This window comes from Melozone crissalis, unplaced genomic scaffold (assembly GCF_028551555.1).
Source record: "Melozone crissalis strain CALT ecotype California unplaced genomic scaffold, PUWL_Pcris_2 ptg000005l_1, whole genome shotgun sequence".
Taxonomy (NCBI): domain Eukaryota; kingdom Metazoa; phylum Chordata; class Aves; order Passeriformes; family Passerellidae; genus Melozone; species Melozone crissalis.
Genome location: NW_026535783.1, coordinates 3144870 through 3216958, shown reverse-complemented (window position 1 = coordinate 3216958; position 72089 = coordinate 3144870). Strand labels below are relative to the sequence as shown.

At 41.3% G+C, this 72089-nt stretch overlaps 1 protein-coding gene across 1 annotated transcript; it reads left to right on the top strand.

Moving 5' to 3' along the window:
• Positions 1–28069: 28069 nt before the first annotated feature.
• Positions 28070–63869, top strand: RAD23B (RAD23 homolog B, nucleotide excision repair protein). The gene is made up of 10 exons (XM_054285400.1): positions 28070–28242; positions 40704–40785; positions 43309–43388; positions 45588–45835; positions 48937–48992; positions 52798–52925; positions 57245–57368; positions 58301–58428; positions 58843–59019; positions 60838–63869. Exons 1-10 carry the CDS (start codon positions 28177–28179, stop codon positions 60949–60951), a joined length of 1203 nt encoding a protein of 400 aa, XP_054141375.1. The 5' UTR covers positions 28070–28176; the 3' UTR covers positions 60952–63869.
• The last annotated feature ends 8220 nt before the right edge of the window (positions 63870–72089 follow it).

Below are 72089 nucleotides of genomic sequence, written 5' to 3'. Positions count from 1 at the left end.
CCTCAGGCACTGGAAGGGCCAATTAGGTCACCCTGAAGTCTCCTCTTCCCAAGGCTGAACAAGCCCAATTCTCTCAGTCTTTCCTCACACTGGAGCTGCTCCATCCCTCTGCTCATCCTGGTGGTCTCCCCTGGGCTGGCTCCAACACGTTGATGAAGAGGAAGAGGAAACCACAAAGGAAATCTGCACATACAGAGCAAATAAGGGATGCTGTCAAGAATCCCAGGTGGGAATTCTGGGGCAATGCTTTCTTGGCTGTTTTTCACTGTAATGATAGCACAGTGCTCTCTGAAAGTAGTGTCCCCTCATCCCAACAGCTCTGTCATCCAGGACTGGAATTACCTGTTGTGTGTCCCATCCTGTTCCTTACCTTTGTGCACCCTGCAGGCTTTGTTTTCCTTCTCATTTCAATCAGAGAGGGATGCTGCTGAGGTCAGACTCATTTTTGCACTGCACTCTGCATTGCAGGCATCCCCCAGAGCTGTCCCCACTGCTTGCAGCTCTCAGCACGCGCACACACACACACACACACACACACACACACATTTGCTTCTATGATCAGGAAAATGAAACAGCAGAATTATCCCCTGGTGAGGTCTCCACAACTGGTCTGAAATGCTGCTGTCAGCCAAGGCATGGGGAGGCATGGACTGAGGCCTCTGCTGTACCCTACAGACAGCCTTGGTTGTCATGTTGTAATTCCCACCAACAACCTCTGCCAGTTGCAGCTTCATTTTTTCATCTGCCCAAATGTCCTTCATCTGAACAAAAATTATGCCCCTAAAAACAACACAGCAACATGTCAAAATGGGGCCCTCTTCCGTCTTAGGAATTCCATCTCCACTGGTGAGGATGCACCAGCATGGAAAACCATCTCAGTCAGAGATGCTGCTAGAAACAACCATGCTTCATCCATCCAGTTTAGCTTTTCCTGTCTGAGTATCAAAACCTGCTCGACAAGATCTCATGCCTCACATGCTATCAGTTTCCATTCAAAAGGAGCACTGAATTTCGTTCTGCTGATTCTTGCCTGGTATATGTGGCAGTGCACACCTTTCTCTTCAGGTGAGTTAGAATTTGTTAAATTCCAGAGTATTCAAATTAGACACTTGCTAGGCACTCTGTAGGTGCAAATCAGATTTTCCACTGATTCTAGGACATCACAACATCTGAGGATCTGACATTTTAAGCTGACCATATTTGCCCTTCTAGGTCTGTCTGAATAAAAGCAGATAATTTTTTTTATTTCCAGTTTGGGAATTCTGCCCTCTCCAAGCCACTCCTGAGATAAACAAGATTATTTCATGTGGGTAAGATATGACTTTTCCCTAACAGCCAAATTAAGACGTGTTAGCTGATGAAATACAAGGCCTGATGCTTGCTACATGAGAACAATACCTATGTTAAATGCCAATTCATAACATCTTTACTAAAAATCACTTGGACAACTGCAATGTCTTGTTTTTGTTCCCATATAAAGGTCAAAGTGTCGTAGTGAACAGAAGTTCTCTACAAATACTAGGAGCTAATACCCTGCATGACTAAATGCTCGACAGAGAAAACACATCACTTAGAGCTGACCTGGACAGAGCAGCAGAGTTTATAAAAACCCTGGATCAGACTTTCCGATGTGCCTGTCTGAGGACAGCATGTCTGAAGGGCAGCAGAAGCGACACAAGTGGCTTTTTGCCATCATCTCACACTCTATCTTCCCCACAACTTTATCTCAGACTTCATCTTATCCAAAAATCACGAAGGCTTGTGACACTAAAAAGCGTGTGTGTTTGTGTCTTGGTGCAGCTTTGAGCTCCCAAACGTTTGCTGCTTTTTAAAAGAAAGTGGTCGCACAAATGACAAAACAAAACGAAAGTGCAGTTTTGGTCTCACATTTATTTTAATCTTCACAAAATTAATGGTTCAGAAGAGATACACGGGAGGCCCAACCAGGATTATTGGGGTGTTTGTTGTTTTATGGCACTATTTGGAACAGTTTTATCTGGAAGGCTGAACACCAAATTGTATTGCAGACAGCTTCCAAGAGCAGCTTTTTGTTTTAAGACCATAAAAGGCAAAAATAAACTGCCTTTTTCTGTGTGATCAAAGACCCAGCATAAAAAGTGTCAGGAGGACCTTAAATGCCAGTTCCTGTACTCCCAGTGTGTGTATCTTGGACTTCTTCCAGTGTGGGAGCAAGATGGACTTTTATTTTTATTTTCCTTTTAAATGGAAGAAAGCTGCCAAAATACATAAGGAGAAGGATTAGAGCCAGTTGCTTTTTGTTGGTTCTTTGGTGGGAACGCTGCCAGGCAAAGCTGTGTGCTGAATTCCCAGGGAATTTCGCTCTCAAAAGCCAGCTTCTGGATTTCCCTCATTTGGGAAGCTCTCCCTGAAAGGGATATTCATATCTAGGAATCAGCTCAATGCGGAATTGTTGTACTGGCAAATTGGCTGCTGTCTATTCAAATGCTGCTCTGCATAGCAGCCTTTGCTGGGTTTTTTGGTTTTGTTTTTTTTTTTTTTTTTTAATTATAATTTTTTTCCCCATTAGTTTGGGATGCCTGGTGAGCTGGGCATGTTTCAAAAAGCAGGATTGCAGAGCGCCCTGGGTAATCCAAAGTGTGCTCTCACAAAAGCAGGAAGAGGCCGGTTGCTCCTGGTATCAATAGCTGCTAACACTGACTCTCCAGGGTCACTTGCCAAGGCTGAACAATTGGCCACAAACACGTTATTTCTGTCTTCTCAGAGGGGCCCGTGGCAGTGCTGCAGCTGTTATCCCACAAAGGGACAGAGGGATGTCTCTGGCTGCTCATCCACCCCTGTGCCAAACATCCTCCCTGCCCTGCGCCTCCCCTCTGCTCCCTTAGGTGGTCACATCTTTGGGGGGAAAAAAAAGGAATATTTCTAAAATGAAGCTGCAGCTTCCCAGAATCTTCTTGGTTGCCTACATAAGCGGAGGAAAAGGATGTGAGAATCAGACAAAAGATGCAATTCTGAGAACTGTTTTGACATGGCAACGGTTTTGTCAACTCAAAAAAAAAAAAAAAAGAAAAAAAAATCTTGGCAGGAATCACACTTATTATTTTTCATGTGTCAAGGAGAGATTTCCTTGAGGCTTTCCAGTAAAATACTGTACTGTAGAAAGGCTGGACCCATGATTAAAGCATTAGACAGGGCATCTGGATTTCTCTTCCTTGGAAGATAATTTTTATGTGTCTATGTATCACTTCATGCCCTTATATTTCACTCCATGAAATGGGTACAATAACATTTATGTATTACAAATAAAATCTTGAGCTGTAGTGATAAGAACAACAACAAAAAAGTGCTAAGAAATAGCAGTATATATTACAGATACTGCACAGAAAAACTAAGCCACTTGTCAGACATTTCAGTTGGCTTCAGCAGATAGCAGAGAAAGAAAGCAAGAGCATACATCACTGGCCAAGCATGAAAACCACATAATCCACCTTTAACCTATAAACTTCTGTAATTTTTAAATAGATTATTTCTCTGTTCATTAGTACGTTAGCAGAGGCATTATTTACCTTTGCAATAAAGTCCAAATGTCCTTATTACTGCTGAACCCTGATGCTGAAACGTAGCTCTTTCAAAGTTAGCAGCAATCACTTGCAATACAGCAAGCAGATGGAGACCCCATCAGAAATCAATGTCCCATTGTAATAGGTCCTGTGTGTCTAGACAGCCAGAGACAGTCCCAGCCTTTGAAAAGATTACGGGCTGAATAGACAAGAGAAACAAAAAAATGTGGAGAAGAAGCCAGCAGACCACAAATGAAGTGTTGTGCTCAGGTTCCCAGTGCTGGTCCCTGGTGAAACGGAGCTGAGGATTTGCCTGGGGGTGCTGTGGCTGAGTGCCTCACACCCCACCTCCCTCCCTGGGCACAGAGCAAGGGCTGCTGGAGGGCTCCTGCTCCAGGGAGAACTACAATGAAAGGAAGATAACAGGATCATCCAGGGATTCAGCAGCAGAGGAGGGCTGACATGATATTTATCTGCTGTCTGCGGGAGAGAATCATATTTCTTTTTGCACAGATGGATGTGCCCACAATCAGCTTCTGAAGATGCAAAACAAGGGTTTCTGATTTCCACCCAGGCTTACCTAGTGATTACATTAAAACCAGAGATAGCTGTATCTGCCTCTGAATAATTTTAATTAGCAAAAATTAATTAGTGCTCGTACACAGCAGTACCTGCAGATGTAGTGGACTTGCTTAAGGTTAGTTAAGGTCCAGTTGGGATTTAGTTTCTGTGAAAACAGATTGTATGACCTCCAAAATCGCTTGTAAGTTTCATCCAAACTTGGCAATTAGTTTCCCCACAAGAACTGTGAAAATCTGTGAAAATCTGTGGGTTGTTAGTGAAGACAGAAACAGTGATATTATCTCTGCGGCTGCACAACCTTATTCCACTGGATATTGAAGGTTCTATGCAGACAAATACACTTGGAATTGAAGTTTCTTTTGTCCATTGCACAGCTTGGTTGTAAATGCACTTATTGTATCTTATTTTAACACTCCCTTACATACTTTTCTTCTCTTTAACAGCAGTAGGATTGAATGGTGATTAAGCCACATTTGGAGTTTTTTTATTATATATGCATTGACTGTGAGGAGTTATTTTTGATAGATATTCTTTTTCTTCTTAGTGTCTTGTCCTGAAGTTTTGATTAAAGTCTGAAGTCCAGAAACAATCCTGCAAAGTTACTTATGAACCAACAAAAATCAGCATTAATCTGAAAATGCATGTCTTGGGCTTACCTCACTGGTCCAGGCCTTTCACAGTGTAATCATCTGAGAAATCTGTCCTTGTTGGATTTCTGGGGCTGGGCTTTGCTCCAGCCCCGGATTTTGTCACCAGCAATTCAGATGGTTGTTGTGACATGCTGCTCCTTCTGCATATCCTGCCTGTCCCTGCCTCTTCAACCTGCCCCAAGCCTCCAGACAGCCAGAATATCGTTTTGAATTCAGAGACACAACATTTCTGTGGCTAAATCCTGGAATCCCTAAGGATCCCTGCTTGCTGCTGGGGTCCTGCAGGCATTGGACCCCACTGCCCGCCCATGCCTTGAACCCAAAGGCTGCTCCACTGCTCCTATCAGGGACTGTTCTTATCACCTGTGGTGCAGCCCAGGCAGATGCTCCTGGCAGAAGTGCCAGCTTCTCCCCACAGCTGGAACCATGGCTGGCTAGACGGGAATAAGTGGCCTCTTCCCTCACTGAATCAATGTATGCCACCAGAGCGTGCCAGCTGGCCTTGTCCAGGTCACAGAGGCACTCAGCATTTTGTCTTGGCTGGAAAAGAGGAGCTCAAGAAGAGGGGTTCAGGCATCCAAAGGTCTCCTGGGGATGCAGAGCTGCCAGCTCACTGTCTGTGGTGGTGGTGCTGCTGCTGAGCAGCAGGAACATTCCAGGACCAGGAAAAGCCTGTTGAGTTTGGGGCAGTACCTGCATATTGCAGTTGCCAGAAGAATGTGAATGAATGGCAGTGTCTTTTTTGTCATTGATGAGAGCACAGAAAGCCTTCAATGATTCAGTTTTCTCATCAAGAGGATGTTGGCCTGATAAATCATTGCTTGGCTGTTTGCAGCACCAGGGGATGTGGGAGGCACTGCTCTGCACCTACGTGATCGAATTAATAGATCAGATCTACACATCTACATCCAACTACAAAAATCACATCAGTGCTTTTGCTGATCACCCACAAACCCACATTTGCTTAACAGATTGTACCATAGGACATTGTGATTTCTCTTATGAGCAAGACACAGAACTATCAACATCTTTTTGCTGATGTGCTCAAATGTGCTGGTCCAGACTGTAGATGAATTGCCCACAATGTTTCAGTCCAAGACTCAGACAAAATCCTTTCATTTTAATAGATTTACAGTTTCAACAGCTGAGTTACATAATAGTTATCAAAACTTGGCATAGATACATTAAAAACAGGCTATGCCTTTTTCTTCTAGTGAGGTGGCAATTTACAGCTAGAGAACAAATGTCTAATTTCCAGGAGATCAATTTGGGGAAACAAACACTAATTTATTGCAAGAATGTTAGTCATAGATGAGGAATCCATTTTCTTCAGCATATAACTTTCTATTTAAAAGTATGCCTTGATCTGGCTGGGTTGAATATTAAAGAGTACTTTTCTTAATCAGGAAAATATTTATCTTAATCAGGGAAAAAGATATAGCTCTTATAAGTAAGTCCATTTTTCATTTTTCTTATTTGCGTCTGTCTCTGTGTGTATGCAAAACAACCTGTTAACCACATTGCTCATAAACTCTGTCTGATACTAGGGACCCTCTGTGTTATTCTATTCTACATTGCAAATTGTGCTCTCATTGTTGTGCATGTCTGTGACCTTTTGCCTTCAGATTCAGCTGAAGTCCTCTGGGAGGTGACAGAAAGGGGAAAAAAAAACCCCTTCAACTTGGCTAGATATAACAGTGGAGAGTCATTAAATCTTGGTGACCAGCTATTCAGTTACAGTCCATTTAATCATACAGCAGCAAAATAATTGGCAGTGGCTCAAGGCAAACTAATTATTCCAATCTGAAACTCGGCAGGGTAACAAGTAAACTGTGGATGAGGTGGTGATAGATTTTGCACATCTGACAGGCCTGATCTGTGAGGCTCTTGACAAGGAGACTAATGACAACCCAGGAAGTGTTCTCTCTTCAGTCATGCCAAGAAATGAGGGAAGACTGAGAGCAGAAAAACATCTGCTGGAAGGAGAGGAAAAGACCACTTTCAGAAGGAAAAGGGGAGACAAAGAAGGGTGGGCTCTTTAAAAGCCTTTAATCCAAACCTTAAGGTTGCATGGCCACGGGGGCACAGAGGCAGGCTACTGTGTACAATGTGCCCTTTCTTTTTTTTTGATGATTTTTTTCTCCCCTCTGAATGTCTTGCATCAGCCAAAAAGCAATTAGGCTTGCTGGCAATCATACGTGTCCTGGGGAAACCATGTGGCAAGCTCAGAGAGCTCTTGGACCTGCAGCCTGGGGAAAGGAATTAGCCAGAGCACTCTGGATGTCAGCACCAGGGCTGGGGGGCTGCCCTGTGAAATCCCAGCTACCAGGGCTGTGGAGTGTCCAAGAGACAGAGCCTCAAGTCACAGCAGTGTTGAGTCAGCCCAGTGGAACTCAAAAGGCAATATCTGGGTGAGTATTTGCAGGTTTGTGACAGCACAACCTCTTCCTCTTCAGGAGGTAATCACACCACTGCTGTCTGGTGAGGCCTTAAAAGGTTCCAGGACACCATAGAGCAGTAAACATTATTCACTCCTGGAAAAAACACAGTAGTCAGCTGGATATTGTTCCGGTGCAGAGTGGAAATTCAGATGTTCCTCACTAAGACCTTGTTGAAGGTTGCAATGCAAGATGTTTTCTATTATCATCTGTATGGCAGATTACCTTTGTCAAGTGAGCAGTTTGTCTTATCTCTCTCTCTGAGTAACCACATTCACACCTCCCTCAGGAGGGAACATCTGCTGATAACAGCTATTGAATGTCACTGCATGACTGATAAGAACTGTAGCATCCCATTGGGAGATGTGAGCCCAGGGGGAGGAGCCAAGCATTCCTACCCAGATATAATCCAGAGGTTTTTGAGACACCAGCACGGCTTCTCCACTGGATTCCCCAGAGGAACAGCAGCTGCCTCTTCTTCCACTGGATCTTCAGAGGAAGAATACATCCTTCTCTACAGATCCCCCTGCTCCAACAGAACCACACCTGACACTGCAGGAGGGCTGCAGCCACAATTCCAATTGGAATGCTACCAACACCCTGACCCACAGGGTGTCAGGTTGGGTTCTGACTCTGTCAGTGTTGTTCTAGTGTACTGCATTGTTCATTTTATCCTTTATTTTTTTTTCCTTTTCCCTATTAAAGAACTGTTATTGCTGCTCCCATATTTTTGCCTGAGAGCCCCCTTAATTTAAAATTCATAGCAATTTGGAGGGGTGGGGAGGGTTTACATTCTCCATTTTCAGGGGAGGCTCCTGCCTTCCTCAGCAGACACCTGTCTTTCCAAACCAAGGCAGACCTCAAAAGTCAGATCTGCCAAAATGTTTGACGGATATTTTTGAGGACAGAATTTCCCGGAATGGAGGTACAAAATTGTGCCTCCTTCTTTCTGTGTGGTAGCGCAAAAGCTTTCCAAAAAGGGGTGTATCAAAGCAACAGAGCAACAAAGTGGAAATTATTCAAGTGGGAGCTGTGAAGAAATTATCACATCTTGCTCTGCAAGGCATAACCTGGTGAGTAGCTGCAAATACCAGAAATTACAACAAAATTTTGTCATTAGGAAAAAGTGCTTTTCCACTGACCCTTAAACAGAAGTTAAGAGCTAATGACAGAAGCCAAAGCTCAGACATTATGAGCTAATAATTCGGAATAAAAAGTTCAGTGTTTTGGGGAATAAAACCTCTCTCTCTGCAGCTGCTTCTGTGATATTAGTGCAGGGGGACAGAACTGCCAGACATGCAAGAAAAAGAGAAATAAAGTTTAAACTGAAGGGATGAGCCATGTACAAGTGTTTATTAAAGTCACCACTAGAAATGTACAATAGGTTTGTAATCTGACTACTTGTTTTTTTCATTCATTGTAATTCTTCTGCAGAAACCAGAGGTGATTATAAAAACAACATAAAGGTCCAGATTTGAACAGCACTTCAAATGTCCATGGAAAGCAGTGCCTTAGATTAAGTTCTCCATTCTCTGTCAAACTGTCTCTTGAATACTTTCATCAAGGAAAGTCCACCACTTTCCTGGCTCCCATGGCTAATCACTCTCATGGTGATTCTTGTCATTGCTTCTCAGCACGGAGACCTGGGGGCTGATCTCACCCATGATGACTGACGTGAGGAGGGCACTGAGTACTTGTGTCTTTTCTGTGGGCATTTTTAATTAACCTTCCATCCTCATTCAGCAGCACACCTGCAGCTTCATCGTGCTTCCACTCTGGAACAGAGCAATAACAGCCTTTTATTTGCTGTGTTTGACATCATCTGCCAATTTAAGCTCTGCCTGAGTTTTTCCTTGGCTAACTACATCACCGCATGCAGGAGCACTGTTTCTGTATTTCTTTGTGGTATTATCACCTTTTCCATCTCTCTCGTATCTCTCTTTTGCATTGGAGCTCCTTCAGTAACTCACTGTTTACAGGATGTTTTCCTGTTATGACCGTTCCTTTTTCTGATGAAGAGTGTAGGCCATTTTTATGCCTTGAAACTGAAAATATTCCAGTCCTCCTGAGCTCCTTTGCCCTCCAAGGGGCACAGAAAGGTTGGTGTTTTGTTTCCCCAGCAAATACTGAGTTAGCTGGAGGATGGACAGCAGCTTGCATGTGCCTTTTGAGTGAGCTGCTGATAATCACATGAAGCTGCTTTTGACAAAGGGGTGGTTTTCTTGCACAAAGGCAAGAGAAGAGAGCCTGTCTTGCCTGTGCAGCATTTGCTGTGAGCCTGTACACCCTTTCCATAATAAGTTGAGACCAAGAAACAAAGAATCAGAGAGGTGCTTTTGAGAGCTGGTCATACATAAGACAGGCATTAGGTGAATTTATGGCTGTGGGTGAGCACCTGAGGCTTCAAAACATGCAGAGGAAAAAGATCCTTTTCACAGGTCATTAGGGAGGAATAGAATTATTAGAACCTGATAGAATTAACAGAACCTGAGCTAGCTGCTGAAGGAACAGAGAAGGCCTTTTAATTTCATTGACTGTCTGCAGTGGGCATAGAGACGATGACAGCTGACTGAAGCTTGCCTCCCGAGCACAGTTACAGTCCTGCTCACTGCCCCCACCACAAAGAAGGAACCTGAGGACACCAGTTCAAGTGATCCTCACCTCTGTTTGACCCTCCCCACCGTTCCATTGACTTTGATGATTGCAGAGAAAGAGCCTGCAGACGAAATGTGCTCACAAACCCAGTTTTTTCTCCTGCCAGCAGAACAGGCAATCTGGATATTACCACCCTCAAATTCCTAAAAAAATTGAACCTTCATGGAGATTCATCTGAGCAGGAATTCTGCTGGAACAATAGACAACTCTTTGTCAGTTGTATACTGCAGCAGCACTGGGGGTTCAGATGGTGTTGGAATTTAGGGTATAGGGAACGTATTTTATTTCTACCTTTCTACCAATAACTATTTATTTGTCTGTTCGTGGAACATTTGCATTGTGGCTTTTTTTAACCAATCACTCTGTGCTCTCAATGCTGCAGAAAATGGAGAAGATGAAGAACAAGAAGGAGGTCAAACAACACCCAAAATACTCCATCTTGTCTTCTATCTACCTCCAGACTAAAAACCCAAAACTCTAAGTTTTTCACCCTGTGATAAACTACACCACTATCTATTTCATACACTCATAGATTCCAATTCATCCCAAAGTCTTGGAAGTTTTCTCCATGGACTAAGGTTAAAAGAAGTGTTCTCCTGGGGGATCAGGACATCTCAGGACAGGCAGAGAAACATTCCCTGTGCCCTGGGTTCTAACAGGCTGGAGCTGTCTTGTCACAGACATCTTTTATGGAAAATCCTTTCCTTAGGATTTTTCCTCCTGAGCAGCTGAGAGGCCTCAGGAACAAAATGTAAACAATGATTGTCTGCTGCTGTGGAATGCAACAGGTGCATCTGTGATTGGGCTCATGTGGTTGTTTGTAATTAATGGCCAATCACAGTCAGCTGGCTCAGACTCTCTGGTCAGTCACAAGATTTGATTATCATTCCATTCCTTTCATTTCAAGCCTTCTGGTGAAATAGTTTCTTCTATTGTTTTAGTATAGTTTTAATATAATAGATATATCATAAAATAATAAATCAGCCTTCTGAAGCATGGAGTCAAGATTCTCATCTCTTCCCTCATCCTGGGACCCCTGTGAACACCACCACACTGTCTGGCCACTGCCAGGAAAAGCGGCTGTGTCCTGGAAAAGCAGCTGTGTCCTGGAAAAGCAGAGAGCTCAGGGGCTGCCCAGCCAGGGTCACACAGCACAGGGAGCTCCAAGGTCTCACACAGATCACTGGCCACTTTTCTCCCTATTTCTCCCACTTTTCTCCCAATTTTCTCCCTACACCTGTGCCACTGGCAGTGAATCCAAGCACTGAACCCTTGCCCAGCAGCCTGAATCAAAGCCTGGTTCAGACAGATTCCCCCCACCTGCCATTCCTTCTTTCTCACACCTGCATTTTGTTCTGAGAGCAAACTTTGACTTCTGGTAGCAGAATACTGAATCAGCCATGTGATCACTTAACCTGGCAGTCCTCAGAACTTATTCAATATTTAACAAGCATAATTTCACATCTTTTCTACTGTTGTTACTTTTGTTTACTGCAATGGTGTAGTAGCAATTAAATTATTATGTCTGTTAAGTGATTAAATAAATAAAATAGCTATTTTGAAGCATCATTCAAGAAGGAATATTATTTGTCTTATTGGGAATGTTATGCAAGTATGCAATCATACAGATATGCATTAAATTAATCTTATTCACAACTAGCATAGTTTATTTAGTAAGAATGTGATAAATTTATTTATTCAGTAAGAATGTGATAAATTCTGTCATATTACATATCTGAAAAACAACTATCATTGACCAGCATGGGTAACCTCAAAAACGGAATTAAGAATAGACAATTAGCATAGTTCTTAAGAGTAGAGTCAACAACAATAGAATTAGAATTAATATGAGCTGTAATTTTTAATGATATGGAAAACAATCACAGAGGAAGACACTTGAATGTCCTGTATAACGTAAAAAAATCTACTACCCAAAACCCAAGTAACACTCAAGAAATCCTTAACAAATACCTTTATCACAGAATCCATGCCACTGAGGGATGTAAAAAGTTGTTGATCCAGATGTTGCTGTTTTCTCAACATCAGTAACTGAATTTACAGTGGATAAACTGGGAACAGGCAAAAATTACTCATCCAATGTCTACATACATTTTGAGCAATCCATGATTCTGAAAGTCAGAAGAAATCCCATTGCCAGAAAAGGTTAGCCTCCTATTTTATTTAAGGCCAAATGGACTTCACTTTTTAAACTTCTCTTATCTATTTTATTGTTCATATCAGGGAGACACACAAAGATATATGAGTACCACAAATTATGAGGGATGAGCTACAATTGTTTCATCCATAAATATTTTAATCAGATAAATGGTTCAACCCTTTTTTTCCCCCTAAAGGACTATTTTCTGCATTTCTGAAGAAAAATATTCTACCATACATAAGTTCTGTTGAGCTAAGAGAATTATTTGGACTCCCCCATCATGTGTAATTTAATATTCCTGTTGTTGGCAGTGCTAAAATGGTTTTGTTAAAAAGAAGATCAGCAGGAAAAAAACCTACTAATTGAATACTTTTTCTTGTTCTGTTTGCACCTATAAAAAGTGCTTTCTAGGAAAGAAACTGGCACAAGACACTTGCCATGAAGACTGGTGTGTGTGGGATTGGACACAGACAGTCAGCTGCCTCTTGCCGTCCTGGACATGAAAAAGCAAGTGGGTTACACTTTACTTTTCATAAGAACTGAAGTGATAATTACAAATTCCTTTCTTCTGACAAAGTATAGAAATCAGAGTCAAATTTGCAACTGAATTCATTAGATCTTATATATGGGCTTTTTGTATTATTTTTTTAAGACATTTAAGCAGCAGTTTTGCACTGAGCATTCGTAAGTTATTGAATGCTATACATAAACTGTGAAGTCTAACATCAGGAAGCAATACAATTTAGAAATAATATTACTTTAATACATTTGATTAACATTTGCTCTTTCATCTAAGTCAGCATTCATAATAACCAAACTTCTGGAGAACAAATATTAGTCTAAAAAATGAACTCAAGAAATCAGACTTAAAATGAATCCTCACTTAAAAGCACTATAAGATAAATTCTTCCATTTCCTCCAAGTACCCTAAAGGAGAAAAGTAAGTTAAGCTTCAGGAGAAATCACCAAATTTTTAAAATGTGTACATATATACTACTGTCAAAAGGTTCTTTTAAGTTATCAGCAGGCCAAATGGAAGCCTATTGAAATAATAATGTTCGCAGCAAGATGTCGAAGCCAAAAAGAAGCTGGTCATGGTCCGGGAGAGCGGTGGCGTTTCTGGAGCTTCGGTGCCATCTGCTGTCCGGGTAAAAAGAGTGCAGTGATCCCGACATCCGCACACTCCATTCCCGCATGGAAAACTGACCACGGGCTGGCCCCACAGCTGCCGATTCCTAACAAAGTGACAGCAGAATTGGGAAAAAACCATCCCCGAAAGCTTCTTGGGACTGGGCAGCTCTCCAGGGAATGGGGGGGGGGGAAAAAAGAGGGATAAAAGAAGGATGTAAAACAGTAATTTGACACACCTCGATTCCATGTAAAGAGGGAATAACCGTTTCAAGAAAGAGGGAATTGGGCACCAACTTCACAGCTTTTGAAAAAGTTTCTCCAGCAAGATTCCTTTAAAGACAGTAACCTCTCTGTTTGGGTCCCAAAGTTAGGACAGGAGTCTTATCTTTAAACAAGGCTTACACTTCAAAGATAGACATGAGAAGAAGCTACAACAAACCTGCAAGTACAGATGGTCTAAGATTTACATCTTAGTTGTAAATGGCAGGACACTGAGAAATAAAACTCCAGGGATAAAAGGTTCCAAAGGACTTTATGTCCTTTGAAGGCCCACAAAAGTGAGATTTCTAGTCTATTTTACGCGACTCCAGATTTCTGCTGTGCAAGTTTGGACTGTTACACTGACAAATTCCGTGACATTCACAAAGCAGTAAGGTTTCTGTGGCACTCCCACTTCAGAGAGCAAATGGCAACATCACTTGGCAGAGAAAAATGAGGCAGTGCAGTAAGTGAGCAGTAAGATTTGGAAATCTCCTACCTGAAGCAGCAATCAGTCACTTGAGAAGTGCATCTTGAGGCATGAGCTAACTATTTTTCCCAACCCAAAACAGTCAATATGTGCACATTGGATGAAGCACTTATCATATTACAATTAAGTTTTTACTATAGAGGTGAACAACATAACTGTTTTCCTTGGGGAATGGAGACCCGAATCTTCATGCTGAGCCAAATAATCCCCACTGCGGTCTTGGCTGAGGAGCTTGCTGCTTTTTTGGAGGGTCCTTTGCCCTGTCTTCTTTTTCCTCCAGCAGGACACTGAGAGTGTCTTCTGCAAAGCTGGAAGTCTCTGATGACATCCCAGAACGGCCTGAGCCATGGCAACCAGCTGCAGCAATCGTGCATGGCTGCTGTGCTGAACAGCTGGGGCTGATATCACCGGGGTTTCCATGCACAGGACACATCCTCTGTCCTGTTCTCAGCAGGTGGAAGAGGTTTAATCCACCCTGAATGCATTGGGTGGCATTTGTACATGGATAAACATGTAATTCACATGAGCTGCCTGTCTCTTGTGCTCCAGCTGGAAACGTGAAAGCCCCATCCCTTATAAGAAGCAGCACACTGCTGAGGGTTGTGGTTATTTGGGTCTTTTTCCTCTCAATGTGAAGTGCTGTTGAACATGTACTATTGTTGCTCCACTGCCACGTTCTTTCTGTTTTCCCCATTACTTCTCTTCTGCTCCTTTTTTAAGTGTGCACTTCTGTGGAAGCAGGATCCTTTCAGGCTTTTCTCTTACAGCAACCATGCAGCAGCAGTGCTCTGGAGAAAGAAAACATTTATAACTGATTTATAAAAATTTATGACTGATAAATTTATAATCCTGATAACTCTAATTTCTCTCCTCAGTGCCAGTTAACTTGGACAACATGACCTCTCCACTAGGTCTCGCTAAAGCTTGGTTAAAGTCTGCCTGCTTTGCCTGATCTGATGTTTGCCCTTTAAACCCAACTTGAATGACTTTATGCTGAGCTTTTTTAAAGTTCTTATCTCAAGCAAATTATCCCTTTCATGCCTCTTGCACTTTCAATAATCTTATTTGTATGTGACAATTGTAGCAGAAATTAAGTGCTACTGTAACTACCAATATTTGTAACCTGACATGCAAGCGAACTCTGCATAAATCCTGAAACAGAATTGCTGTTGTTTGGCTCTCTCCTTGATCTCAGAAAACACCATTTAGCCAAGAAAATATGAAGACAAACCCAGCAATACCGATCAAGTTTGATTTTCCCCTTCACTGAACCTGTTTTCTGACAAACAATTAGTGAATGACTGTTACTTCTGTTCTCACTGGCAGTAATTTAATTTCCTCTTTCATTTTAATTAAAAAAAATTTGTGAAGCTAATTTTCAAGTAGTTGCATTTTGCAGAGTGTGCTCGATGGGAGAGGATTGAGCCACATACAGCTAAAATCAAAACCATCAGCTGTTCATTTACTTTGGGCAGGATTAGCAGGCAGGGCTCTTTACCCCCAGTCAGGCATCCTCCCCACTCCTCTGAACCACTTCTTAAACTTGCAGTTGGAAACTGCAGAAAAAGAAAAGAAGGAAAGATTTTAGCCAGTCGGGAGCAAAGAGGAGAAAAAAAAAACCCGCTACTAAATCCCAAGGAAATCAGCCCTCTGTTTTATTCATATTTGATTTCAGTGGTAACCATGGGAAACTGGAGCCAAACCTGGTACCCTCTTGTGTACTGCAACCCCTCACTACAGTGCAGACAGAGACAGAAGAGCTGCAATGGGGAAGGGCACATCAGCTAAAGGTGGCTCAGCTAGCACTAGAAAAGGTTGGATCAGTAGGGATCAAATGTGACCATGGTCACAGGGGTTTTCAGGATGAGAGAGAGACAAAAATGTTGACTCCATGTTCAGAAGGCTTGATTTATTATTTTATGATATATATACTACATTATAAAGATACTAAAAAGAATAGAAAGAAAAGTTCTCAGAAGGCTAGCTAAGAATAAAATAGAGAAGAAGGATAACAAAGATGTGTCTCTTGGCAGAGAGCGAGAGCAGCTCTGCCGTGAGTGGTCAGTAAATCCAAACATCCACAGGAGACCAATCACGGATCCACCTGCTGCATTCCACAGCAGCAGATAACCATTGTTTACATTTTGTTGCTGAAACTTCTCAGCTTCGACGGGAAAAAATCCTAATGAAAGGATTATAATGAAAAGATGTCTGCGACAACCAAACCCTAAATATGAAATGGCCAGGTGGACTTGAGGGACTCTGCTTGGGAACAGCACCCTTGGGCATGGTGTATTGCAGGGACCTGGGCACACGAGTCCTGGTGATAAGCTGGTGTCAGAACACAAAATACGCTAACTAAAGATGTGAGACTGCTGTGTGCAATGCATACTAAAGCATGATTCTGGGCTGTAGGAGAGAGGGAAAGCCCCTCTGAGCTAAGAGACTGCCGCTACCTAGAAGCTGAACATTTTTCCCCCCACCAAGGTTGACAGGTAGAGGGAACAATCTGTTCATCTGTTTTACATTTCAGCCTTTTCACAACTCTGTAATTATTCCGTCTGCCCTAGCTCAATTGCTTGCTGAACCTTGAAATTTGGCTGGTAAGTAGTGCTCAACTGGAACGTGCACTGCAGCCAACTAAGAATCTGTGCAGATCTCTCTTAAAGACAGCACCCAGCACGCTCCTCAGCCACCTAATGAAGCAAGGCACTGTTCCCTGTGAGCCTGCTGCTGCCCCATTTGCATTCAAGCACTTGCTGTGGCTGTTGTGTGCAAATGTCTGTGGATGCCTTCCTAAAAAATTACATTGACAACATTAAAGGGAAGACAACAGACAACAGAAGACAACAGAACAGGGATACGTGTGTTTGTATCCACTTGGGTGTAAGGAGTGTCTAGGCACAGCAGCATCATTCAGCCCAAGCCATCTGAAGCAATCCAAAACATAAAAATAGCCTTGAGTACCAAGAGCCATCAAAAAATACTGGATATTCTGGTGATGCCCTTTGCACAGACAAAACATTATCCACGTAACTCAAGGTCATCTGAGAACTAATTAGCAATACTGGCATGAAATGGCGATCAAGGTACAACAGGTAAGGAGCTGACTCCAGGAAGAGTAGGAAAAGAGGTGCAGAGAGAGGACCTTGTTTCAGGAGTAAGATCTTTGAGAAATTCTCTGGGCATTCACTGTGAGTTTCCTTCCTTGCAAAATGTGGAAACACCTTGCAGAACCTTAGGAGTATTAGCTCACAGTTTACAGACATTGTCCATGTGGAAAAGATGTTCCTGTGAAAACTAGAAGAAAGTGTATAAATGCAAGCAGCATAAACTCCAGACGCTTGTTTGGCAACAATATAAGAATTTCTGTGAGATCAGGGGTTGAAAACTGCTAAAAGAGACAGGAAAGTGTGTGTAACTGTGTCTTAAATGTATCAACATGTCACTAAGAAGACAAAGCTGTGAGAAACTCAAGCGGTTCCACAGGGCAGGTGCAAAGCAAGATCCAGAAGCACAAACCACGCCAGTGAGATGCTGCACAGGCTCCAGCTCAAGTTCAAGGAACATTTAAACAACTCAGAACAACTGCAGAGAATAACAACTAAAATATTTATGAGAAAGAAGGCAAAACTATGGAAGTTTGGCATATTTAGTCTCACAAAATGCAAGCGGAGAGTAGTACAATTACTGTACCTGAATACAAATGAATGCTGAAAACCTAAGTGGTCGTGCTGGCCTGAGACTAAACAGGTTTAAACTGATCACAAACACATTATACAGCAGACAGGAAGACATTCAGTTACAGAAGAAGCAATTTCTGACTCATCATAATTAATTAGGAGAGTCGTATGGAGTAAAATACCCTGAACAGAACAACAACACAAAGCCTACAGCAAAATCCCTGATTTTATTATGCTTTAAGATATTTCTAGGAAACTAGGGACTCATATTTGGTATGCTGGCCCTGTCTCATACTCCTGCATTCTACATTTGAGATAGAGCACAGTGTGGGAGAGAGAACTACAGTGCTCCTGCCATGGTCGAGTTTCTGGCCCCGAGAATTGGTTCTCCTGGAGGGATTCATCATCCCTGGCACCTGCAGCAAGGGAAAGACCATTAGGAAGATTCCTAGAGGATGTCAGGGATAACACAGATGTCAGATGTACCCACTGGGATTATGCTGGTCTGGATGTGTTACTTAAAATGCTACTTAAAAATAAGGAAGAACTGGTCACGGCACAACTGCAATGATCCAGACCCAGGGGAGTTCAAGATCCTGGACCAGGGTGGGGAGCAGAAGGCAAATAGCCCTGACGCTCACTACAGAAAGCTGTGGCTTACTCAGGGAAGAGGTGGGCGTGAGGCAGCTCTAATGGGAGCCAGCTCTTGTGGGGTTTGAAGGGCAAAGGAGCTCAAAAAAAAAAGTCCTTGCTGATGCTCAAGGAAAAAACAACAGATATTTTAGCAGGCTGGCTTGGTTAAAAAGAGAATTAATGGCAGAGCAATGCAAAAAAAAAAAAAATTATAAGCACAGTAGGAATTAGGAGAGGCTATGGCAGAGATTATATTATTATTTCTGCTGAGGTGTGCAGAGGTGTGATCAGAAGAACTGAAGCTAAGCCAAGGTTCAAGAAGTGCTTCTGCTGCTATGTAAGAAGTAAATCAGGTAAAGAAATTATGACAAATGGGTTCAGCAGTACATTGACAGCAAATGCAGGCAAAAATGAGGTACTTGGTGCCTTCTTCCTCTCAGTTTCCACTGACACTGTTACCAGGAGTTTTAGCCCAAAGGCAGGGAAGAAGAAGCAGAGGAATTCCAGGAGTAGAGGATATTCAGCTCAGGGGTCTGCTAGAAAATCTTGTCTTATACAATTCCATTGGCCTGGGTGGGATTTGTCTGAAGGGGGTTGAGTGAGGTGGCTGATGACAGTGCAAGGCCACTCTCAGGCCATTTTTGAGCCTGGGAGAGGTCCCTGATGATTTTAAGTGCACCCAGAAGGCACCTAATGCTCCCGTGATTCCCAGGGCTCCACCAGGTCACTCTGTCTGGGGCAGTGAACTCCGGGCACGTGAGGTAAGAAGGTTCATTGGGTAGTGCCTCCTGTCTCCCTGGGAGGCTGCAGGGCAAAGTCCCACAGGCTTTTCCCACATCTCAGCACTTCTGGCCAGCCCTCTGGGCTCCCCTGATTCCTCCCACAAGGAGATTTTCATAGAATCTTGGAAAGGTTTAGGTTGGAAGAGATCCCTAATATAACCTAATTCCATCCCTCCCCTCCATCCCCAAGAGCAGGGATGCCATCCACTGGATCAGGTAGCCCTGGGCCCCATATGGCCTGGCCTTGAACACTTCCAGAGCACTCGCAGATTCCCTGGTCATGTCTGTGTCAGGACCTCCCTACAACCTGAAGTAAGATTTTCCTCCAAATATCTGCCCTCTTTCAGCTTAAAGCTATTCCCCCTTGTTTTATCACGCTGTGTCACTCAGGAAGGTATTGAAGACCCCCAGTCCCAGAACAAAGCCCTGAGGGAGACCACTCATCACCAGCCTCCAGCTGGACATGGAATCCTTGACCATTGACCACAACTCCCTGGCTGTGTCCATCCATCCAGCTCCTTCTCCACTCAATCCTACACCCTTCAAGCCCAGGTCTCTCCAAAGGCCTCACAGAAATCCAGGTGGATGACGTTGGCCAGTCTTCCTTTGCTGACCATTGCAGTGACTCCATCACAAAGGGCCACCAGATGGGCCGGGACAATTTTCCCTTAGGGAAGCCATGCTGGACATCTTAGAACACTTCCTAGCATTGCTTCCAAAGGACCTGGTCCATGATTTTCCCAGGCACAGAGGTGAGGCTCGCTGATCTGTAGCTCCTTGTGTCTTCCTTTCTCCTAGTTTTAAAAACAGGAGTGATGCTTCCTTTTTTCCAGGCAAGAAAATTCCCTTGGCTGCCATGACTTTTCAGATGTGATGGAGAGTGGCTTGGCAACATCAGCCAATTCCCTCAGGACTCTGGGATCTATCCCAACAGACTTGCATGTATTTTCTCTTCTATCCATGGTGCAGGGAGGTGGGGAGGGTGATCCCCTCTGCTCAGCACCCACCAGGCTTCACTGGGACACTGTGTCCTGTTTGGGGTCCCAGGCAGAACTGACAAACCAGACAGGCCCAGGGGAGGCCACTGGAGCTGTGGGACTGAAATAATCACCCTGAGAGCTGGGTCTGTGGGGCTGGGGCTGGATCAACATGGAACAGAGAATAGTTTGGGGTGGCTCACAGTTCCTTGTGCCTGTGGGGATGAGATCAAGTGCATGGGGCCAGGGTCTTCCCAGTGAAGAATGCTCCCTGGCAGGAGGGCAAAAGACAGTGACATCAGCAGAACCTAGAGAAGTTCAGCATATGGTTAGAAGGGGAAAAACATTAGAATAATTATGCACTATAGCAGGAGCCAGAGGAAGCTGTGGGATCTTTGGAAGTTTTCGAAGTCTGGCTGGACAAAGCTCTGAGCTTCAGGATCTGAATTCATTCCAGAATCCATTCTTCCCCTCCAAGTAAAAGTTTGGGGAAGAAGCTACCCATATCTGTGCCAACTACTGTGCTTTTTTGGTCTCTGACCCAGGAGTTGGTATTGTTTTACACAAGGCTTTATGTAGACAGAATAACTACACATCCAAGTGAATTCCTGTTGAATCCAGAGGGCTCACACTCCCCAGCTGTCAGGTTACACACATGCTAGGAAAGCAATGTACTGTAGCAGCAACATTACTCCACAGCAGATGGCCTGTACAAGCTACAAACACTATGACAAAAGCTTCAGAGCACAGTGTATTGTTCCCTTTTATCTGGCAGTCACTGCAGAAAGGAACGTGTTGGAAAGTGCATGCTCAAAATCAAGTAATGTAAAAATCCACAGTCAGGTCTCTGTGGAAAAATCTGTTTTGGTGTTTAATTCCTCACACCACACTGGAAAATACTGGTGTGTGTATGTGGCTGTTCAGCTTAGGCCAAGTTTGTTTACATGAGTTTTAACTGCATTTTGATTAAATTAAAATACTTTCAGATAACCACAGTGATGACTGCAATATGATTAATGACTCATACAAAAACAAACTGATCTAATTTACTTGTAGTAGGCCCAGCTAGACCTGGAGGATTTGATTCACTATTTTTCAGATAAATATTATTCTTGGAATCGATGTTCCAGATTAATTGCTGACGATTCCTGACGTCATTTTCCTAGAAGCTTTTTATAGAGCACTCAGCACTCTACTCTGGAACTGCTCGGTACTGTCCTGAAGCTGGGAAGACTCACCCTGTGACAACAGTCAATAGAAATGGGCTGGCTGCAGTATTTGCCACTCTAATGGCTCATGCAATTATTGGCCTTGCTTTGGAATATTCAGATGTCTGGCCTTTCCACAGCAGCTCTGCAGAACCACAGGAGGACAATGTGCAGCTTCCGGCTCCCGTTTGTCCTTGTTATTACAGGACAGGCAGGGACACAGACAGGACAGAAGCTCAAACAAAGCCTAAATATTAGAAGACTTGGCAAAGAGTCTGCATTCTGAAACACTGTAACCCCCCCCTAGAGCCCCCCCCCAGCAGCCCTTCCTGCTAACAGACACAGACATCAGATAACTGTCTTCAGAGGCATTTGTCAAATCCCAATCATTTTTATTCCCTTCCCTTTTAGCTGTCTGGCGCTCCAAATAAACCAGTGATTAAATAAGGAAACTTTACATGGGTAAAAATATTTTTTTTATTCCCAGATAAACCCTCTTGAAGCATACAGAATTCAATACCTCCCTTTCCTAGGCTGTTTCTGCACACAGAGATTTAAAGAGTTTAATTCCAATGCCAGTCAGGGCACTGACACTGCTGGGATAAACTTCCAGAGTCACTATCCATGACTGTTATAAGCCTGGAAGATGACCTCTTCTCTGACATGCTTGGGGCAAAAAGCACTATGCAGCCTGGTACTCAACTTCAAGTCCCATTTGACCTCTCTCGGCAGACCTCATTTCCTGCAGTTGCAAAATGACACTGACCTGATAGCAAGGGGAGCATATAAAAAACCAAACAAACAGATACAGATAAAACAGATACATAAAGGGGTTAGATTCCTCCTGCAAGCCCAGTGCTGTTGTGAAGCTGGACTATGCTGTAGGAATGGCTCCTGGAGGCAGCATGCCTTGCAGACACACCCTGGACTGACATGCCCCTTCCCACCCCTTGTCCCTTACTTCCTTAAATAAATGGCATAAAATAAATTAATAGTGATTTAAATTAAGAAGTTAATATACTAACTATAGCTACTGCTCCTAAATCTCTGTATAGAGGAAATAAAGTAAAAGGCTTTGCAGCTGAATGAGAACTTTTATTATATGTTTAAGGAAAATTTCCAGATTAGAGTCAGCTGAGAAATCTTTTGCCGGTTTCCCCATACTTGGTACTGATTTTACTGATGGAAAATATCTAGATATTCCTAATACAATTACTACACCCACATAATTAGCAAAATAAATATATAAGCCTGTCAAGACGACAGTCTAATGCACTTGCCACGCTGTTATTTTATAGTGAATTCCAAGTATTCTTGGCAGCTGTTTGAGTGTCAATCAGGCCTAAAAAACTAGCAACAGAAAAGCAATTGCTCTCAAAATAAAAAATAAAAATTGCTCTCAAGTATGAACCCTGCATAAAAGAAATTTTAGTCCCTTTTATCAGCAACCACTGGGTTTCATTTTGATCTCATAATAACTTTCCATCAGTGTGTGCAATAAAATTGAATTGTAGGTTCTTCTCTGCAGACTCCAGTGCTAACATCCACGGTGTCCAAGAGCCGATAGGAACTCCAATGGGTATTTCCACACTTCTGAGCGCTGCTGAAAATTATTTCCCACATCCAAGGCAGCACCACTGCTTCAAAGTGAGATGTCTCCAAATCTGAAGGATCCAGCTCCTTTTGCTGACCTTTTTTTTCAGACCATGAGGTGTGCAGACATGAGAGATTACAGATAAATCCAAAGAAAAGAAAGATCCAGACCCTCTTTTCCTGCAGCTGGTAGGGACTGAAGAGGTTACAATCACCTTGCTGCATGTAACCACTGCCTCCATGCTCACTGCCTGATATCTCACTGTCTAATTAGCAGCTGATTAACCTGCACAGCTGCTCTTTACCATAATGACAAACAGTGTGAACCTGCTTCAGTGTTAGTCCTGCACAATGAGGAAGCCTGGTAGCAGTTTCACACCCCAAGTAAACTCCCAAATTATTTCTGTACCAGAAGAAACAATGCTGCCAACAGGCAGATAAAGCTCCAGAATGCCTGTGGAATAAGATTGAGGGTGAATTAATGAGTTACAGCGAACTGGAATCTAAGTAGAGTTTCATCTGCTCCAGAGACGTGCCTGCAGCCTGGTTCAGCCTTCACGAAAGGTGCACTGGTGTTCTCAATTAATTTCTAATACAGGGAAAGCAAGTGGGAGATCTGCATGGAGAAGTCAACTCAAAGGAAAATCTCACCCTAATGGCAAATAAACATTACAGCCTAGGACACCACCCATTAATTAATTTGTATTTCATGTCCATAACCAGTGGGAAAAGACTGCTTTTGAAGCATTTTTCAGGGATAGGTCACTTATTGTGAAATAAGTGTGAAATGCTGCCTTTCATTAAGGGTAAGGTCATGTTACTGCCTGTCAGTCATGGTGCTAACTTCCCTCACCTCTCCATTACCTGCATGTGCTCCATTGGATCCCAAGCCCCTCCAGGCTGTGCTGCCCTTCTGGAGCTCTGCTACCCGTGTAACAACTCTTCCTAACCCCTACCAGCAGCTCAAAAGCTTTCCTCTCCCTTCCATCACCTCTGTTATCCAGACTGACAAGCATCTGCCTGGAGTACTGCCCTCTGCATGCCTCCTCCCAGTTCAACACAGACTAAAAATGTTGCTTTTTACACCTTCAGGGCCTTGTTCAGGCCATTTCTGTCAGTGCTCTCTTGTTTTTGAAAAGCCTGCACCCACTTCAAAAGGTCTGAAACAGAATGTGCTGCTTTCTTGCAAGCACCATTTCACCCCTTGCTTCCCTAAACAGTTCTTTGGGGTGAGATTCACCTTCACATCCTTTATCTGCCATCAGTCCTAGAACCTGGGTAGGACTTGTAAAAATTATGGGAAGGATAAGGCAGCCTGAATTGCGCATGGATTTCTAAGACAGTGGGATGACCCAGGTAACGAGGAGGATGTGTGTACTCCCTGCATGTTACTGCAGAGGTTGAATTGACTTACCAAGAGCACTGACTCTAGTCTTTGCCTCAGTCCTTGCCATGAAAACCACAGAAACTCTTCCCAAGATAAGCAGACAAACCTGAGTATCATGCCACAGGGACTTGTTTTGTGGCTGGAGAGGTGACACGCACATAACCTGAGGTGACAACACAGTGGACTAATACTGTTACAACAGGTTCTGTAACAATCAGAGTCCTTGAACCCAGGAGTGTGAACAGAGAGCAGTTCCTGGGAAATCATGAACAACCAAAAAGAGCTGAGAGGGGCAAAGCCATGGCAGCACACAGCTGGAGTGAGTGCACCATGGAAATCAAGTTACTTGCAAGCAAGAATCCAAAAATAATCATCATACGCATTTGCCACCAAAACATCTTTCTAAGTCTTTGGCTTCATTTCACATCTCTCTCAAATCAATCCAAGTTTTTTTCTCTTTGCATAGGAGAGGTTTGTATGCTGACTGAGTCAGCATATAAACTGTTGTAAATGAAGTTAGCTAACTGTGATGCTTCAGTCTGTACACAGGGCAATTACCCAAAATACCTCAGACACAGAATGAAAAAAAAATCACCAAGCACTGGCTGTCAAGGAGAAGCACTATGAAACTAAATGATGAGAGTGCTCTGGGGAAGAAATTCCAACCCTCAATTCTTGCAACTGCAAGAAAGAACTGGAGAGCCAAGCCCTGCCAGATTTTATGGAGCTGAATGGGCTGAGCTAGAGGAAATACCAAGAATCTGTTTATTTATTATATTCCTCATATAGTGAGTTGTCATAAGTTCTTGAACCACTCAGAGGAAAAGAAAAATCACAGCTTCTTTTTTTTTTTCCCTAATTCTATTTCAAAATTCTATTTCAAAATTCAAATAAATGGAGAGGGAGAAACCCTTCATCCTTAGCCATTCACAGCCTCTGGAGTTGTTTCCCAGTTATTGTGGGGCTTTTACAAGCAGAGCAAAACAGCCACTGTGCAAATGAACCCTTAGCCCTGGGCAGAACTGCTTCACACACTAACCAGCAAACACAGAAGTCAGAATCAGTAGTTTAACACAATCTGAGCAGAAAAGAGTAGTGAAACTGACACAACCCCTTAGCATGAGGTACTGCAGTTTGCATGTGAAGCTCAGCACTTACATATATCTGGACTGCTGAATGAAAAGTTTAAAAACAAAAAAAATCCCTTTTATCTTCAAAGTATAGACTTAGGTATCAGGCAGGAGTGAAACTGAACAAGCAGCCTTTTTTAAGTTGTAACCACCTAAGCAAAAAATAGCAAGTGATATTTTTTTCTCTCTCTCTCTTTTTTTTTTTTTTTCTTTTAATGGCTCTCCACGCAGAGCAAGCAAGTTACTCCGTGCTGTCAAGAATGCTGGATTCCTACTAGCAACAGTCAGCGGTTTCTTTTTAGTTGCGAAAGCTGCAGGAGGCTCTGGCTGTCTGTGTGTCAGAGCACGATGAGCAGGGCGCTGGCAGAAGCAGCCCCTCCAGCCCTGTGTGTACGTGTGGCACGTCCCCATTCCCTCATTCCTGCAGGGAAAGGGGTCTCCCTCTTTCCCTCTGCCTGGCAATGCTGTCTGCTGGCCGTGCTGCTGGGAGGAAACCAGTGAGGAAGCCAAGACTACTGTAAAACAAAATGAGTTAGAAGATGGTTCTTATTACAAACATCAAGCTGACAATGTGGCAGGCTAGAAATTCTCTGGCCATTACACAATGCTAGGAGATTTGGAGTTTAACTGCCATGAAGTCAGCCTGACATAAGTATCCCCTTCTGCAGAAAGACAGCCTTCATACAAAGAAAATGCCCCAGGAAATCCCACACCTGCAGATGGAAGAGGTTACAAGGGGCAGGGGAGAGGGTCTCTTTTACCAACACAGCTGGCTCAACTTTAAAGTTTATTTGTGGCAGCTCTCCTCCTGTATTACTAAAGAGCACCAGGGCAAACACAGGTTAATAACCCATCAAAGGCATGCACCAACCACTCAAACACTGAACTGCAAACTACTGAACTCACCATGAGCCAGCAGCGTGCACTCAGAGCCCCAGAAAGCCAAAGGAATCCTGGGCTGCATCCAAAGCAGCGTGGGCAGCAGGTCAAAGGAGGCAATTCTGCCTCTCTCCTCCTCCTGTGAGACCTTCACCTGCAGTGCTGCATCCAGCTCTTGGGCCTCAGTGTTAGAAGGACATGGAAATGCTGGAGCAACTCTAGAGGAGGCTACCAAGTTCATCAGGAGAACCTTCCCTGTGAAGTCAGGTTGAGAAAGTTGGGGCTGTTCATCCTGGAGAAGTTTCCAGTATCTGAAGGAGCCTGCAGGGAAGCCAGAAAGGGACACTGTTGGGAACTGTAGTGATAGGACAAGGAGGGATAGGTACAAAATGAAAGGGGGGAGATTTAGGGAATCTCCCCTTTTTAGGGGAATCGCCCCCATTTATCCTCAATTTAGGTTGGATATAGGGAAAAAATTCTTTACTGTGAGGATGGTGAGACACTGGAACAGGTTGTGTGGGAAGTTGTGGATGCCCCAACACTTGGTGATGTTCAAGGACAGGTTGAATAAAGCAACCTGGAGTGATCTGGTTTAGTGGGATTTGTCCCTGCTCATGGCAGAGGGGCTGGGACTAGATGGTCTTTAATATTCTACAAAACCAGAACTGATAGAACTGAGGTGCTATAAACCAGCAAGTGTGTATTAATAAACTTGTGTAACAACTTACAAGTGGTCTGTCTTGTGCCACTCATTTCCAGAAGGACATTGTGAAGCTGGAGTGTGTCCAGGCCAGGGAACGGAGCTGGGAAGGGCATGGAGACCCAGGAGAGCCTGAGGGAGCCGGAAAGGGGCTGGGAAGGACAGGAGCAGAGGGAACAGCCTCAGGCTGGGGCAGAGCGGGGGTTAATTTGGATATTAGGAAGAATTTTTTCACAGCAATGGTGAAAAGCATTGGACCAGGCTGTCCAGGGGGGTGGTGGAGTCACCATCCTTGGAGGGATTTAAAAGATGTGTAGATGTGGCTCCTGGGGACATGGTTTAGTGCTGGGTTAATGGTTGGACTCACTGATCTCAAAGGTCTTTTCCAACCTAAATGATTCCATGATTCCCTGAAATTTCTCATGAATTCCTAAAAACTCCTGAACCTAGTGACTTCTAGTTGCTGAGTCCTTGATACCCCAGGAATTGCAATTAAATATAAAGAAGTTAGCAAGACAAGGATTTCTCCCAGCTGCTGTGTGTGCTGAAAGATGCAATTTGGAAGATTTGTATTTCAGCAACATAATTCACCTTGTTTCTCAGTCTGGGCAAGCCTTTAACATTCCCACCACACCACCACAGAAATTGCACATTCTGAGGAGAAGAAAAGCCTCAGAAAGTTTCTCACCAGAGGCCTCAGGCTGGGGCAGAGGGGGGTTAATTTGGATTATTAGGAAGAATAATATTAGGAAGAATATTTTCCCAGAAATGGTGAAAAGCATTGGAACAGGCTGCCCGGGGAGGTGATGGAGTAATCTCCCCTGGCCGGTCTAGGGGAGATTTAGCTGGATATGAGGAAAAATTTCTTCACAGAAAGCGTGACTGGGCATTGGAACGGGATGCCCAGGAAGACTGCAGAGTCACTGCCCCGGAGGTGCTCAAGCAACGACTGGACGCGTCACTCAGCGCCACGGCCGGGTTGATACGCTGCTGTCCGCTCACAGGCCGGACTGGCAGACCTTTTCCGCCCGCAATCACTCCGTTCCTTCTCTCTCTATCTATATATAAATATATATTTTTGTATTTCTGCGTCTCTGCCCGCGCCCCTCCTCCCGCTCTCCCCGCCCTCAGGCGCGCCCGCGCCTGCGCCGTGCCGGCCGCCCGAGGCGGCGCATGCGCGTCCCGCCCTCCCGCCGAGCCCGGCGCCGCCTCCCTCCTCCTCCTCCCTTTCCCGGCCTCTTCCCCGCCACCTCTTCCCGGGGAAGGGACGAGGGCGGCCGGAGCGCGGCACGTACCCGTCGCCATGCAGATCACGCTGAAGACGCTGCAGCAGCAAACCTTCCGCATCGACATCGACCCCGAGGAGACGGTGCGGCCATTCCCGGGCTCCCTCCCGCCCCCGCCATTTCCCTCCCCCACACCGCCCCCCCCCTAGCCACCATTCCCGGGACGCGGCCGTGGGCAGGGATGCGGGGAAATGTGCCCTCGCCCCCCGGGAAAAGAGAGGGAAGGACTCCTTCTGTGGAGGTGTCTGGAGATTCAGTGAGGGGTCAGGGCCGCGGGGGTGGTGCGGTGTCCGCCCGGGATGATTTTGGGGGATTTAGGGCCGCGGGGAGCGGGGTGAGCTCAGGCGGGAGTGCTGAGGGATCCCCTTTTCCTCGGGATGCTGGTGGGTAGGAGTGACTTCCCATCGCCGAAGGAAAGGGGCTGCCGTGGCCAAACCTCCGGCGGAAGGACTTTTTCCCCCCCTTGTTTTTGAGGAGAACGCCCCGGAGGTGGGAGGGGGAATAGCTCGGGAGATGGAAGGGGGGAATAGCTCTGAGATGGAAAAGGGAATAGCCCCGTAGGTGGAATGGGGAATAGCCCAGGAGGTGGAAAGGGGAAACAGCCCGGGAGGTGGGAGGGGGAATAAATATCTCACGTAGTTCTGGGGAGGAGAGGAGCTCTGTAGGAAAGGAAAGTTTTTCCTTTCGGGAAGCGGGGTGCCCTGGGTTAGCAGCCAGTGGGGCGCCGGTTTATAATGGGAGCACTGGGAGAGGGGATATTGCGGGAGCATCCCTCTCCCGGGGTGGGGCTGGGGGGGGTCCAGCAGAAGGAAAACGTGGTGGTCCTTCCCATCCTTCCGTGGAGAGGCTGGGAGGGTGGTGGGGCTTTTCTGCCAGGGCAGGAGCGTGATTCTGGGGTTTGCTGCCAGGTGCATCGCTGTGTGCCCGGGCAGGTGTGTGGAGCTGGGAGGGTTTATTTATTGCTTGGCCTCACGAGCTGCAGTGATTAATCAGTCTGCACTTGGAGGGGAGGGAGTGGAGCAGAGACTCTGCTGACCTCGGTGCTGGGGTGTGTGTGATGGGGTTCACAGCAACCTCCTTCCCCTTCCCTGGCACCTTTGGATGCTGTGAGCGAGGAGGAGACATGTTTTGCTTCCAGGTGAATGTTTTTTTCTGGCACACAGGAGCCCGCTGGAAAATCCTCGGGGAAATGCAGTAGGAAGGGCCCTAAGTGAGTTGGCAGGGTTGGAAGTTGCCTTGTCACTTGCCTGAGCAGAGGTGGTTGTTTCGATAGCCAAGTCCAGACACTCTCGTGGCCTTGGTTTGAAAGATCTGGGGAGGCTGGAAGCTTTCCTTTCCAGCCACCGTTCCTGTGACAGGTGGGCAGTGAAGCTCTAGAAACCATGGGGCATTGTATCTGCCTTTATAAAGGCTGCTGGTTCACTCTCTTCCATCTTAAGAAAAATGAAGGATGACAGCTCAAAGTTGGACTAAGACCTCATTTGGGTTGCCATTGTGACTGAGGGACATGGTAAATGCCCTAGGAGAAGCAGGGGTCAGAAATCTTCAAATATTTAAAACACAAGTCTTTGCTGTTACTGAGAAAACTCTCTTTTTTTTATTTTTCTTTCTTTTTTTTCCCCCCTTTTGCTCTCTGCATTCAGTAAGGTCCTGGGAAGTAAATTCAAGGAGATGACTGAAGGAATGTTGCCAGTCAAAGCCCTCACCAGTTTATGAGACAGCAAAATGCAATGACTGGAAGTTGGATTGTGGGAACATGAGACTGCACCCTCTGTTTATGAATGTAGCTGCTACAGTAGCTCAAAATAAAAATGCTCCTCATGAGCATAATATCAGGATTTGGCCAGGAATGGGTGGTAAGACAGAGGAAATCTGGTAGAATTTGAGGGGAACTTTGTTTTAAAAAGAGCAGGATAGAGACTTGATCTTATTGTTAGCTGTAGAAGTGAAAAATGTGTTTAAATCTCCATGGCACACTTTTTAGAAAATTACTAAGAGATTACTTTTGGAAATGCTAAAAATCATAGAAAAGAGAAGTGCAGCTTTGAGCCTTCAGTTACAAACTGAGTCTTAAAATTAGAAAACACTTTGAAATATGGAATGTTGAGCAAGTGCCTCACAAGTGTGTGCTTTGAAGTTCTCAGTCAGATTTTTTTTTTGGAATACACAGATTTTAGCTGAAAGTTTGCTGCTTTCTTAGATTAATTCCCTGAGACCTTGAAACGTGTTTCGTGGAGTTTGGGAAACATTACTTGTAGTCTTTGGACCATGTGTGTGTTTCTCAGAGGTAGGCTTGTTTACTTGGATTTGTGCCCTGCGCTGTGACAAGGCCAAAATTCATGTGGTTGCGATAGGCACGGGAAACCTGTTGCTCCCAAGCTGGGCTCTAGTTCTGTAAAATTGCTTTTGTGTTCCTTTTTGTGTTCCCTTAATCTCAATACCCAGTTAATCTGGAGGGACTTGATGTTACTGTGCAAGGCAGCAAGGTTTAATGCTTGTAACTGGGAGCTGTCGTTGATAGGAATATTTAAACCCACCTCCAGTAATAGTTTGAAGCAACATACTTCCCAATAACTAATTAGCCTTGCTAATTAGCTCTGTGCACAAGCAAATGGTCTTTTTTTTTTTTTCCCTATTAAATCACACAGTTGAATTTTAAACTTGCCTTCAACAGAGTGACTGGTTTTGGTTTGGTTGTGTTTTAAAACATTGGCCAAATGAGTATTTTGAGTGAGTGGAAACTCTACTTGAAGCTATTACCTTGCTTGACAAAGATACTCTCAGGTACCCTGACTGACTAAAGACGATGAAAATATTTAGCCTCAGGCCTTGTTATTGGGAAAGGCCTGTTATCAAATTAAATTTTTGCAAACCTGGCTGTTTTTCCTTTAAGTTTTGTGATGGGCCCATCAAGCTCCGCACAGGGGTGGATTTACCCATTGTGGCCTCTCTGGTGTTCCAAGTGCGGCTTGAGAATTTAGATTTAACCAAGTAAATGAAAGCATGTATCCATGTGCACAAGCTGCTGCTTCTTTTTGTTGGCTCTCTGTGAGAAAGTAAACATGTTAAACATTGTGTTGGGGGCAGATAATAAGCGCTGTCTGACACTGGTGCAGACCGGTGCGGCCGCATCTCTTGTCTGAGGTGACGCTGTAGGCTTTTAAATGTGGCACTTGTAGTTATCACTGTGTAGACACGGAGCAGGGTTTTAAAAATCTCCAACAAAACATTCTTAACTTGGAAAGCGAAGCACCAGGCAAAAGTTAAGTCTGCCCCGTTTTGTTTTCAGCTCCCCCCTGCGCTGTTAACCTAAAAACCTGATTGTCAGAATGCAGAGAAGTGCAAGGAATGTTCAGGGTGTCAGCAGTCCTTTGGCTGCAGTCTGTGTGTCACATAATCTGGGCTTTCACATTTCGCTGTTCCACCACAGCCCTTGAGCACCCAGGCAAAGCCAGCTTGTTTAACACCGCGTCAGCAGAACACTCAGCTGTGCACGTCTGGGTTTCTGCCGTGTTCTGGTGTGTCCTTAGTGTGTGTGTGTGTGTGTGTGCTTTGTGTGGAGGTTTCGGGATGCTAGCGTTACTGTGTCAGAAGAATTAACTTTGTAGCAGTTCTGGAAAAAAATCAGGAACTGCTGTTGAATGAAATGGTGAAAGCTGACTCCTGGGCTTGTGAATGAGGGTGAAAATACCCTTAAAAACCTCCTTCCTGCATGTGTTTCAGTTAATCCTAAAGCAGTTGTGGGTAAGGGGATTGTTTTTGTATTTCCCTGGGAGTTTTATCACTTTATGGTTAGAGCAAAAGTGCTCAGTTCAAAATCCAGAAGTACCCTTCTAGGTTAAAGATGTTTTTCAGGCCTTGGTATTCTTTTTTTTAATTACTCTTTGGGTTGTACAGTAGATATTTCTCCTCTTCTGGAGGATTGTTTAGTTGTTCTTGCCTCCCTTTTTATTATTGTGTCTGTGTGTGCCTGCACAGGCAGAGGAGGTGTGAACTTGAAGGGCTTGTACTTGCTGCTTGTGGTTTGATACATGACTCTGCAAAATTGTAACTTCAGAGATCACTAGAATAAAAATAGATAAATTTTCCACCCATTGTTTTCATTTTTCTTCGCAGCCTGTAGCATTTTGGAGTTTTGGTCTGTTAAAATTTATATTTGTTTACTTAACTCTCTAGGGGCTTTTTGCTCCTGTTCTTCTTTGGTAGATAGTCCTTTTCTTTTTCCTGATTACAGTTAGGATTTTCAAGCAAGGAGGTTGTTCTGATTCTTGGCTGAAGAAGGCTAGGCTTTCACAAGTTCAGGGATATTTTCCTGAAATTCTAGTGAGTGTTTTAAATATCATTTCCAAAGAACTTAAGGCAGGATGACACATTTTTTTTTTTAAATTTAATAAAGGAACGGGTAGGATAGCATAAATTACTTCATACAACTAAAATTATTTTATCCATATTGGAATATGTTTTTACATGTTGCCCATTTTTAAAATGCTGTGACTCTGTCCATAATTTTTCAACTAATTTATTGAGAATTTTCTTTACTGACAGCTTAACTAGGTAAGAACAGTTAGCTTTGTACTTTAAATGATTTGGCAGTATTATGTGCTGTATTTATCAAAATCTAAACTTCCCAAGGTGGCCAGTACACTGAGAAGTTAAATATAGAGATTGTACACACTTAAAGATGGTTCTGTACACATATTTAAGGTCTGTTTTGCAGTTTTGACTGGAAAGCAGGGGTATCTGTCCTTGATATGGATAACAACAGGCTGGAAGGTGTTCCCTTTGAAAGTTGGTGAAAAGGGAGAGTACATTTTAATTAAAAATAATTAATACGAGCAGATGATCCTGCTGCTGTCTGGAGTCCCATTGCTGCCCTTGTGTGTAAATGTGGGTATTTACTGACAAACCTGTTGAAAGCATTTTCTTTGAATTCCTGAAACACGGAAAAGGTTATCTGTAGGTGTGATGTAGGGGGGTGTAGATTTACAGCACTGAGGGGTGCGGCTGGCAATGTTCTCTCCCACCAGGGTTTGTGCCTTTGGTCAAGGTTCCCGTGGGTGGAGTGGGCTCAGTGAAGCAAACCTCTCTCTATTCCTCAGGCCATGGGGATGTGCAGCATGTGTTGCCTGGAGCCTGTGAGGATGGCTGTCCTCTGCTTGCTGCCCTGCAGGGAGCACCAAAGCAACGGGAAAAGGAGAGGGAAGGGCTCGCCGTGGCTGTGAGCACACAGAGAGCTGTCTGCACACCGACCCTGGCTCTCCCTCTCCTTGTCTTTCCCTGTGTTTTTGTGTCAGAGGCATGCAGTCTTGGGAAAAGGGTTTTTTTAAAGTATCTTTTTAGCATTGATTGAAATGTCTTGCCAGTTTTCTTCATACTCAGCTGTGTCACTTTTATACTTGTAAATCACTCTGTGGGGAATATGCCTACTGTAAAAACTGTCTGCCCAAATCTACAGGAGGATTTTTTGTGCTAATTAACAAGACCATTGCAAGAGTCACCACTCAGAATGTAAGCTTTCTTACTAAAACAAGCTTTTGTGGCTTCAGAGGCAGGACTGTCCATCTTGCTGGTTTTCTTCAAGCTGCAGATAGCTGAAAGCTCTGCTTTAGGTTGACATTGGTGTTCCTCTGTTGGTACAAAGCTGCTTTTAGTCACCTTTTTGCATCAGAGAACTGGCCCCTGTGTCTCCTCTTTCAGACAGGGCATACATCAATTTTGAAATGCAGGGCAGAAGTGTGTGGAGGCCTGGAGGCCAGCTTTGAGATCAGAAATTATTTCTCTTGATCTCTGGTCAGTGCACAATGATTACTAGACTTATAAATTTCACTTGTGTGTAGATGAGATGCGTTTTATAGAGGAAAGTAGAAAGGTAGAGGTAATTGCAGAGAAAGTAAATGTCGGGGCTGAATTTAGATTTTTACCTTGACAATTCCAGATTATTTTTCTTCAGAGGATGCTGCTTCTTTCTTTGTATGCAAAATTCAGCAGCAGTAAATACAGCAAGTAAATAGAGGGGCTTATGAATGCTTTATCCTGTCTGTTTTTAAATGCTGGACTAATTCTAGATGCCTTGTTTATTGGAGTACAACTGTTTTGTTTTTTTTCCCAGGCACTTACTAAGCTCGTAAGCCTGCCTGGATTCACTAGGCTCTTCCTCTCCTGTGGTTCTTCCCAATTACTGTATCTGTTATGCCTTTGAGGCCTGAAGTAGGGCAGTGATCTGTTCATGTAACCACCATTATTATTGCCTTCTGACTAAATATGACTGTCCTGTTTAGAAAGAAAATATAAGAGAACACTGTAAATGGAGTTTTGTGCCAGAAAAATCTGCTTTTATGATTTGTAGAAAGAAGTAGCTGGAACCAAATAGATTCTTACCAGTAAAAGAACTGTAAAGCATTGACTTATGAGCTTAGTAATTTCTTATCCTCTGCATGTTTTCAGTAGTAGGCACAGTATTTGTCATTAATTGGTTGCTGATCACGGAGTTTGATTAAGGGTAGTAAAACCTGTTGCACTGGTCATTTTGTTGCTTCATTAGCAGGTTTATTGTCTGGTACAGCTGCATTGTCCTCGCCTGACTTTGAGCAGTAGCTGCGTAGCAGTACAACATGTGGTAAATATATTTACAAGGGCAGTAGGAGGAGAAAACTGAGGAATATTAAGCCTAAATTCTAAACAAATTTTCAGAGTATGATGCCCTCCCTCAGGGAGGAGGAAAAGAGCAAAGCCCGTTGGAGTAAAATCTTTTGTGCTTGTCTAACTATGACTTTTCTCAAAGTCTGGGAGAAACACGTTAGCTTACTACAGAAAAAGATGAAGAGTGGTACAGAATTATAATGTAGATTTTAAAAAAAAAATGCTCTGTGCAGCATTTATCCTTCAAGAGAAGAAGTTCAGCAGAGCTAGGTTGGTAGTGAGGGTCTTTCAGAGTTGGTCTTGGGATCCATCTCTTCACAGTCAAATGAATTAAAAATTCATTTGATAAGATTTTAATTACAAATCATCAGAAGCATGATGTCATTGAAAAATACAAGGTTTAATCTTGGTACCTGTCTGCCTAATTGAGGGTCAGACTTTGGTAAACAGCTCTCAAATGAGCAGCATGGATTAATTGGAATTGGGTTCATTAACAGGTGAAGCCCTGAAGATCATCGATCCTGAAACAACCAGGGAGAGTAGTGATGCTGTTCTGCTTTAAGTGTGCTGGCCAGCTGTTCCCAAGGGCAATGGATTTCTGCCTTTGGAAAGAGGTGCCTGGAGTCTGTGGGAAACTGTGACTCTGACATGAAAGAAAACTAAAGAGACCTGCTTGGTTTAGCTCAAAGTTTTGGTGAAATTATGTAAATGTTTCACACTGGCAAGCACCCGTGGGAAGGCTACTCATGCTTGAATGATAACATCAGCACAAGAACAAATCAGTATTAATAGTCTGTGAATTAACTTGGGGTGGAATCTAGGAAAAGATTTCCAATATCAGAGTAAACTTTGTAGCAGCCTCGTGGTAAAGGTAGCAAAGAACCTTGTCTGTGGGTGCATCAGATTCCTGATGGAGATCATGGTGTGGAATATGGGTTTGTGGCTTGATGTCAGAAGAGATCCTTTCCAGCTTTGTGTTCAGTTTCTCCCAGCATCTCAAGAAATTCAGCAATTTGCCTTGCCTGTGTAATTATAGATTAAAACTGATGAAAGTACACTATTCACCTGTTCATTAGGATTTATGAAATGAGTCTCTGAATAAACTGATGATTCTTGCCTCCTCTGTGTTAGCATTTATATGAGGTGGGAGAAATGAAAATTGGTGTGTGAGAGGGAAAGTGAGGAGGGTGTGTGATCAATGGGAGCTGCTTGCCTGGATGGAGCCCAGCATGCCCTGCTCGCTTAGCTGGCAGAAAGTGACTGCAAGGAGCAACTGGGAAACTCAGCACTGGTGATTTCATGAAACCCATTTTTAGATGCCTGTCTGGGATGCAGTTGATGACTGGTATTTCTTTGGAAGACCTCAGTTTTTCCGTTAGGAGTCAGTCAGCTCTAGCTCTTTATTAAACAGACTGCATGGCATAATATATTCTCGAGGACATGGCATTTGGTTTCTGAGTAGTAGGGAGAGTTTCACATCTGAGTTCATTGGGGACAGAAGAAAGTCATCTTGGCTTGTTAGTGTGCTGTTTCTGAATCTTTAGGGTAAAGTGTTTGTAGATGAATTGATGCTCATTCCTAAAGTTATTGCCATAAAGTACAGGCTCTGTTTATTGTGCTGTGAAATTTTATAAGGGTAGAGGAAAAATGGGATTGGGTGAGGTCTGAAATACATTTTGAACCCTAATCAGGTTGAATAAAGCTAGGAAGCCTGAAGGTTTGGTTTATGGATCTGTATTTATGAGTAAAATAAATCATAATCTGTGAATGATTTCTCAGTTTGATGGATCAATGTGCTGGGTGTGCTTCCCCAAAATTAATTTTCACTTAATAACCAATCATGGTGCTGGAGTTAGGTTCTCAGCCAACTAATTTGCTAGAGGCAAAGTTTAGGATGTTGCTTTTTTCAGCCTTTCACTGCACCAGCAGCTGGAAGATGCAGTTGTATTTTCTGAAAAGCATTGAGAGAGCCTCTCTCTCTCTCTATATATATATTTATCTTTCTCTCTGTTTTTTTAGTTCCTCCTTGAAAATGGAACATCTGTGGTTTAAATGTAAATGAAAGTGGATCATACTACTGTCTGACATACCGGTTGTTTTGCATTTTCCCCTCTTACACAGAATTAATGGCACAGTTATTTCTTACTATGCCTTCAGTCACTCCAGTTAGAACTACAAGAGAAAATTGATGTATCTGATCTTATCTATTCCTTTTTTTTCCTAAGAATTCGTATTGTATCCTCTGCAAATGATGTGTTTCTGGCCTCCTAGACTAGGCAGTGATGAAAGCCAGAAGATAGGAAAGCACTTTTTATTTTAGCCCGAGTGTTTTCTTGAACTTCTGTCTCTGGTAGGAGAATGATGAGGTCTGCAGCTGACTGTATTTTCTTGCAGGTTCAAGCTCTAGTAGTTAAGAGTTGGTTTAAGTCCTTTTGTTTGTTCCTTTGAATAGGTGTGATCCAGTGGGTTCATTGTATCCATTTGAGATAGGACAGATTCCCTTATCTAAATCACTATTCTTTATAAAGCAGTTAAGCAATGCTCTGAAATGTTTTTGAATGTAATCTTGAAATTATTCGACTGTTTGATGTATTTTCAGTTTTAAAGGAGCAACTTGAATGACATGACAGAATTTTAAATTTTTAATTTGTGATTAGGAGCCCATGGTGGATTACTGTCAGTCACCATAAGATTGAGTATCTTTGGATGGCAAAAGTTCACAGTAGAGTGAATGTCCAGTTAAATGAGAGACCCATGTAAATGATCTTCCCCTTTGCAAATGGCAGTGTCCCTGGGCATAGATAGCAAAATACTGTAAATTGGCACAGTTATGTTAAGCTTAAATTCCTTTTAAATTTTTGTAAGCTGTCAGCCAGAGAACAGAAGTAATTTGTGTTCCAATTTAGTATATAGTCTGTTCTTAAACTGATTGATGCATGTGGCAAGAATACAGGCAGAGAATGAAGACCAGCACTGAAAACTGTAACGGCCTTTTCTCCTCAGGATTTCCAGTCTTTTCAAGAACTAAGAAGTTAATGGTGGCCCCTGTACTGGCAAGCTTTAGCCAAAGATTATCTCTCTTCTCTAGGAGAAAACCTGTAGTTTGTTTTTATGTTCAGAAGACCACATGGTTCTGTAACCTCATGTGTTATTTGCATTGATAACCATTTCACTGAGGCAATAAATACCAAACTGCTTCAGGTGGATCCAGTTACTGCATAGTAATTAGTACATGTCTTTAGTCTGTCCTGGCCTAAACCACCACAATAATAAAAATTATGTCAGTATTAGCATGCAGAGAGGGTTTTTGGATTGTGGAAGGGGCCTGTACAGCTGAAGCACAGCCACCTGAATGCCCCACAAGGCTGAAACTGCCTGTGGCTGCTGAGTTAGTTTTCCTAGGTGTAATCCTGTGGGATATTATGGGACTGTGTGCTCTTGGTGGTGCTCAGCACATGAAGGATGTGGACTGTTTGGAGCTGGTCCACAGGAGGCCATGAAGATGTTCAGAGGGTGGAGCACCACTCCTGTGGAGACAGGCTGAGAGAGCTGGGCTTGTCCAGGCTGGAGAAGAGAAGGCTCTGGGGAGATCTTGGAGAGCCTTGCAGTGCCAAACAGAAGGTTCTTTATAAGAAAGAGGTATATAAGATATATCTACTCCTAGCAGGCCTGTTAAGAGTAGATGTAAGGAAGGGATTTTGTACTCTGAGGGTGGTGAGACACTGGAACAGATTCCCAGAAAATTTTTTTCTCATTTCCTTTGGCTCCATGGTGTAAATGTAAGTTTGCCTACGTCTGGAGATGAATGCCACCTGCCAAAGGGATGAAAGCATAGTCCTGTTTGTTGCAGACTTATGGAGGGGGGTTTGCAGACTTATTTTGGGAGGTTTTGGAAGACAGCAGTGCCTCAGTTCACTTGCAGTACATCAATCACAGCACAGTAATAACAAGGGGAAATGCTACACACAGGTGGTCAGCAAAGGCAAATGAATTGTTGGATCCTCCTGCAGTAAATATCTTAACTCCTTCTCATGGATCCAATTATTGTGCAGTAAATCAACATGTGTGTTCAGTGTGTCCTGACCTGGACTGTTAGCTGTTCAAACATTTATGTTTGAAGGAACACATCTTGGTTTTGTTCCCTGTGGGAAAAAGACTGTTGTCTGGAATAAAACAATAGAAAATAAGGGAGACTAAGTTGACATTTGAAGCCAGTACCTTGATTTATGCAGTGGACATGAAACAAACTTTAATTTTCTCCCTGAAAATAGATTGTGCACATTAGTCACATTGCAATATTTCTTACAAATCTATGACAAACATGGTACCTGGGTACAAAAGAAGTAGTCTGGAGTCATTGTCTTTGAGTGATTGGTACAAGAGCATAAAAATATATAAGGAGGGTGTTAAAAAGTAGACATTTGCAAACATAACGCGCTTTTAACATGATTCAAAGGATTTGCCCTAGTGCATGCAGGACTTTAACTGAAGTTGTGTGAAGTATTAGACAGTATTATTATTAAAATTTAGGAAAAAATCCTTGATGGCTTATCTGTGGTGAAGGAGATTGTTCAGCAGCAACATGAGTCACTTCCATCCCTAAAACTGGGGAGGAATTAACAAGTTCATGTTTTTAATTTTCAAGAAAATATGCTTTAAAAATAAATGTAAATCCAAGTATAGGACAGATTGCTGTAAAGTAAGTGCGTGAGAATGATGATGCTTTCAGCAAACTACTGTCAAATTTGATTATCCTCAGGACTTTTGGGTGGCGGTGAGCTACTCTCAGTTTTGCTGTGGGAGAGGAACTGCCTGGTTGGAGACTAATTCCAAAGCATTTGGCAGGTGCTGGGATGGCATGTATGGTACAAAATACCAAAAGCATCCTTTCTTCATCTGCTGGGGAAAAAGAGCTGGCTCCCTATTTTTGTAAGGTTCCATAGAGGGAAGCAATATGTTGTGTTTGGTATCCTTGCAGAGCTTTATGAAATAGATTTTTTGAACATTCAGGAAAAAAAAACCCCAACCTTTAGAGGGTGGTGTTAGCTTGTAGTAATAAGCTCATAGCAGATTGGTTGTCTTTGTTTCCTCTACACTGGGAGTGTCTGCAAAAAAGCAAGAAGAATTGACTGTGTGTGCAGGCAGTTTGTCTTAAAACATGACTGCAGATGTGTCAGTGCAGGAATGCTTTTACAGGAGCTTCCTTTCCCTCCTCAGGGTAGCATTACAGAGTTTTCCTGGAGAACTGAGACCGTTCTCATACATGGCAGCAGCTAGCAGTGCCACTTGAGCTGTTGGTGCTGTGGGAGTGTGGGTGATGCATCAGTGCAAGCCAGTAAATGTATAGGCTTAGAATTGCTGTGTGGAGCTCCAGAAATTGTGGTGGAGAGGGAGGAGTTGAAAACAATTTACGTAAGATAAGCATCTGAACATTTTGCACAAGTCTTTGCATGTGGGGACTTCAAGGGTGGATGTCATGGTGATCTTGCCAAAAAAAAAAAAAACCCCAGGAATTCCCTGAAAAGTGGTTATGATGATGAAAACCTTCCTCTCTGTTTATAGCAGCTGTACCCTCTGCACTCAGGGAAAGAACAGGGCAAGCAAATGGGTCAAGAGATGAAAACATTTTTGCTCCCCAAATTTCTTAATTTACTTTTTCACTGTGTTGTGCACTCATACAAATAACTTCTCATGGAAGAATTAATTACCTGATTTGATTCAGCACAGAAAGGGAAAGAGGCATGTTGCTCTGCAAAGTGGTTACAGTGATATATTCTGAAGGCTGATAAACTTGACATAATCAAGGCATGATTGAAACTACTCTTCAGTATTTAAAACTTGAAGTGTACTTAATTAGGTTTGTACTGTGAACTTTGTTTTCATTAAGACTGTTTTTGTGCTTCAGGTGAAGGCTCTGAAAGAGAAGATTGAATCAGAAAGGGGGAAAGATGCCTTTCCAGTAGCTGGCCAAAAACTAATTTATGCAGGTAATGGATATTCTGAAGATAACTTATCTGAACATGCTTTATTTTATGTTGTTGTTTGACTTGATGTGAATGTTAAGTCTTCTAAGAATTCTGAGTACTGAAGTAGAGACAGGATAAAAACCTCCACAAACACAAAAATTAACTCAATGTCAAAGGGAACTCTTAATTTTGAATTAGAATTTTTTAGGTTTTAATGCATGTGTGTCTGACATCTTTTCTCTTGTAACATGATGTCTTAGGAATATGCTGGGTGAAGAAGAAATAGCTTCTTTTTTTTTTTACAAGAATTCAGGATTTAAGCAGGTCAAAGCTGCTGCTCTGGTTTAATTATTTTCTTTTTCAATTTATGCTGTGTATAGCTGAAGCACTGCGGTATATACGACAGAGAATTAAAAGCTAGATTATTTCTTTTGGATTGACAAAAGAAACTCACCACCAAATCCTTCCTGTACAAAGGTACTTTCAATACTTTTAAGCTCTGTCAGAGCTTGTGCATTATATACTAGCAAAAAGCAGGCTAATGTCAGTTAAAAACATGAAATTAACTTATTTTAGCTTTATTTTACTTGCCTTGTTCATTCTGGTGCTAATACAGAAATCCATTTTTTTTGTTTTCACTTCATCTCAGAACTTTGGTGCTATTCCAGTACTCCCTCTAGTGTTTTATTTTCTCTAAAACTGCGTCTGAAAGGAACTTTGGTGGACTTTTCACTTTTGTCATGTACTGCTTTGTAACAAATACAAAGCTTTCGCTTGTGGTAAGCCAAAGCCACTGCTAACAGTGGAGAGACGCTGATGGGAGAGAAGCTGTGGGTCTCTGTGTTTGTACAGCTCCTCTGGACAGCATCCCGTAGCAAGTTTTATGTCCCTGGTACTTCACTGGGGGGAGTGCACGTCAAGAACATGAAGGTAGAAGTCTCTTGCACAACCAAGAAATGTGAACCAGGCAGAAGGTTTTGTGCAATGTGTGTATTAAGAGTGCATGGCACTCTTAATATTGTGTTTCTCTGATTGCAAAAATCAAAGATTGCATAAGATTCTGTGACATGACTGGAGTGTTTTGTGAAGTCAGAATGTATCTGCAATATTGAATAACCCTCACAAGCAGTAGGAAATGTAGGAAATAAGATTGATAATATAATATTGTACAAAGACGGATTATCTTTTTTTTTTTCTTGGACAAGAGATATGAGGGTATATTGGTGACGTTTTTACTTTTATTAAAATGAATTATTATTAAAATTATTAAACTGTGGAATTTTCATAGTTTGGTAAAGCAAAGTGACACCCCCAGCTGACTTTGCTTAGAGAGGCTCTGATTGTCCATTGTGTTGACATCTGAGTTTGGGTGAGCTCTAGAAACCCTGAGAGTGGTGGGTTCTGAGAAGACAGGATGTCTGTATGTATACTTTCATAAAGTATATATATTATATTGCAAACACATTCATTGAAGCCTTCCCCGAAGTGCCTATAAAAATTTGTGAGTAAACCCTTGAAGGTTCTGAGTCAGATGCTACAGGTATTGCTATTACTGCACTACATGTAATACTTCCTTGAATGTTTGACCTGCAAGACTGGTGGAACCAGTCATTTGTGTTCTGAGTGCCACACAGTGCATGTGTTGCTTGATTTCCTTGCAATCATCAGGATAAGGATGTGTCCTTCTTGTTGCAGTCCACTGGAGATGTTATGAAATGGAAGTAGTCTGTGGCACGTCTTCAGAAAATTAGTCAGTTTTAATTGTAAAATATTCCCTGAAAATTCTGTAGTGGAAATCAGTGCTATAAAACTCACTGGAATACAGACTTGTTTTTCTGATTTGTGGTGCTACCTCCAAGTCAGCTTATTCTAAGAAAAGGCAAAGAGTATGTGATTTACTGTGTTCCTAAGTTCTTGTAGAAGTGATGCAAATCTATTTTGTCACAGTACCACCTCTGCTTGTGAAACATCAAAAGTTGTAGTATAACAGATGTTTCTGGGTTTGTCTGATAGCTTTTTCATCCTTCTGTCAAGGTGGCAAATTATGGAATAGTTCTAGCTTTTTCTAATGTTTTAGCCTTGCAAATTGTTGAAGTTGCAAGGTAACACACTTGTTATTGCAGGCAATGCTCTTATCTGAAGAACAAATGGAAGATAAGTAGAAAGGAATTTCCATTACTGTGTAAGCAGACATAAGTTACTTGGTTAAGCTTTTTGTCTGTTAATGCCTTTCCTCTGTATTACATGTATCTTTGTTAAGGATCTTTCCAGATTCCAGTGACTCTTTCCAGATTTCATGCTTTTATTTTAAATGGTTTTAAAGCATCTGCAACACTTAGGGCAGCAGCCCTCAAGCTATCCACTACTCTGTACATCACATGAGGAAAAGGGTAGCTCTGCTGCCAAAGCTTAATGGCCAAACTGCTTTTTGTTGAATTAACATTTATTTATAATATGCATAAAACATGTTTTCTTGAGGAAATCCCAAGATCATTTATTGATTTGTTAAACAGCTTTTTAATTTCTGCCTGTTTAATTTCCCAGGTAAAATCCTTAATGATGAAACTGCTCTTAAAGAATACAAGATAGATGAGAAGAACTTTGTGGTGGTTATGGTGACAAAGGTGAGTAATCGTTTCTTTTGAGTAGGAAGCTTCATTAATTTAATTCTATTTCTTCTTGTGATTAGTAGGTGTATATATCCATTCTTAAAACCAGTGGAATTTCATCATAAGCAAATTCAGATCAACAGTAAAAAGCTTGTGTGAATAGATAAAAAATATTGCTTCATAGTCTTGGTTTGCCTGAGCTGATTTTTGCTTTTGCTCTGTGCTGAATATATGTATTAAAGAAAAAAAATTGCTAATGGCTGATTTTACTGTTTACTCTTTCATGTCTCTCTGTTTTTTTTCCCTTTTATTATTAAAATGAAGAAGGCAACCTAGGTAGTTTGTGGTTAAATCCTCTGTATGGATCTCTTCCAGCCTTGCCATGTTGCTTTTCGTAGTTCATGGCTTTTTCTCCTGTCAAACTCAACAGCATAAACCAGTAGAGACAGGATACATCTGGCAGTAAACAAACCTGTGGGTTTTGAAAGCCTGCAAGTGCAATTTATAGGGAATGACTGTGACACGTGTTTGAAGTATTTCTTCTCTGAACCACTTGTCAGGCTGCTTCCAGGAATCAAGCCACTGATTTTCCAGGCATTCCAGGCGATCTGAATCAAACTGGCTTCATCTGTGTTTTCAATATTAAATTAATTTTGAAGCTCGAGTTCCTCCTCCTGACAAAGAAAACATATATTCTGATGCCCCTTATTTATCTCTGGTAATAGTAAACATAATTAAACCAGTGGGCTTGTTAAAGATAACTGCCGTTGCTCTCTTCCTGAATGAACAGCTTGCTAGTCTGTGGTTTGCCACAGGGGCATTTATCAGTACAAGAAAACAGGTGCAGATGAGATGTCAGAGTCCAGTTTTTTATTTTGTTGATGGCAGAAGGCTCCAGAGAAGTTGTGCAACTGCCACTCCTGGAAATGTTGAAGAAATGTGTGGCTGTGGTACTTAGGGACACTGCTTAGTGTTGTGTGTGTGGCAGTGCTGGGTTAGAGTCAATCATTTTAGAGGTCTTCTCAACAATGCTATGATTCTAAAGGCAGATCTCTCTGAAGAACTGCTAAATTCAGTATACTCTGATAATAAAGGACCTGTACTTTAGGCATTTCTTCAGTCTTACAATCTTTTTGCTACTCTTGGAGCTCAATTGCCCTTTCCTGATTCTATTGTGGGTAAGACATGCCCAGTCATGTAGACACAGATTGCTAACTTTGTCTGATGCTCAGATGTTGTTGCATTAAGGGTTTAGGAATCCAGCAGGAAATAACCCCCCTTGCATTCCTACTGTGTCAGTGTTCTTCTCTGAGTGCTTATTAAAATGTTATTTGCTGTGCCCACCATGTTGGAAGCTATTCATTCTTAAGCTTTACCTCTCCTTGCAGACAAAAGGAGGAAGTAAATGTTTTCTTCTTCAAGCAGGCAATGTCTGAAAGTGGTGCACCTTGAATGAGTAGTTCTGCTGAAGTTCAGCTATTTCTCTTGGAAAGGCAAAGATTGGGGTCAGCTTTGTGAGCCCTTGGGGCTATTTTTATATAATGGGATTAATACTGCATCCAAGAAAAATTCAGGTTTCCATTAGAGATGTGAAGATTATTTCACAATTGCATACAAGTATTATTCACTCTAAATATTCTGCTGTAAGTTTGGTAGTCCTTCATTCTGCTTCATCCTTGGTGCTTACTTCATGAACTGAAGAGATGTTATTTTAGTGCTCTGAATGCATAGATTGCATAACTGAAACATATTGCAGGTGAAGTTTAATTTTTTTCCTCATCTTGTGTTCCAGCAAACAGCATTTGTAATGAAATGTGATTTCTGTCTTAATCACTTTTTTCCACATCTGAGTGGTGAGAAAAGCTTATGCTTGTTCTGCAGATAGTTTTTGGCAACTGTCTTGGCTTCTTCTGGAAAATGTGCTTTTGTACAACTCAGGATTGTTTTCATATTTAGAATATTGTGGTCTGTAAATATTTAGATCTTTGAATTTCACTTCAGAGTGTGAGCGCTCAGGTGTGTGAGTACCTCAGTGACGCTCAGTTGCTTGTTTAAACACAGTGAAGGGCAAGAGAGAATTAATGTCTTGCAACATTTTAATGTTGTGCTTGATGTTGAGGCAGCGATAGCAAACACAAATGGTCTTAACAGAACTCGGAGAGCCGTGGATTTATGATCTTTGTTCTGTGCCTGAACTCTTTTGTCCTCCTGTAGCCCAAAGCAGCAGCTGGAGCGACTCAGCCGTCAAATGCCACTTCCACTGTTGGCTCAACAACTGCAGCTCCCACAGCAGTTGCTGCACCAATCCCTGTTCCTGCCCCTGTGCCAGCTCCTGTCCCTCCACCACCAGCACCAGATGCAGTGGCTTGTGAGCCAGCACCTGTGAGTGCTCCGAAAGAGGAGAAGCCTGAAGAAAAACCACCTGAGGCACCAGCTGCTGTCAGTCCATCATCAATTGACAGGTATGGATAAGCCTCCAAAAATGGGTTCCTGTTTCTGTTCCTTCTGGTTTTGATTTTAAGTTTTTATTACGGTGTTAGGCGAATCACTCTCTCCATTCTATTTAATTTTTCTTCTTTCTTGACTGTAATTTCAGTCTCAGACTCAAGTATGATATTACTGATTGTAAGAAGCACCTCTCCTTTTTTATGCCTTCTCCTGTGGGAAGTGTGATCTTGGGAACAAACCTGTGGAGGGGAGAGTTAAATGATGCAAGATTTGAGCTCCTGTTAGGCATTTCAGAGTTGCTATCCTGCAAGTTTCTTTTCAGACTGAGAATATTCACCTGCAGTGGGGATGTACTGCTGACAAAGCTCTTGAAGTCTGAAGAGGAATGTGTCCTGTCCTGCTCATAACCCTCTGATTGTGCTTTTGATAATGTTGGTCAGATTCAAACCATAAATGCCTTATTGCTGTATGAGCCTCTAATTTTTGCTAAGAGCTTTTACTTCCAAAATGTAGGATGTGGTATTGCTCTTAATCATGTAACGCCTTAAAGCTACAAGGTTGTTTTGGTTTTTTTTTTTTTCCCTGAATGTTCTTTGACCTATCTGCAGGTAATTAATTGTGAAACCTGGGAAAACTTTTCACCTCAATTTTCTACAGTTGAGAAAATCAAGTGGAAGTTAGAGGTTTCATCCCTGTTGTATGCTGTTGCCTTTTTTTGCTTAAGTTGCTGAAGTACTGCATGGGATTAAAATGTTTTTAACAGGAATTTAATGGCCCCTGAAGTGCTGCATAGTATCAAATCTTCATTTTTTGTGCTCTGGGTTTAAATTATTTGTGTGTTATTTCTGGGAATACTGGTGCACAAGACATTATTTTTTAAGTGATTGTATTTAAACACTGTTGAATACTGATTTGATTATAACAAAGCAAAACTTGCAATTGCCTAATATCTTGAAAAACCTCATCACAAATTTCTTGCACTAAATGCACAAATTGATGTTTTAATTTTGCTGTTCTGAGAAATGAGTATTTCTTAGAAATGGAATGCAAATGAAGTTTCATTTATCAGTCAAATTAACTTAGTTGTTAAAAAATACTAATAAGTGGGATTATTTTCTTTTTTTTTCCCCCTGCTCAGTTTGTCCAGTGGGTTCAAAGATCAATCTGTCATACTGAAATAGTGTTTTTCATGTACAGATTGCAGTTTTGTAAAACTGCAGTAAGAGACCCTCAGTGTACACACTTGACAGGGAGAAACAAAATAATTTAACATAGACATCAAAGTCATCACCTGCCTTGATTTCAGTGAATGCTGTTTGCTTCTGATTTGCTTTAGAAGCTAAATTACTAAGGCAAGATTTATTGACCCAAGGCCAGGCCAGCTGGCATCTTGCTTTGTCTTTGATCTTTTTTTGATTGTAAATCTTAACTACTGACAGATTCTAGTGAAACACTCTTGTAACAAATTATTTCTTGCATAGATCTTACAGAGATCTCCGTAAGTGCCTTGCTGGATTTTTACTGGCATCTTCTGAAAACATTCAGATAAATCTGATGATCTTTCCCTTGCTGATAGGAGTTGCCAAGACTGGTAGCCTGATAAATTTGAGGCTTCTGCAGCTCCATGTACTCAAGTCTATCATGTTATCAAAACTGTGTATTCCCAAAATATACACACAATATGGATATATCTATAAATATATGTCTGCCTGCTTAGGTCAGCTCAGGCAGGAAAAATCCCAGCACTCATGCGAGATAGATCAGCCACATCCACTTCCCCTCTGGCTGTTTAGAGCAAAGCCCACTGCTGCAAAATGAAAATGTACAAAACACAAATGAAAAATATGAATTTCTCTTTTGATAGCTGGCCCCTTAGAGTTTGCCAAGTTTTTGGTACCAGGGCATGGGGATTGCCTGAGCCCTGCCACCCCGCTCCAGGCCCTGATACTCACATTCCCATTGCACATACACACACACACACAGAGGCCTCACCCAGGAACTGGCTGCAGTCCTTGGCTTTCCCACTTCCACACTGGTCTCAGCAGTTGCTGGCTCCACAGGTGTCTGGATCCCCCTATCTCACAATTCCCTGTCCCTGTGAACCCTTGGAATTCCAAATACATGTGTGTAGAATAGAGACACACACTCCCCACATTAGGAAAAATTTTTAGAAGTAGAATTTAATAAAAAGACAGGATGGATTGGGTGATGAGGTGCAGAGCATGGCCAGGCAAGTGTTTCTGAAGTATGATTGGCCCTTTTTCTCCTCTTTTTGCACTCTTGACCCATGCTCTTCTTCTGCATGGTGCCTTAAGCTTTCCTTTCCCTGCCTTTGGTTCTTCCTCTGGATTTCTTCCCCCAACACTCTTTCCTGGCACCCCACAGTGAGTTGGGCTCAATGCCCTGTGGGCTGTAATGCCCTTGAAGGAGTCCTGCTGACCCACCCTGGGTGTCACCCTGAGACCAGGGGGCTGATGCTTTAATTTTGCAGCCCTGGGAACTGGGCAGCCTTGGCTGTGGCTGATTAAAACTGGTATTCCTCTGTTGTGTTGTGCCTCTGTGTTCCTTGCTGTTCATGGAGGTGAACCTTTAATCCTGTAATTTAACAACTTTGATAACTTGAGATGGAGTAATTGCAAATGTTAGCAGTTTATATTCCTGGGAAAGCAGTATACTGAGACTTTAATAAGTGCTTGCCACCAGCCTCCTTGGGTCCTCATTGAGGTCAAGCTGGTGGCTGTGGGGAAGCATTTAGTGAGACTGCTGTGTGCTTTTGAAAATCCACCTTGTTCTCCCACCCTTTAAAGCATTCAAGCAAGCAGATGGCTAATCCCTGAGCAGATGGGCAAGAGCCAAACTTCTGGGGGGTAGCGGGGGAAGGTTGGCCTTGTTTTAAAAATGCTAGCATTGTAAGTTTGTAAAATCTATTCTCACTATAGGTCCAAAAGAGAGCTCTTTGGAAATCTTTGTTGGTTTTTTAGAAACAAAAGGGGCTATTAGAGTTACAGCTGCTGCTGCTTTTTTTTTTTTTCTTTTTCTTTTTTTTTTTTTTTTTGAAAAACAGGAAGTTTTCCGAAGTTTTGTAATTACCATTGCACTTGTCTTCATCTTACAGTACAACAGGTGATACATCTCGATCAAATCTTTTTGAGGATGCTATAAGTGCACTTGGTAAGTGGAGAGTTTTTTTTTTTTTAATGTAGACATTATTTTGGTGCAGCAGAAACATGACAGATTAGCAGATGTTGACATTTTCTTCTGTATCTGTCATTGTTAAAGTTATAATTAAAGTGCTCCTCTCTAAGACCTGAAGTTGATATGTTGGAACCAGCTTCAATATTATCTTTACTGAAGAATATTTCCCTTTATATATTTTTATTGTGTGAAAGAAGATCCTTGCACTCCTGCCTTTTTTCCCCATTTGCTTTAATTTCCCTTCTAACTATTCACTTTGAAGTAGCTTGAATAGAAGACTGGATGTAAATATGTGTGTGCTTTTCACTTTTGCACCCCAGAGTGCAGGGCTGCTAAAATGGCTGCCTTTATTATTCACTTGTTCCAGCTTTGAAAGTATTTTGCTTTTTGAGACATTAAGATTAGATAAATTCACCAGATCTGCTGCTGAGAAATGAATGCCTCTATGTATTTACAGTCAACTTACTCTTATTTTGACAGTTTAAATAATCTTTGTTTCTCAGTGAAATAGACAGAATAAAGACAACAGGAAGCTCTGCCCATCATTTATGCTGATTTGGGTAGCTAGGAAATTATTAGGCAAACCCACAACTCCTTACTCCTACTGAAATTTTTGGGTTGTTTTGGAGTGTAACAAATTCAGGTACAGAAATAAGGAGGAGGTGGGGTTTTTATTCTGTCTTTTGTCTTTAAATATGAAGCTTCAATTTGGTACAAAGAGTGAAACCAAGTAAATAGTTTCACTTACATTTTCATGTGGATATATTGGTGGCAGGAGCTGTAATTAAGCAGCTCAGGGTGATTTAGAAGCAGCAGTAATATTTTACATGACATTGTGTTAGCTAATAGATTTAGTCTGTCCAGCTGCAGCTTAGATCTTAATGTGACAAACTGTTTTAAATTGTATAATCCAAAATAGCTGATAGAGACTGATAGCAGGAGACAAAAATGTAACACTAAAACGAAACTGGCTGAAGTGATTGCTGTTACCAAAGGTGGTTCTTTCACCATTCGTATTATCTTAGTGGTCAAAGATGATGTCATCACCAACACTCATGTTAACAGTGTTGATCAGCACGTTAAATGAAGCTGGTGGTCTTGATTAAAATCTCTTCAAAATTGGGGAAAAAAAACCCAAAATATTTCAAGAGCATCACCTCATGATCCATGTTGTATGGGAGTTCTTTGGTTGGTGTCTGATGGGGTAAACCCATGTGTCCCTAACATGTTTGGAAATAAGAGGTATTGAGTGTGATTTTCTGGGTAAGCATACTCTAAGTGTTGTCAGCCAGTAAATATTCAAGGGCAATAGGCATGAACTCCGTGGTTCTTTTTCTTTAAAAACTGTCATGAAGGGAATTTGCTTGCACAAATTGATGGAGTATGTTTTCACATCCTAAGTTGGATCTGACACATATTCTAACTGTGGCTTCTCAATTACATTGTCTGAAATGAATTGACTTTGCTTTAAAAACAGGGATTGTTTTCGATGATTTGCTGTTGTTTTCAGTTAAATTGCTGAAAAATGATGTGGCTTTTTATGCTGCGTGAAAACCTGCACGTCTTGCAGTCCTTGTGCAACCACATCTTTCACAGGGGCAGCCTAAGATTTCTTTAGGGCATAGGATAAGAATTATTGTGGGGAGTATGATGAACTGGATTTTAAAATGTTGCTTGAAAGATAAAAGCACAGAGCAGAATCAATTCAGCATTGACCTCAAACATTTCCACTAGCACTAGGGACAGAAAGGCCCAACTGTGTATCATGACATTGCTGGTGTGCAACTTCTGAATTATTATTCTTGGTCTCACTCTTGCACAACTTATGAAGTAGATTGTATGGAGTACATGCACCTATGTTTTCAGTAATTCTGTTTTCCTCCTTTGGCGTTTAATTATGCCTTATGTAGCAGCCTGTGCTGCAGAAGTTAGCCAACCTTTTTGCATTTTTTTCCTGTATTAAATCTTCTAGTCTCTACCTTGCTTATATTGAAAAAGCAATACAGAAGTGTTCAAGTAGTAAGTAATTACATCAACAGGTGTTCTGACTGCTTGGTTAGTTTCTTAGGAGTAGTAGGGGTAAACTAGTGCTGTGTAAGGAAGAATGTGAGCAGAAGTAGCAAAATCATTGTGTTTAGACAATTATTGGCTTGGCTTTTTTGCTTCCCTGAAGATAGAAGTATAGAAGTATATATCTTCAGAGCAAAGTTTAGGTGATTTTTTTTTTCACGTTTGAAAAAATGCAGGTAGATGTGAAATGAATGATCGTGTAGTTCTGTATGAAGGCATGAAGAACTTACCAATCCTTAAGCTCAGGTTGGCACTATTACTTTGAAGCCCAAATAATAAATACTCGAATTAGTCAAGGCTTTTAAACCCTTTATTTATGGATAATGCACAAGTACCCTTGGGCTAGGGCTGTTTTATTGTTTGTTCTTGAGCATACTGCCCTAAGTCATACACCCACTGATTGTTTAGAAGCACACGTTAGGAAAGAGGCAGTGGGGCTGTTTTAATGTTGGCTTGAGTTAAATACCTTCTCCCTAAGGGAATAAAACATCATGTTTACTTTGATTCTTTTATTTACAACTTACTTGCCTTAACAGAGTAGCTCTTGTATTTGTTTCCTCTGGGTTTTTAAAATATTATTATTAATTAGTTGTTTTTTATGATGGCTGTTCATTGTTTGGCTGTCCTGTCACTAACTTGCTAGTTGCAGTCAGTCAGTTGTAGGATTTCACTGAGATCAGGAATACCCTTATCCAAGGAAGGAGATGGTATTTAATGCCTAGGTTTGTTTGTTAGTGGTGTTTTTTCCTGCCAGGAAGATAACCTTGAAGATTCACCCAATTACAATGCATGGTAGAATAGCTACTTTTTTTTTGTAATTGTACTACTTGCTGTCCGCATTTGAGGTAGGAATATTAAATGGATTATGAAAAGAGATAATAATTGTCCTTACAGTGACATTAGTGTAGTGAACAGTTGCCCTTAAATAGTTCCATGTATGTGTGTGTGCCTTTTGTCTTGATTGCTGCAGGTGTGGGATAGTTTTCATCTATTTTTGCTGTAAGGGGTGGTGGATTTGATGTGATGGATGTCTAGTCAAATGTTAAATTGAGTGGGATAAAAATTAAAAATTAAATGAGATGGTTTGGTTTCCTGAACCCCCACTGAAGTCCTGAGTGAGTTTCCTAGATACAACTTTTAAGTCTTCTGCATGATTTGAGTTTGTCCATATTAAGTTGATTAAATTACCTTCAGCATGTAGCAATATATAGCAATATCTAATCACTAATTGTCATCTATCTAACAACAGCATAGCAGAAGGTCTTTATTTGGAAAATCCTCAATGGCTAATAATTTGACAGGCAGATTTCAAATTAATACATTTCCAAATGTAAACTGCAGGAGACTTCTCTTGATTACATCAGGAATTGAATATTAGCTGTGAGGACGCCCTTGACCTTAAATGAAAACTTGAAGAGAGAACATTATTTCAATTACAAGTACAGAAGTATCACAAGTACTGCTTTTTGTCAGTAGAAGTTTACATTATCTTCATTACCCTTCACTATTTCCAATCAAATTCATAACGAAACCACTGAATATATTTGGAATTAAAGCCACAGAACCACGGCATGTTTAATATGAAGTACTCTTTTCAATGAACTACTGAAATTCAGGTGGAAATTACACTTACCCATTGAAACCTTTTTTTGTGTGTGTGTATGATTATTTTCATCTTATTCCGCTAAAATGATGGTCCTGTGACTTGTAGTGACCGGTCAGTCCTATGAGAACATGGTGACTGAGATCATGTCCATGGGCTACGAGCGGGAGCAGGTGATTGCAGCACTGAGGGCCAGCTTCAACAACCCTGACAGAGCAGTGGAATACCTTCTGATGGTGAGCACTTACCTTGCCTGAACCTTTGTTTTCCACTTAATACCTCTCACTTTGATTTTGGTGTTATTTTGAACGTTACTCAGTCGCTGAGAGTGACATTTGCCATCTGGAAAGATGAGATAGAAATTTTGACAGACATGGTGTGTTATAGAAAACACTGAAGTAATCCCTAACCACCTCTTCCACTTTGCTTTCATTTTTTGTTAATTGATATGGATATGTCTGTAAAGTATGTCCAGTTACAGTGATAGCTTTAACTGCCAATGGTTTTGTGTCACCTCTTAGTGACACCATTAATTGATTAGTCGTACTTTTGTATCCATATCATCACCATTCCTTAGGTTCCCATTCACTGATTTTGCTAACAATGCAGTGTTCTTAATATACTTCACAAACAGAAAGGTTTGAGAGGGTTTTTTTTAAACTCTGCTTTATTTAACTGGCGTTTTCATTTCAGCACTGTTTTAGAAAAGAAACCATTTTCATTTGATACAATAAAGCTTGAAGAGTTAAATGAACTTCATTGGCATGAGAGGGAATAGAAATGTAGTTTCACTTCAATGAAAACCCTGGACTTTTTTGGATTTTTTTCTTATTGTATGCCTTAATCTGACAAGTGAATTGTAACCACGTAGAATCTGTCTAATTTTGTTGATTAATTAGTATTTCCGGTACATTTAATTTTTGCTCTGGCACACCATTTTTCCCCTGATGAGGTTTTTCCTTTTAGCAGATCTGAACTTTATTAAAATCTGGCAACCAGATATCTTGACCTAATCCTTGCAAAATACATGTGGATTGAATTTCTGATTGATCGATAAGAAATCTGGCATCTTTACCCTCCAATTACAAAACTTCAATTTTGTAAATGAAGTTTTCCTTCAGTAGTTACAACTTCAAGTCCCTGGCATGCTTCCTACTTACATTAATGTTCCCAAGACTGTAATCTTCTGATTTTAAATTGACAACAAATGTTTTGAGTTTAAGATATGAAAAGTTTAATTCCCAACTAGCATTAGGCCAAGCAAGGGTGAATGCAATAGCTCTCAACTCTCTGTCAGAAGTCCTCAAGTTCAAACATTTGTTTTTCATGTTGTGGAAATGTTGGGTTTACTGTTCATCTGGTCTGTAAATACACCATGAATTCAGTGCCTCCCCTAAGTGTTTGGCCTGCTGTGTGTGTGGCAGTCCTACACACAGTGTGCAATTCTTGTGCACTCAGTTTCTGGTATTCCCTCCTCTAGTTTATTTCTGTTCAGGAACTCCAGGATAGAGATAGAGTATCCCCATGATGGAGCTACATGGCACATCTGCCAAATGCATTGATTGCTATGAGCTGTCCTTGCATTTTTATCCTTGTTATAATATCCTTATAATTAAATCCCTAATTTTTAGTCCTTCAGTAGGTCCTGTATCTAAAGTGGGTCCTTCTGTTATATAAGATGTCCCTTTATGTGTTGTGTTATCCTTCCCTGGAAAATACCTTTTCTTTTTTCTTCCTCCTGCTGGAAAAGGGAGTAGGGAGGAATGGTCTTGGTCTTGGAGACCATATTAGATAGCAGACTTTTTGCTGTCCTTCTAGAAGAATCCTTTTGCTGTAAATGGTCTTCATAACTGTTCTGGATCTGCTGTGGTCTGAAGTGTCCCTTACTTTCCTGCTGCATATTAAAAAGGTTTTTTTTTAGCTGCTATTGATCTGATCTGTTGAGGACACTGTTCTTTGACCCTCTCTCTGCATATACTTGTATCCAAACTATCATCAGCACTATCTTTTATATAATCTGCAGATTAAGACAAGACATTAGAGATCTATTAAGTGTAACAACACTGTCCAGGTTTGAAGAACCTGGGTACAGCAAGGGTAAGGTGTTGGAAAGGACTTAAACCTTAATTAAAGCACAGCTGTTCCTCAAATGAGCCCTCAAGAGTCCACTTGTTGTCCATGGTTCAGATGGCAAGTCCTTCAGTTTTCATGGTATGATCATTGAGGATTATAGATGTAATCCTGTGGTTGTGGAAGGAGTTGCAAATGATGATCTTTATTTTTCTATGCACCAGGCTCATCTTTGGAGGTATTTCCATTCAGATCTCTCTTTTAGCCAAGGATTTCCTAACCTCTAGTTAAGAAGGAGTTTGGTCATCTCTTCAGTAACCAGCCTCTTTGTTTGGATATTTTTAGGGAACATTTCTTTAGTGTGAGTTAGACACACTACATAATTCCTAGAGAGGTGGTCAATGTCCTACTTGTCAGTCTTTCAGAGGCATTTGGACAATGCCCTTTACTGGCTGTAACTTTTGGTCAGCCACGAATTGGTCAGTCAGTGGGACTAGATGATCATTTTAAGTACCTCCCAGCTGGAACTATTTTGTTCTCTGTTCTGTGCAGAAGCTGGGCCTGATGTGATTACTGCCCTGCAGAGAGCAATGTCAGCTAAAAACCGCTGTACCGTTAAACAGTAAACAATTGTTTCATCCTCCATAAGGCAACAGTGGCCTTTTTTGCTGTCCAAGCAGTGTTTGCATTCAGAGTGGCTTGGTGTGGTTTAATACCATGCTTTATTCTGTTGTGTGGCTGTGTAGCAAGGTCCATACGCTCACTGGCATTGTCTGATTGCAACTGTACACAGTCGCTGTTATTTGGAGAGGGGTACTTCAAGCTTGTGTTCAAGAGTTAAGATGATGTTCAAGATGACAATTTCTAAGTAAATTTGTTTGAACTAGTTTACATAGTCCTTCCATTCAAGAGCAAACTTAGGAGTTTAAACAAGCGCATGTTGTTTGATCTGGACACAGATTGCAGTGATGACGTGTGCCTGTGAATAGGTGAAATCAGCTAGTAATTTCATAAGATTAACCCAAATTGTTACGTTATACTTGGATTGCCAGAAATGACTGATTTGATGGGAAAGGTATTTAATCAGTGCTCTGTAAGCCACTGATAAGGGAGAGTTACATCAGAATTATACCATGAATGGAATCCTCCTCCTCCTCAGCAGAGGGAGGGATGTGTACTGAGCTCATTGAGCCATGTGAAGGTAATGAAGTGTGTGACAGGGAAATCTTGCCTTTATTCCCCTGAGTGGCTTAAATGTGCAGTTGATGATCAGGTTATTTATACCTTGATGTGCGTCTTAATTAACAGGTAAGGCAAAGAGCATTGCTCAGAGCACTGTCCAACTCTCCCTTTCTAGATGTGCCCTCTATATTAGCTGCATATTTGTCCTTTTTGTTCAGGTGCAATGATGAACATACCATATGAAGATCATGTTACAGCAGGACTTTTAATCTGCTTTACCTACCAGTGATTTTTATGGTAGGCTTGACAAACCTCTTCCTTGTCTGGTTACCCTGTAGCTCTGTAATATTTTCACCCACTCAGTTCCTTACATTTTGTGATTCCCCAACACAAGTGGGTGGCCCTTGTTTGGGTAACTTCTCTGGCCTGTTCCAACAGGGTTTGTTATGATATTCTTTGTGTCTCTCCCATAAGTAAGTTTCCAGGCTTCAGAAAGGGAGATTAAAAGGACAGACTTGGTGCAGGAGTTCAGTGCCAGTGAGGAAGGCAGGGTTAGGGTAGGAAGGATTTCCATGCAGGAGAAAAGTAGCAGAGTGAGGTATCATTGTTGTATAACCAGAGTTCTAGTTTATTGTAATATTGTGGTTTAGCTTTGTCCATATCAGGCCTCTGAGCAGTCAGTTCCTATATAAAGTTGCCTGCACATAAAAAATAAACAAAAAGCAAAAGTAAACTATTTTTTTTAAAACTTGCTGAAGCTGGGTGACATACAGACCTTTTCACCTTTGAGATATTGTGAATGACACCTTTTCATTTAAGGAAACAGGTCCCAAGAGCTGTGTTCTTGTATCTCTTCTCAGTCCTTGCCAGCTGTATGGAATTGTTAATCTTGGTTAGCATTTTGTACTGCAATCTGTTGCTGTAATGTCACTTTTGCACAACAATATAACATAGTGTAGTAGTGTATTTAGTTTAACTTTTTCTTTCATGTCAAATACCTTTAAACAGGACTCAAAGCGAGTAATTTTTATTGGGCAAAGTGTGTTTTAAAGTGATGCAGGGCATGCTTTACTGCCTTTTTATACAAATCACACATTTTTCTTGCCAAAAAATAAAATTAATCTTTTCACAATAGTCTCTGTCAGTTACAAATGCATAACTCACAGGATCTTACCTTGTATTTGCAGTGAAAGCATTAAGGTTTTTATTTTTCCCCCTTCATTCTGAAACCCAAATACTGCATGCAGTTGAAACGTGTCTGTCAGCATTCTGTGGGTAATTCTGATGTGAACTGTGGCTTTAGGGGATACCTGGAGATAATCAGGCTGTGGCTGACCCCCCTCAACCACCAAGCACTGGTGCATCTCAGTCTTCAGCAGTGGCAGCAGCGGTAGCAACCATACCCACGACTACTAGTTCACTAGGAGGTAAGAAAGGCTGTATTGGAGAAGATGTGATAAACAATGTGCCCTTAACCAATCTGGTTTTCAGTCAGTTTTAAGTCCCAGGTGCTTGTGAACTCTTCAGAGGGAATTGGGTAAGAGCTGTTGACGTGGTAATTCCAGGTGTGGTATTTTCTTGGGACAAGTGGCTTGGTGTATGTCATGTGCAAAGTTTTCAAAAAATGCAGTGAACTTGCACAATTTCTTTAATTCAGTATTCTGGATTCTGAAGTGCAAGACCACAGATAAGAAAACACAGATTGTGTTTTCTCTCACTTAAACTCTGATTTTCTACTCTATAACTAACTGGGGACTGTCCACTGTGACTATATTAATATATTTCCAACAGAGAAGCTGGGATATCAAGGGAGAAACCTGAAATTTAGCCATGAAGTGTAGCACTGGAGAGACCTATAACTGACCTAGGACTCCTCACTCAGCAGTGCAGCACTTTGACAGTGGCTGGTGCCTGCTGAAAAGAAGGGTATTTATCAAGAATTTATCTCCCTTTTAAAGGGAGGTAGATAAATACATGAAAGGAGCCTAATGAAGGGGTAGGAAAGGTCTGTGTGGAAATGGTGCTCAAGATACAAGAGACAAGACAGTGGATTGGGTAGATGTGTCTGATTGAGATGAACCAGAGATGAGACATTCAGAGGAAAGTGTTGGAGATAAGGACAAGGCTGTTGGATCTTAAAAGAAGACTGGGTAAAAAGGAAATGCATTGCTTAATCTTAGAATAAAGATGTTTTCCTTAAAGCTAAAGTGAGGAAGCAAATTATTTTATTCTCCAGTGAGTGGTGTGTTGTCTATTTCATGTCCTGTTTCTGTCTAAAATTGCAGTGTAGGTATGCATTTTATAAGGATTCTCATAACTTTTTAAAAAAACATGTTATTTCACTGATCTTTTTTTTCAGGACATCCACTTGAATTTTTACGAAATCAGCCTCAGTTCCAGCAGATGAGACAAATTATCCAGCAAAATCCTTCTCTGTTGCCAGCATTGCTACAGCAAATTGGAAGGGAAAACCCCCAACTACTGCAGGTGGATCTTAAAACTAGAAAATAATGCTTACTAATTCTGATTTAGCTTTTGCAAGAGCGTCATATGTTGATGTTGTCTGGGATAATATGTTACTAGCAGTTACAACATTCTATTGCTGGCTTTTCAGCAGTTGTTGCTGTACAGAATGTATTTGCTGTGACATTGGATACAAATTTGAGACTTTATAAGAGATGCAGAGGGGGGTGAGGAAGCGGGAAGTATCATTGCAGTTGAATTTAAACATAAAAATTGCATTTTTTATAGTTAGATATAACTTTTTTTTTCTGTGCACTTTTTGCACGTCCCTTTGACTTCTTAATTCTCTGAAAATAAATATTTTTACTTGTCTCTTGGCACACTTAAACTCCAATTACTTAAATATACGTGTTTCTTTTACTGTTCTGTGCATCACAGCAAATAAGCCAGCACCAGGAACATTTTATTCACATGTTGAATGAGCCAGTTCTAGAGTCTCGCCAAGGTTTAAGTGGCAGTGATGATGGTGCCAGCACTGGAGGAATAGGAGATGCTGGGAATGCTCATATGAACTACATTCAAGTAACACCTCAGGAAAAAGAAGCTATAGAAAGGGTGAGCCTTTCTTCTTTGAAATTCTTGTGGCTGTTGGGTGTTGACTCCAGTGCATGCTTAAGACCTACCTAACTTAAACTTTGCTGAGCTCAGTAGTTCTTGCATCATGTTTGGTATTTTCATACTTGTTTCAAATCATATCTTCTCGTGCTTTATAGCAGTTGAGTCTAAAATATCTTAAATCTGTCTTACTGAGAAGAGGCAGAGCATTTTAAGTGATCAGAGACCATCCTGTGATAATTAGCGATGGATATGGATCTCCCATTTTATTCAGGAATTATTCAGGAAGTAATCTCTCTTGCAAAAGCCTCAGCCAGTGCTGTTTGAGATCATACCATGACAGGTCTCCAGATACAAACACCTGGCTGCTTGAGCACTGTTTGCAAAGTACTTGGAAAGTAAGAACACTCATAGTTAAGTAGATCAGTTGAAGTCAAAACTTTGCCCAGTTGTCTGTCCATGACAATTAGTTAATTATCATTTTCTAAAAGTATTGCTAAGCATGAAAATATACTCTGAGGTGGTACGTTGCATTCATAAATACTGTGTTACTGACCAAATGTGGTTTTGCATAGATGGCAATGCCTCTGACATTTTTTTCAGGACAGATTGCAACAGTTTTGTTGTACTGTGGTAGTGGTTTGGTACTCCAAAGACAATGTTTTTTCATCTGGCAAAACCAAAGCTTAAGTAAGGATCATTAGAGGATACCTATTTGAATATAGGTGTCAGTTATCTAGATCTTGATACTAAATACTAAAATTATTAAAATTAGTCTAATAAAACTATTTGACCATGCACTTCATCACAGATCATCATCTTTAGTCTGTTGCATTTCCTTTTAAAGTCATTTTATGCAGTAGAACTTTATTACCTTTATAGCCGTTTCTGAAGCCCAGCAGAGATCCATATGCTTCTTTCTCTTTCCATGACAGACAAACCTCAAAATTTAATTTCTTAGTATTGCAGCTGATGCCTTCATGCTGTCTGTGAGCAAGAAATAAAATCTAAGAATGGCTGGTGAGGGATAATAGGACACAGTTTTTCTCATAGTTATTTGATCTGCCCCACACATGAAATGCCTTGCAGGTGCTGTGAGGATTTTAAGAAAATCTCCAAATAGTGGAGTGTGTTTGCCTTTGGCTAAAACAAGAATTCATTTGCTGAGTGCCCCTAAGTACTGGCTAAACCCTTGGCACAGTAATAAGTTCTCCTCTGATGTTCTCATGCCCTGTTGTTGCAGTGTTCCAGACGTTAATTAATTCGTTGACTTGTGAAAACCAGATTGCTCTCAGCTTACTTGTCTTGGCTGCAGTGTGTAGTTAATTTTTTTTAAGATAAACAATTGAAAATATGGCCTAATGTGATGTGCTGGACAACCTACTAAAGATCACAGGCTGGGAGCTTTTGTTCCAGGCAATTTTTTGTTAAAAGTCCTTTGGAGCTTTGTATAATTGCTTAAAATGAGCATTGTTTGAAATGGTTTGGTTTTTTTTTTTCTGCAGCAGTGCAATGTGCCATTACTTCATGACAATACTGTCACCCAGGTCTGTTTTAGGCTTGCTGTGTCACTAAAGAAGTGACAGGTTTTTATGGTGGTTCATTAGACTTAATCCAATCAGTTTTTCAAGCAAGGATCCTCTTTGCTAAAGGCAGAAGCAACACCTTATTTTTCACTCACTAAAATCTGCATTGAGCTAGGCAGCAGTGTTATTTTCAAGAAGGCAGTAATTGCTTAAGTGACATATCAAGACACAAAGACATACAAAGAAGCCTAACATGCAAAATGCACTTCCTAAATATGTTTCTTTTCTTCAGTTAAAGGCATTAGGATTTCCTGAAGGACTTGTGATACAGGCGTATTTCGCATGTGAGAAGAATGAAAACCTGGCTGCCAACTTTCTTCTACAGCAGAACTTCGATGAAGACTGAGAGAATTCTTTTTTTTTTTTTCTATTTCACACCTCACACCAGTGCATTACACTAACTCTGTTCACTGGATTGTCTAGGATATTTGGGCTTACATTCATAATGCTTGGTGTATGGAATATAGGAGGTGGGTGGAAGGGAGAACTTAGGAAACAAAGCAAAGAAAGCAACAAGATTTAATGTCTGTTTTAAATTAGCAGATGCAGAAAATCGCACAGTGTAAAAAACAAAAAATATATATTCAACCAAAAAATCAGCTTCTGCAGATAATTAGTTCCTTCTGTAAACTGTAGGTTAACTTTTTCTAGGTTTTCACTCTTACTGTACTAGTTCCAGAAATGTAGTGTAATGCACTGCTTCATGTTCCTTTCCACTTAGCATTGACATTGGAAGTAGCCTGTGCTACGTAGATTTTACAGTCTGTATTTCATGGCAACACTGGATAGCAGCTTTGTGAAATCTAAAAGATCTGAGCAAATGTAATCCTGAATGCCAAAATAGGGGTATTCGGGTTTTTTTTCTTCAGCTGTGTTAAAGTAGTGCAAGAGACACAGTATTTTTGTCTAATGCTGAATTAGAGCAGTGTTGGCTTTTTTCTTTTTTCGCAATGAAAACCCATTACAGTTAAAAGTGTCCTGATTATTGAGAAACACCACCCCCTCCTTTGTCCCCGTGAAATGATCTGAGAAACTATATACATACAGAAAAAAATTATTATCCTGTTTACATATTTTCTCTTTGGGAAAAAAAAAATATAGATACCTAATTACTTCTTTTAATGTTCCTTTAATGTTATCTTGCAGTAAAAGTTTTAAAAGCAATAGATTGCATGTTTGGTTTTGTTATATGCACTCTAGTGAGTTGAATATTCTTTTTCTGCCAGCAAACAAAATGCAAGCTTCATTTTTGTCTGCTGCAATGAGAATTTATCAAATCAAATTTCACCTTCCCAACTTTGTTGAACCAGCTTTTATAGTACAGCTGTAAGTGTTCTATTGCTCTTGAGTAGATTGTAGTGTTCAAGCTATTTCTGTTAAGTAAGGACTTTTGGGGATTTATTCACTTTATAAGGATGAGAAGTTCAAAACTTGAGATATCAAGCAAACTATGAATTTATTCCAATGTAAAAAGAATTGACACTCGAAACTTTATATTGAAAATAAACTCTGGTTACAGAGTTTTGAATCTTACTTCTTCGTACCTACTTATCATTTATTTTGTTTAGTCATCATAAAATGTTAACAATCTTTTTTTTTTATACATGTTTACTTTTAGAGGTAATTTTGCCCATCATTGCAATACTATGAATAAAAACAAATGTAAATTTAATCTAAAGCTGTTCTGTGCAACGTTACCTGAACACAACATGGGGATAGTTTGATTTTTTTCTACTGTTGTAGTCCAATTACCTGGATTACAAATTTACCTCTACAGTAACCAGGAAAAAATATTGTTAGTGGTACAGCACTGAATTCCTGTACTACTAGTGATATTAATGATTTTAATGATTTAGTGGTACAACTAAAAAATTATTTTCTGCTGAGTTTGTTTATCAGTGGATTAACTACTTAGCTACTACTTAAGCTCAAAGTACAAGTCAAGTGTCTTGAAAAATGAGCTAAAAAGACTGAAACATTTGTATTTCATTTCTTCATTGATTGGCCATAGTCTGTAAAAATATCTGCACAAAACAATGAAATGTATTGAAGCCTTTTACTTTTTTTTTTCTATTCTTATACATCTGTGATATTTTTCCAGATAGTGTGTATTTTAATTATTCAGATTTTATTCTTTTAAAATTTCTTAGGTGAATGTCGTCTAAGTGATCAGTAGCACAACCCAAATCTATCAATAGGAGATGTGATACTGCTAAATAGGAAATAAGTCTTTCATAATGTTTTCATTTTAGAGAAGTTAACATTAATTACCTGAGTCAGCTAGTAAACACCATCTAAATAGGATTCTCAGTTTGTCTGTGAACTGGGAGGAGATGGATTTTGGTTTAACACTGCATGCCAAAAGGGGCTGTTTGTTGTCTGTAAAAGGACCAGCTGCCAGGTACTTGAAAAACACCAAATTGATACAAGGACTTCTTGAATGTACTTTTACTACATAGCTGATAGCTAACTAAGACAAAAGCTTTTAGTTTGTGGGAGTCTTCTGTACTGATCAAACTGCTCTGAGAAATAACCATTCCTTCTCTAGGAGGGTGGAGAGTAAAGCAAGAATGTCTGGGTGTTTCAGTCCACTCCCTCCAATTTTGATTTTGAAATGTTTACTTATCATAAATGTATTTGAATTAAAGTCTGTTGAGCTTGTTCTTTGTAAAAAAAAAAAAGGAAAAAAAAAAAAAAAGCTAGTAGCTTTGTTCATTTGTAACTTTGTATGCTGAGTGACTGAGGGATTTATGGCTGCTGTGTTTGAAGCCTTACTAGTCATGCTGTTCCCGTTTTTCTCCAGCAGTGAAACAGTGTTTTTGTGACTTCTGATGAACAACAGGTGTCTGACCTTACATGCTAGCAAAAACTGTTACCTGTCCAATAGCGGGATACTTGCCAGGGGAGAATCATGTCTCTCTTTGTAGTAGCTGCCAAAAGGGAAGAATACATGGAATTCATGTGGTGTTGAGGAGGTGTGACCTGAGCAAGCTGCCTAGGTATGTTGTGCCTCGTTTTCTACCAAGTACTACCGGGAGTTGTCTGCACAGAGTGCTGCTCAGCTTCTCTGCTGCAGATCTCTTAGGGATTTGGGGATCAGTTTCCTCAGGGCTTTCTGAACAGTAGCTGAGAAAATAAAAGTATTTCTTCCTAAGTTTTGGTACTGTAGTCCTTACCTTTGTTGTAAAACTTCTGAATATCTGCTTAGACGAAAGCTATTTATGATGCACTTTTAATTGGGATTAAAAAGTTACTCTGAAGTCATATTAATTCTGTAGTTGTCTGTTCTTAAGTCCTCTCTACAGCTGCATTTTGATGCTGTGGTTCATTTACCTCGTCCAGAGCTGCCTGATGAATCCAGCTAAAACCCAAGCAATTTTACTGATTAAATGCCCTGTTCTTACCCCACACTAACAGAACTTTTTAGGAATGTGAGATAATCACTCCTGAAGCCAGATTGTGACTGATTTTGGAGTGCTGGGTTGAGCTTCACTTCAAGAACATGCATGAATGAATCAAGCAGAGACACAAAGCCAAGTCCTCAAATACTGCATGCAGATTTGTCACCCGCGGTGTCATTGGATATTTCATTTGATTTTATAGAGTTTTGGAGGTAGCCACATCTTTCTTTTTTTTTCTGATTTCTCTTAAATCCAGCTCTGTGCACAAAACTAACCTAGAATTTGAAAATACTCTCTAGTTCAATGGAAAAAATAAGGTGGGAGTGGGGAGAACAGCTTTGTCACTAACCTTTTAAGTTTTTCCCTGCCTGGTTTGGGATGCTAGCAGTGTTCAGCACACCATGCTTTGAAAACATTATTTTGACACAGCTACAACCACCACTATGTAGTTATGAAGCCACAATTTACAAAATTTTGTATCTTCACTAAACCATCCAGAAAAGCAGGCTTATTCCACCTGCTTTAAGTGGTGATTAAGTGATGTATAGGAAAAATTTAAGTATTGCGTTACCACTGAATGCATGACTGCTGCTGATGCCTGTATCTGCAGACTGCAGCTGATGTTGCTGATTGTAATTGTCAAGTGCCAGTTTTGTATTGATATATTTCTTCATGGAATATAGGACCTGTGAGGGGGAGGAAAAAAAGGTCATGAAATTTCCTGGGTTTTTATCAGGACTCAATTTCTTTCCTTCTTTGCAAGAGAAATAAATGTTAAACACACACAATTTAACTCCAGTTGTAATCAAAGCACATTTTCATGAAGACACCAGCATCTCTGGCATTTCCTGCCCAAACTGCAGTGAAACTAATAAAGATAAATACCTGCTCTTCAATAATGGTAGTAGTCTGGAACAACTTAATAGTGGTAGAGTCTGGAAGGTCTTCCTTCCACGTCATCCCTTTGCTTTGGCATTTTCCAAATGGAAAATTGGTGAGCTGTTACAAAGCATTATCTGCTGTGTGCCTCCACTTGCTCAAGTCTGGCACTAAAAACAGTCCCTAAGGTTTTGTGTTGTGTGTGCTCCACACAGTTATGCCTCAGAGACCTGGAGTGCAAAGTGTCTTTCAAAATAGGTGTCCTCTCTATTTTTATACAGCTCCACACATAAATGTGAGTACTCTGTGGGGCTGAGGGCAAGGAGCAACATCCTTGGAATTCTTGTTGCCTGAGATAAGAGATTTTAGATGTGATAGACAGGAGTAACCAGATACACCAGCAGGCAGCTGTTTGCCATCCCAGGGGAAGGGCTGGTTGCTGTCCTTGTAATGTGAAGCATTTGACTTTAAATCTGCAGCAGCCAAAGATTTAAAAAAAAAAAAAAAAAGGCAATGTCTCCCACATGTCTGTTTGGCTGTATCTGTAGAATTGTTCAAAGTCTTGTCAAAGTCAGACACGTATTTTTAATTATATATTTGAATTAAGCTTGTTTCTTCCCACCCCCACTCCCTTGTCTTTACTCTAAATCTCCTTTTTTTTTTCTTTTCTTTTTCACTTTCTTATCATTATTGGAGACAGCATGCCAGCTGCAAAGGGAGCACTACCAGCTTCTGTTGGAGGATGGAAGAATAGTATTTCAGAATAGGAAAAGGGGCAGGAAACAGTCTTCAGGGTGGGATATGAACCAGGACAATAAAAGTGCTGAACGTCTGGGATAGAGATCTCCATAGGGAGGTTGAGGTGAGGACTCTGGGGCTGGAATTGGCAGTGTGTGTGAAAGGAAATGCCTGGGGAAGTTACAAGTGTGATAAAATAACAGAGTGGTGTGACAGGGGCAAATGGGGAGTCAGAGTGAGCAAACCTTTGGTGGGACTCTGGATGTATAAATAAGAGATGGATGGATCATTTGGGAGCAGAACTGATGTTTATCTATAGGGACACTTCCAAGACAAAGAAAATACTTGTTTCTTGTAGCTTATCCAGTAGCTTTTTGTGTAGTGCTTTGGTTCTAAAACCAGTTCTGAGGGAGATGATGAGGTTATAAAACAACAAGGGCAGTAAAAAGAAACAAACCAGTGTGTACCTTGGTAATTTACCTCACAGACATGATACAGTACTCTTGGGTAGTCAGACTGCACTGAGGTCCTCCTGCTTAAAGGTGGAGAGGGGAAAAAAGTAATTTAAATAAATTTTGTTTCTATGAGTCTCTGTGTTGCTTGAAGTGATAGAAATGAAGTGATAGAAATGATCTGCCTAAAAGCATGCATTTCATATTAACAAACATGCTGCTTGCTTCCCCTGTCTCCATGTTAAAATATCAAATTTCCCTTTGGCAAAGGGCGGGACTGTGCAGGACACTGTTGGAGCAAAGCTGCAGAGTCTATTTGGACAACTGCTCCTGATGGATTGTGCCTTTTGAGCATGAATGTAATTTGTGATCCATGAGCGTCCTAAAATCTGAGCTGTGACCTGTGGAAAGCAGAAAAAACCCTGGGAACACTCATTCTTGGAAGAGCAGCAGGGTTAAAATGAGAAGCTACTAGAATATATTAAACATGACTGTAAGTCAAGAAAGCTGCAATTTCTTTTTCAGCTGCAGTAAGAAATTGTTTCTAAATGTGTACATAGCTGTATTTTTCACATTTCACAGAATTTGCTGTAAGTGGCTCTGGTACACAAACAAAGGAGGCAGAATACACAAAAAGCCATTTTCTAAATCTAGTTGAAGGGTGCCTGTGTTTCCCTCAGAACCTGTGGCAAAGGGTCATTCCTGAAGCACTCATTTTGCCATGAACAAGGGTGATTTTGCTCCCAGGCAGTGGCAGCAGGATGGAGAGCTGTCACTGCTGAAATTAACTCTTCGCTGTGGGAGAGGCTTGTAAATTCACCCACTGCTCTTGGCAAGAGGGGGGAGCTTTGTGATCCCAGTCAGAATTCCCTTTGCTCCAGCATTTTTTGGAAATGACCTGTTGCTTTCCAGATTTATCAAAGTGTGGCATTTGTCACTTGAGAGTCCCTGCTCAAAGGGGAGGGGAGCTGGGAGTGCAGGATCCCTGATGAAGGGGCAAAGCAGTTCTTGGGAAGAGACACAAAAACTAAAAATAATTCTGGCAATCATACTTTCAGGACACCATTGTGTCTTGATTCTTCCCTCTGTTGGGCCAAGTATTTTCTAAAGCCCTGGCATGATTTAGATATTTACCAAATGTCTTTATATCAAAAGTCACATTGCACTGGGTGCAATAAAAATAAATGCAACTTATGGTTAAGAGATTTATTTCCACCCAAGAAGTGGAACTAAGAAAATGGTGTCCATATAAAACAAAAATTCATAGACTACATATTGCTTTCCTTCTAAGCATGTATCTTTCCTCCCAAGAGGACAGGAATATGTAAAGTGTCTTTACTAACAACACTGATACAAAATTCCAGAGCATAAAGAAAAAATAGGGTTGATAATCTTCCCATAATAAAAAAAACTGGTTAAAACTGATTGCTAATCTATTAATCTTATTTGTAAATGTCTAAATATTGGACTGCACTTTATCTAAGCGCCCTTATCACAAAATTCACCCAACACCAGATAGAACATGGGGTGCTGCATAATGAATTTAAGAGCAAAACCAGCACCTGTTATTTAACCATTCTGATGCAAAATGAGGCTGGGAGGTGAAGCCATGGTGGTGTTCATGCTGCCAGGTGTCAGATACAAACTGATGTTTTTAGAGGAGACAAACACCCTGTTGGAAGGTAGGGTGGCAAGAAAAATAGGTTTGCCTGCTATGGCTGCTTCTAGTGCCGAATTCTGCTGGTTTTATATTTGGATTTTGAAAGTGTAGCCACTGATACTGCAGTTCTGTTTCCTTGCTGCACAGCTGAAGGTTGTGGTGCCTTTAGAACGCCGTGTTATTCCCTAATAAGCCTTATCATGCCCTAATAATACCTTCTGAATGCCTTGGATGTGAGTGATTAGGCCTGTGCTTACACAAATAGGTGCCTCAGTGGTAAGATGTTATTTGCATGATTGTGGTCTGTAGGTGGAGAAGCTGCAAGCCTGTCATCAAATTACTTGTTCCAGCTGAAAAAAACCCAAACTTGCTCTGTGTGGCATCATCATCATCATCATCATCATCATCATCATCATAGCTTGCATGGAGCAATTAGTGTTATTTTGCAAGAGACTGGAATTCTGTCCCTTTTCTTCTCCCTGTTTTTTTGCTTTATGGTGAGTGTGCTGGTTTTTTATTTTATTTTATTTTATTTTATTGCTGAGCAGTGTCTGCACAACGAGGCCTTTCTCTGCTCCTCTCACCACCCTGGCAGCGAGGGGCTGAGGGTGCTCAAGGATTTGGGAGGGGACACAGCCAGGACAGCTGATCCCAATGGATCTGAGGGGCATTCCAGACTGTGTGACATCATGGCCAGCTTAGGAGGTGGTGAGGACACCAAGGAAGGGCAAGGGAGACTCACATTCAAGGGTTTTGTCTTCCCAAGTGATGGAGCCCAGCTTTCCTGGGGATGGGGATTTCTCCCATTTGCCCATGGGAGGTGGTGAAGGAATTCCTTGATTTGTTTTGTTTGCGTGCGTGGATTTTGCTGCCCCTCTGAGGCTGTTTTTATTCCAACCCAGAAATTTTGCAGCTTTTTCCCCTTCTGATTCTGTCCCCCATTCCCCTACTCAAGGGAGTGAGCAAGTTGCTGACTGGAGCTGATCTCTGGAAGTGAGAAGAAGACAAGTCAATTAGAACACTGAGACAACTTTAAGTTTTTTGTACACTTAATTTAAGTTTTGTGTACACTCACCTTTCCCTGGATTCTGCTAATTCCCAGCTCTCTGTGTGTTTGTGGACACCCCTATGCTCTGCAATTGTTTTCTTTGCTGGGAACAGAAGCAGGGTCACCATTTTACACAGGTGGAAATACAGGTTTCTTATTTTTAACCCTTCTCTCCCTTCACCTCTGACCCTGGCCACAGTGTTGCTTGTCCTCCTGTTTAACACTCAGGTTTTGTAATCAGGAATTGAGCCACCCTGGGGAGATGGAGAATGAGCAGCTCAGTCGTCAAATTAAGTTAGCATTTAGAGAAGTGTAGGCAGAGGCCACACGGAGCTCACCAGGCACCTTGCATGGCTGGCTGGCAAGGAAACTGGGAAAAAAAAGAGAGGGAAAAAGGGGGAAAAGTGGTTAATTCTGCATTTGAGTAAAGAGAAGGGGAAATGCTTGGCAGTCTGGGGGGTTCTGTGGGGGCTGTAGTGCTGAAACCCCAGGTTTGAGAGCAACACACCAGTGAGGTGCCTGGAGAAGGGAGATGCCTGAGGAAACCCTGAGGGGTTTATAAATATACCAAAAATATGTGTAACTGGCAATATTAGGGTTGGGCTTCAGCAATTTTGACTCAAAGCTGTGTCACTCCTGCCAGGCAGACTCTGAGTGTGCCACAATCTCGATGGAGATTGCTGCCCCAAATCTGAATATGCAAATCTGAGGGCAAGAAACACCTCAGAGAGCTGGTGCAGGACTGGGAAGAGCAGCCCTGTGAGTTTGGACCTGTGTGGTGATGTTTGAGAGTCCCCAGGACGAGGGAAGAGATCAGAACCTTGACTCCACATTTCAGAAGGCTCATTTATTATATATATGGTATATATGGTATATATGCACGGTATATATAATGGTATATATTATATTAGAAGAAAATTGTATATATTATAATAAATATATAATAAATAAATTTATTAAAATAAATATTGAATAATGGTATATATTATATTAAAAGAAAAATATATTTTATTTTACTAATGATGATATATTAGATATTAGATATTTTATTATATACTATATATATTATATTATATTATACACTATATATTAATATTATATTTTATATTTATTATATTACATTATAAATATAATATAATATAATATAATAATATATAACTATAATAACAATATACTAGAATATTAATAAAATAAAATATTATCTTATATTAGCATTTCATTATTATATTAATATTATATATCATTAATATTATTATTATTATTATTATTATTATTATTATTATTATTATTATTATTATTATTATTTACTATAATAAAGAACGAGAAAGGAGACATCAGAGGGCTAGCAAAGAAAGGAATGAATAATAAAATTTGTGACTGATCAGAGTGATTGACACAGCTGGCTGTGATGTGATTGGCCATTAATTAAAAACAATTCACATGCTGGGTAAACAACTCTCCAAATCACATTCCAGAGAAGCACAACATGGAGAAGCTGAAGCTTCCCAGCTTCTCAGGAGAAAAGATCCTGGCCAAGGGATTTTTCATAAAATATGTCAGTGACACCTGTGCTTGATCACTTGTATGTTCATCAGATTTGAACAGCTTAAACAGTGCTAAGGAGCAGTAATTTCACCTGGAAAAAGTCACAAAGATTGTGAAGGTGGTAGGATGAAGGTTTTGGAAAGATTTCCCATTCTAGTATTTTGCTGAACTAAACACAACCTTATTTACATCCTGTATTCTAAGATTTTCTGATCTGTTCTAACTTTGCAGCTTTAAAGAAGCTGGAAGAAAACTCCCCATGCTTGGTGTCTGCCTGTGGTTGTGTTTTGGTTTGGAGGTATTTGGGTGGTTTTTTGTTTTTTTGGTTTTTTTTTTTCTGGTTGTGGGTTGTTGGGTTTTTTTTGTTTTTTTCTTTTTTCTTTTTTTTTTTTTGGGGGGGGGATTTGGGGGAGGCCTTGATTGGTTGTTTTTAAGGTTCAGTCAATAACCGATTTTAATGTTTTGGGGAAAATAGAATGGGGGGCAAGGAGAATACATTACTTTTTGAAATTTCAGTTTTCTTTCACTGAGCAGAGGCACTGGATATCTCAAGATTATTGAATATGGTTGCTATTTCCCCCCACATTTGTTCATGGGGCCAGGACGACGAAAAACTATGAGGGTTGATATTTATTTTTTTCTCTCTTTGGTTTCCAGTGCCAAGTGCCCAGGCAGAGTTTCTGTGATGCTGAAAGTCTGAAAGTCTCTGCTGTATTCCTTGTGCCCAAGCCAACAAATCTGAAAGCTCCCATGTAGCAATTTAATGCTTCTTTTGTGCATTCAGTTGTGCACAAACATTTATCTGAACTGTTCTGGACATGCACTGGTTTATGGTAGGCGTGGAGAGCTGCTGGTTCTTGACTCCTGTGACAGCTTAGAGCCTGTGGAATCTGTAAGCTTGGAGGTTGGACCACTGGAAAGGAGGAGAGCAGATATTGCATCAGGCTTTGGTTAAAAAGGCAGTTTTTGAGGCACCTAGAGTCAAAACAAAGGCAGCTGAAACTCTGTTGTGTTCCATTTACAAATTTGTAAAACTTCGGCTCTCCTTCAATGTCATTGTCAATAATTTAATTTTTTCCTCACTTTTGGCTGGTGCTAATTTTTTTTTCTTTTTTTTTTTTTTTTTGGGATGCCCTAATTCAGTTTGTCCCACCTCGTGGTGCTGCCTGTGCAGATCACAGGGTGTGAATCACCAGGCTGTGGCACATTGAACCCTGATGTGGAAACAGATCCTCAGAAAATGGAGCACCGTGTCCTCCACTGACAGAAAGTGCCTGTGAGGGCTCCTGACAGGGTTTGTGTCACCCTGTCTGTCTCTCTTCTGCTTGAAGGACAAAATCCTGCCAGAGTCATTAGCTGCAGTGGAAAGGTTGTGTGGCTCTGACCATCATCTGTGAACCACAAAGGGGTGGAATCTGATTAAATCTGATTGGGTTTTTCTTATGGGCAGTCTTGACTTCATGGTCAGCTTGGCAGGGGAATGCAGTGTTCTCACAAAGAATTTTTTTTTCCAGGTTTCAGTGGTGTCTCAGCTTTTCTGAGATTGTTATTAATAGAATGGAATAAGATTTGAGTCACATATTGGAGCAGGTTGTGCTGTCCCCACCTTTGGAGGATTCCAGGTCCAGCCTGGTTGAAGCCCTGAGTGCTCTGATTTAATCCTGTGGCTCACCCAGCAGGAATTAAGATCTCCAGAGGTCCCTGATTGATCTAGGTCCTCAAAATTAATTATTTTTTTCATGCAGCCTTACCATTCCAGTG

Coding starts and splice junctions, on each gene's coding strand:
- RAD23B (XM_054285400.1), top strand. CDS start 28,177: ATGCAGATCACGCTGAAGACGCTGCAGCAGCAAACCTTCCGCATCGAC. Junction 45,836..48,936: donor AGTCCATCATCAATTGACAG/GTATGGATAAGC, acceptor TTCATCTTACAG/TACAACAGGTGATACATCTC. Junction 57,369..58,300: donor GACTACTAGTTCACTAGGAG/GTAAGAAAGGCT, acceptor CTTTTTTTTCAG/GACATCCACTTGAATTTTTA.